This window comes from Durio zibethinus, chromosome 10 (assembly GCF_047325235.1).
Source record: "Durio zibethinus cultivar Kanyao isolate XHJ-2024 chromosome 10, ASM4732523v1, whole genome shotgun sequence".
Taxonomy (NCBI): Eukaryota; Viridiplantae; Streptophyta; class Magnoliopsida; order Malvales; family Malvaceae; genus Durio; species Durio zibethinus.
In genome coordinates this window covers 951,926-1,024,014 of record NC_143171.1, presented here as the reverse complement: position 1 = coordinate 1,024,014, position 72,089 = coordinate 951,926, and the positions used below count along the sequence as shown (strand labels likewise).

Below are 72,089 nucleotides of genomic sequence, written 5' to 3'. Positions count from 1 at the left end.
GAATTAAATATGTTTGTCGAACTAGTTCAAATAGTTAGAACTATAAGAATAATTATCTATTTCAAATCATTTTGATCTTTCATTTAGTCATAAAACAATTATTTCAGTTCATACAAGCTTATTTGGAATAAAATAATACTAACTTATTAACTTTCAAAAAATTAATAAGCAAGAAATTTAAAAAAATAAATCTGTTTACTGAACAAATTCAAATAAATATAACTATTTAAATAATTATCTATTTAAAATCCCTATGACTTTTTGTTTTATCATAAAACAATTGTTTCAGTTCATAAAAACTTATCTGAAATAAAATATTAGTACTTTATTAATATTTCAAAAATTATTAAGCAAGAGATTTAAAAACTAAAGCTATTTTTTGAACCAATTCAAATAGTTACGACTATTTAAATAAATGTCAATCTCACATGATTATGATCTTTGTTTTATCATAAAATAATTGTTTTTGATCATACAAGCTGATTTGGATAAAAATAATACTAATTTAATATTATTTTGAAAATTAATAAGTAAGAGATTTAAAAAATAAATGTGTTTACCAAATCAGTTCAAATAGTTAACACTATTAGAATAATTATCTATTTCAAATCGTTCTAACCTTTTGTTTAGTCATAAAATAATTGTTTCAATTCAAACAAGCTTATTTGGAAGAAAATAATACTAATTTATTAACTTTTGAAAAATTAATAGTAAGAGATTTGAAAAAATAAATCTATTTACCGAACAAGTTCAAATAGTTATGACTATTTGAACAATTATCTATTTAAAATCATTATGAACTTTTGTTTTATCATAAAACAATTGTTTTAGTTCATAAAAATTTAACCAAAATAAAATAATATTACTTTATTAATATTTTAAAGATCAATAAGTAAAAGATTTAAAAAATAAAATAGTTTATCGAATCACTTCAAATAATTATAACTATTTGAATAATTATCTATTTCAAATCGTTATTACCTTTCGTTTTGTCATAAAACAATTGGTTTTCAACATACAAGCTTATTTTAAATAAAATCGTTATTTCCTTTCGTTTTGTCATAAAACAATTGTTTTGAACATACAAGCTTATTTTATGTAAAATAATACTAATTTATTAATATTTCAAGAATTAGTATGAGATTCAAAAAATAAATATATTTACTAAACCAGTTCAAATAGTTATGACTATTTGAACAATTATCTATTTCAAATTGTTATAATCTTTTGTTCTGTCATAAAATAATTATTTTTGTTCATATAAGTTTATTCGAAATAAAGTAATACAAAATTAAAAATATTCTAAAAATCATAACTAAGAGATTTAAAAAATAAATCAGTTTGCCGAACCAGTTAAAACAATTAAAACTATATGAAGAATTATCTATTTTAAATTGTTATTACCCTTTGTTTTGTTATAAATAAATTATTTTAGCTCATCCACATTTATTCGTAACAAAATAAAACTAATTTTTTAATATTTCAAAATTTTAAAAGTTAGAGATTTAAAAAAAAAATTATTTATTGAACTAGTTCAAATAATTATAACTATTTGAACAATTATATATTTCAAATCATTATAACCTTTTGTTTTGTCATAAAATAATTATTGTTTTCATACAAGCTTATTTGAAATAAAATAATACTAATCTAATAAGATTCTGACAATTAATAACTAAGAGATTTAAAAAATATTTTTTTTGCCAAACCACTTCAAATAGTTAAGGATGTATGAACAATTATCTATTGCAAATTGTTATGGCCTTTTAGTTTGTCGTAAAACAATTTTTCAGTGCTTACTAACCTATTTGGAATAAAACAAAACAAATTTACTAATATTTCAAAAATTATTAAGTAAGAGATTTAAAAAATAATTATGTTTGTTGAACCAGTTCAAATAATTATGATTATTTGAACAATTATTTATTTCAAATCATTATGACCATTTGTTTTGTCATAAAACAATTGTTTCTGTTCATATAGTCTTATTTGGAATAAAGTAATGCTAATTTATTAATATTTTGAAAATTAATAAGTAAAGGATTTAGGAAATGTATTTGTTGGCCTAACCAATGCAAATAATTATGACTGTTTGAACAATTATCTATTTCAAATCATTATGACCTTTTGTTTTGTCACAAAACAATTGTTTCTATTTGTGCAAGCTTATTCAGAATAATATAATTCTAATTTATTAATAGTCCAAAAATTAATGAGTAAGATATTTAAAAAATGAATCTATTTATTGAACAAGTTCAAATAGTTATAACTATTTGAATAATTATCTATTTCAAATCGTTATGACCTTTTTGTTTTGTTATAAAACAATTGTTCCTATTCATACAAGCTTATTCTAAATAAAATAATATAAACTGACTAATAATCCAACAATTAATAAGCAAAAATTTAAAAAATAAATATATTTTCTGAACACGTTCAAATAGTTCTGACTATTGAACAATTATCTATTTCAAATTGTTATGACCTTTTAGTTTGTTATAAACCAATTGTTTTTGTTCATAAAAGCTTACTCAGAATAAAATAATATTAATTTATTAAAATTTCAAAAATTAATAAGTAAAAAATTTAAAAATAAATATATTTACTGAGTGAGTCCAAATAGTTATGACTATTTAAATAATTATTTATTTCAAATGGTTATGATCTTTTATTTTGTCATAAAACAATTATTTCTATTCATACAAGTTTATTCGAAATAAAATAATACTAATTTAGTAATAGTCAAAAAATTAGTTGGAAGTTTAAAAAATAAATTTGTTTACCAAACAAGTTCAAATAATCATGTCCATTTGAACTATTACCAATTTTAAATCATTATGACATTTTGTTTTGTCATAAAACAATCATTTCTATTCATACAAAATTATTTAGAATAAAATAATACTAATTTATTAATATTTCAAAAATTAATAAGCTTAAAAACTAAATCTGTTTACTGGACGGGTTCAAATAGTTATAATTACTTGAACAATTATCTATCTCAAATTGGTATAAGCTTTGTTTTATCATGAAATAAATGTTTCTATTCATACAAACTTATTTGGAGTAAATATTGCTAAACTAATAGTATTCTAAAAATTAATAAGTAAGTGATTTAAAAATAAATGAGTTTAACGAACTAGTTTAAATAGTTAAGAATATTAGAATAATTATCTATTTCAAATTGTTTTGACTTTTTGTTTAGTTATAAAATAATTATTTCAATTCATACAAGCTTATTCGAAATAAAATAATAGTATTTTATTAACATCCAAAAAATTAATAAGCAAGGAATTTTAAAAAAAAATTTACTGCCAAACAAGTTCAAATAGTTATGACTATTTGAACAATTATCTATTTAAAATTGTTATGGCCTTTTGCTTATCATAAAACAATTGTTGAGTTCATAAAAGCATACCCAAAATTAAATAATAATACTCTATTAATATTTCAAAAATTGAGAAGTTGGAGATTTAAAAAATAAATTAGTTTATCGAATCAACTTAAATAGTTATGACTGTTTGAACAATTATCCAACTCAAATCATTATGAACTTTTGTTTTGTCATCAAACAGTCATTTTTCATCAAACAAGTATTTGGAATAAAATAATACTAATTCAGTAAAATTTCAAAAATTAATAAGTAGGAGATTATCTATTTACTGAACCAGTTTAAATAGTTATAACTATTTGAACAATTATATATTTCAAATAATTATAACTTTTTGTTTTGTCATAAAACAATTATTGATGTTCATACCAGCTTATTCAGAATAAAATATTGTTGAATCAGTTCAAGTAGTTAAGGGTATTTGAATAATTATCTATTTTAAATCATTATGACAATTTGTTTTGTCAAAAAATAATTGTTTCTGTTGAAACAATCTTATTTGGAATAAAGTAATGCTAATTTATTAATATTTTAAAAATTAATAAGTAACAAATTTAAAAACTGAATTTGTTGGCTTGACCAATACAAATTGTTATGACTGTTTGAAACATTATTTATTTCAAATTATTATGACCTTTTGTTTTGTCACAAAACAATTGTTTCTTTTGTATAAGCATATTCGGAATAACATAACTCTAATTTATTAATATTCAAAAAATTAATAAATAAGTGAGTTAAAAATTGAATCTGTTTATCGAATAAGTTGTAATAATTATGACTATTTGAATAATTTCCTATTTCAAATTGCTATAACCTTTTGTTTTGTCATTAAATTATTTTTTCTATTCATACAAGCCTATTTCAATTAAAATAATACAAATTTATTAATATTTAGATGACTAATAAATAAAAGATTTAAAAAATAAATCTATTTATCGAATAAGTTCAAATAGCTATGGCTATTTGAACAATTATTTATTTCAAATTATTATGACTTTTTGTTTTTTTCATAAAACAATTATTTTTGTTTATACAAGCTTATTCAGATTAAAACAATATTAATTTATTAATATTTTGACAATTAATAAGCAAAAGATTTTAAAAATAAATATGTTTATCAAACAAGTTCAAATAGGCACAACTATTTGAATAATTATCCATTTCAAATTGTTGTGACCTTTTATTTCATAATAAAACAATTGTATCAGTTCATATAGGCTTATTCAAATAAAACAAATTTATTAATATTCTGAAAATTAATGAGTAAGAGATTTAAAAAATGATTCTATTTTTCGATCAAGTTCAAATAGTTACGTTTATTTCAACAATTATCTATTTCAAATTGTTATGACCTTTTGTTTTTATCATAAAATAATTGTTTCTATTCATAAAAGCTTAGTCTGAATAAAATAATATAAATTTATTAATATTCTAGAAATTAATAAGTAAAAATTTAAAAAAATAGATCTATTTTTTGAACACATTCAAATAGTTATGATAATTTGAATAATTATCTATTTCAAATAGTTATGACCTTTTGTTTTGTCATAATCCAATTGTTTCTATTCATACAAGCATATTTGAAATAAAATAATACTAATTTTTTAATATTCCAAAAATAAATAAGTAAAAGATTTAAAAAATAAATCTATTTATTGAGCAAGTTCAAATAGTTATAACTGTTTGAACAATTATTTATTTCAAATAGATATTATCTTTTGTTTTGTTATAAAATAATTGTTTCTATTCATATAAGTTTATTCGAAATAAAATAATACTAATTTATAAATATTTTGAAAATTAATAGGTAGGAGATTTAAAAACTAAAAATGTTTGCCGAACAAGTTCAAATAGTCATGTCCATTTGAACAATTATCTAGTTCAAATCATTATGACCTCCTATTTTGTCATAAACAATTATTTCTATTCATGCAAAATTATTTAGAATAAAATAATACTAATCTATTAATATTTTGAAGATTCAGCTTGTATGAACAGAAATAATTATTTTCTGACAAAACAAAGGTCATTACGACTTGAAATAGATAATTTTTCAAACTATTATAACTATTTGTATGGGCCAAACCAATGGATTCATTTTTTTAAATCTGTTACTTAATAATTGTTAGAATATTAATAAATTAGCATTGCTTTATTTTGAATAAGACTGTATCAATAGAAATATTTGTTTTATGACAAAACAAATGGTCAAAAAGATTTGAGATAAATAATTGTTCAAATTGTTATAACTAATTGAACTAGTTTGGTAAACATATTTTTTTAAATATCTTATTAATTTTTAAAATATTAATAAATTAATATTATTTTATTCTGAACAAATTTAATATTTGTTTTACGATAAAACAAAAAGTCATAACGATTTGAAATAGAGAATTATTCATATAGCCTTAATTATTTAAATTGGTTCGACAAACAAATTTATTTTTTAAATCTCTTAGTTATTAATTTTCATAATATTATTAGATTAGTATTATTTTATTTTGAATAAGCTTCTTTGAACATAAATAATTGTTTTATGACAAAAAAAAGGTTATAATGATTTTATCTATTTCAAATCATTGGTACCTTTTGTTTTATCATAAACTAATTGTTTCTATTCATAAAAGCTTATTTGGAATAAAATAATACTAATTTATTAAAATTTCAAAAATTAATAAGTAAAAAATTAAAAAAATAAATCTATTTGCCTAGCAAGTTAAAATAGTTATGACTATTTAAACAATTATTTATTTCAAATCGTTACGATCTCTTATTTGTCATAAAACATATGTTTCTATTCATACAAGTTTATTTGAAATAAAATAGTACTAATTTATTAATATTCTAAAAGTTAATAAGTTGGAAATTTAAAAAATAAATCTATTTACTAAATAAGTTCAAAAAATCATGTCCATTGGAACTATTATCTATTTCAAATCGTTATGACATTTTGTTTACAAATTGTTTTTATTCATACAAAATTATTCAAAATAAAATAATACTAATTTATTCATATTTCAAAAATTAATAAGAGATTTAAAAACTAAATCTGCTTGTTGAACCAATTTAAATAGTCATGACTATTTAAACAATTATTTATCTCAAATCATTATGATTTTTGTTTTGTCATAAAAAAATTGTTTTTGTTTATACAAGCTTATTTGGAGTTAAAAATTGCTAAAATAATAATATTTTAAAAATTAATAACCAAGAGATTTAAAAAAATAAGTATGTTTGCTAAACTAGTTTAAATAGTTAAGACTATTTGAACAATTTTCTATTTCAAATCATTATGACCTTTTGTTTAGTCATAAAATAATTGTTTTAGTTCATATATACTTATTTAAAATAAAATATTACTATTTTATTAACATTCAGAAAATTAATAAGCAAGAAATTTAAAAACAAATCTATTTATCAAACATTGGTTTTATCATTAAACAATTGTTTTAGTTCATAATTGCTTATCCAACATAAAATAATATTACTTTATTAATATTTCAAAAATTGAAAAGTTAGAGATTTAAAAAATAAATCAGTTTAAATAATTATAGCCATTTTGTTAGCCTTGAATTGATCCTTGTTTTGAAATGACAAAACATTAAAGATAAATAAACTTGATCAAAATTTTGAAAAAGATTTATTTAGTACATGTTCTTAAGTTTTATATTTTGGTACTAAATAAATAATATGATTTTCAAAGTTTAAGCAAACCTTTCTTGGTTTCATATTTCTCAAACTAAATCTATCTTTAAAGATTATTTATTTGAGCTTAATGAAAGTCCAGTTGTTGTTTTTAAAGTGAATTTATTTATTTTGGACTTAATACAATTTTGATAATATTGGTTTTGAGAAAAAGATTAACTTAAGAAAGCTGTTTTACAATAACAAAGTTTTCCAACAATGAATTTATTTTATTTTTCTGCATTAATTCAAAAAGTTTTAATATTTGAATTTTATATGGTTGGAAAGCTCTTTGAGTCTACTTTCTAATGGATCAAACAAAATCAAAATCCAAATTTTTTAAGAAAAGATTTTGAATTTTTACTAGACACTTTGCAGTTGTCAGAAAAACTGCACAAGGGGTAATTTTGAAAATTCACTATAATTCGTACTCAATGAATTAGGTGATGAATTCATATGGATAGAAAGCCCTTTAAGTCTAATTTCTAAATCTTCAAACTTTTTATGATTTGGATTTATATAACTCAAGATATAATCAAATTAGTGAGTAGAGTACAAAATAGGAGACAACCACCCAGCCATTGATAATATCGATCCCCTCATGGAAGAGATCAATCGGGTCTGGGCGGAATCACACCAACAGCTATTTTTTTCATGCATTCAATGGCTACTTTCACTTCCCAAGCTTCCCCAATGGTTGCTTCTTCAATTTCTCTATAAATTGGGCACTCTAACACACCAAGAGGATTGATAAATCAAGAGAGTAAGAGCCAACAAGCTATATTTTCATTCTATAAAAAAAAATCAAGAGTTTTTAGAGTTTCAAAGTCCATATCTTTGCATTTATTGTATCCAAATTTTATTTGTTGTTCATTCATCATTTTCTTGTAATTAAACTTAGCAAACACTTAGCCTTAGAGAAGTTGTTCTATTATTTGCAAAATTACCTTTGATATACAAGGGTGGAAGAGAACAAGAGGTGAGGTATCTTCTTGAGAGCTTTGTAGTGAGATTGGGTAAAATACTACAAAGGGTAAAGTTTCTATCTTAAGCCTTAGAAAGAAAAAGATAGGTTGTATTTTCAATTCAAGAATAGTGGAGTGAAGCCTTGGTGTGGACAACCAAAAAGAGAGGACGTAGGTGCCTTGTGGAGAAGGATTGAACCTCTATAAATCATTGTGTTTGATTTCTCTGTCCCTATCTCTTTACAATTTATTGTTGCTTATATTTGATTTTAGGTTCATTAATTGTTTTTGTTTGCATTATATTTTCATTAAAAGTGCTTATTGTTTTAATTTCCATTCAACTATATTGAAATCATTGTTTGGGAAGAATTTGGAGAAATCCAATTCATCCCCCCTCTTGGTCATCATCTCACCTATAAAGCTAACACATTTAACAATTATCTATTTCAAACCATTATGAACTTTTGTTTTGTCATAAAACAATTGTTCTTCATCATACAAGCCAATTCAGAATTAAATAATACTAATTTATTAATATTTCAAAAATTTATATGTATGAGATTTAAAAAATAAATATGCTTACTGAACCAGTTCAAATAATTATGACTATTTAAACAATTGTATATTTCAAATAGTTATAATCTTTTGTTTCATCATAAAATAATTATTTATGTTCATACAAACTTATTCGAAATAAAGTAATCTAATCTAATAATATTATGAAAATTAATAACTAAGAAATTTAATGGCTATGTGAACAATTCTCTATTTTAAATCGTTATGACCTTTTGTTTTGTCATAAAACAAATGTTTTTATTCATATAAGTTTGTTTATAATAAAATAATATGAATTTATTAATATTTTGATAATTAATAAGAGATTTAAAAAATAAATCTGTATAAAACTAGTTCAATTAGTTATAACAATTTGAACAATTATTTATTTCAAACTGTTATGACCATTTGTTTTGTCATAAAACAAATTTTTTGTTGATATAATCCTATTTGGAATAAAGTAATGCTAATTTATTAATATTCTAAAAATTAATAAATAATGGATTTAAAAAATGAATCTATTAGCATGACCAGTACAAATAGTTATAATTGTTTGAACAATTATCTATTTCAAATAATTATGACCTTTTGTTTTGTCACAAAACAATTGTTTTTGTTCATACAACTGATTAGGAATAACATAATTTTAGTTTATTAATATTTCAAAAATTAATAAGTAAGAGATTTAAAAACTAAATCTGTTTATCAAACAAGTTCAAATAGTTATGACTATTTGAACAATTACCTATTTCAAATCGTTATAACATTTTGTTTTGTTATAAAATATTTTTTTTGTATTCATAAAAGCTTGTTTCAATTAAAATAATACAAATTTATTAATATTCTGACAACTAATAAGTAAATAATTTAAAAAATGAATTTGTTTACCAAATAAGTTTAAATAGTTATGACTATTTGAACAATTATATAATTCAAATCGTTATGACTTTTGTTTTGTCAAACAGTCATAACTATTTGAGCTTGCTCGATAAATAAATTTATTTTTTAAATCTTTTATTTATTAAGTTTTGGAATATTAATAAATTAGTATTATTTTATTTCAAATAAGTTTATATGAATAGAAACAATTGGTTTATGACAAAGCAAAAGATCATAGCTATTTGGATAGATAATTGTTCAAATAGTTATAACTATTTAAATGTGTTCAGAAAATAGATTTATTTTTTAAATTTCTACTTAGTAATTTTTGAAATATTAATAAATTTATATTATTTTATTCGAAATAAGCTTGAATGAACAAAAACAATTGTTTTATGACAAAACAAAAGGTCATAATGATTTGAAATAGATAATTGTTTAATTAGTTATAACTATTTGAACTTGTATGGTAAATAGATTCATTTTTTAAATCTCTTACTCATTAATTTTGGGAATATTAATAAATTAGTATTATTTTATTTTGAATAAGTTTATATGAATTGATACAATTGTTTAATGGTTTGAAATAAATAATTACTCAAACAGTTGTGACTATTTGAACTTGTTTGGTAAACATATTTATTTAAAATTTTTTTCTTATTAATTGTTGAAATATTAATAAACTAATATTATTTTAATATGAATAAGCTTGTATAAACAAAAACAATTGTTATATGAGAAAACTAAAAGTCATAATGATTTAAAATAAATAGTTGTTAAAATAATCATAACTATTTAAACTTATTTGATAAACAGATTTATTTTATCTATCTTTTACTTATTAATTGTTTAAATATTAATAGGCTTAAGCACTAGGGACAGTTGTAGGGGTTAGTGTAATAAACATGGGAGAAATGTCCAGACCGCCCAGCCAGGACCAAGCCTGCAACATGCCCGCACCGCACCTAAGTGTACCCAAGGGAGATTGGTAGATCCAGAATCTTCTAGAGGCATCCAGGATTGGTAGCATTCAGTGGGAGGATCTGGTCAACCCTAAGAATCAGGAAGGGGTCCTTAGAATCAGGGTTTAATCTGTGTATTAATGTGTAAATCCCTTAATTCTTGGAATCATGTAATCTTTTGATTTTAGGAAGCAACCATAATTAGTGCTAGGGCCTCAACTATAAATATAGGGTCACCCCACCCTTAGTTGTACATCATCAGACACATTTTATCTTTAGTAATATACAACATATTCCAACATTCTCTTATTTTCTAAAACTTGCATATTCTGCCTTTCTAGTTGGACTAGTGCCCGCACGCTGGGTTCATAGGCTGACTTAGACATAAGAAGCTCATTCCTAGTCTAAAGCTGCATGGATTTCAGTTTAAAGGTCCAAGCCTATGATAGTTGGTATTAGAGTAGGTTCTGTGTAGGTTCTGTTCAGTGATGTTCAGATCACACTCAAGGCATTTCCAAAAATGGCATCCCAAAGTAATGTTGCTAGCCAATAACCAAAGGCCTAGGAGTAAGGCTGTGGAAGGGGGAAGAAAGCTAGTTTGAGGGACATCTAGTCTACCATGGTGGAGGTGACGGTGGGCAATGTGAAGGGAAAGCTTGATGAGGTTGAGACTCACATCGAGGCAGTGGACTCCATGGAGGAAGAGCTCAAAAGCGAGTTGCAAGCGGCTCTGAATGAGGCCATTATATGAATTTACAAGCCATGAAAATGGCATTGGCATGGAAAAAATATAAAGATGTGCCTGAACCTACCTACTATCCGATCTTGGTTTGCATGGTGCATAGCCTAAGAAACTACCATCTACATGCCTAGCTACTGTGTAGCCTTAGGTAGGAAACTATCATCTGTATGCCTAAGTCAGCCTTTAACTAACTCTTTATGCTATGCACTTATGCTAAAACTCGACAAACCTCCTAGGAGTTTAGGAGAAACCTAAGAAGGAAATGGTTAAGGCAAGAGTAGTTTATTTACTTGATGGGGTATGTACACTTACTCTTGGAACACAGTCTTTTTATGTTCTCTACAAAGGCTCTCAAGGCCTAAGTCCCTAATGCTTTATACTCTTACTTTTCTTGTTGTCACTTGATTATGGCTTATGTACAAATTAGAAGGAGACTTGTCTATTTATACATGAGCCACCTTGGCATTTATGGTTAGAATGAATCCAAGTGTATGTCCATTACAAACCTTCTAGATAGTTATAGGGTGCCCAGGCTCTAATAAGGTTGGCTAAAGCCTTTCTAGAGATCTGCTAGTTTCAGTTTCCCTGTTGAGCCCCTTGGTTTGGAAAAGTTCAGGCACTTCCCTTGAGTGCTCACGCCTAGGTGGTTTCAAAGCCTTCTCTATTTGGTGCCACTTTACCTGCAACTAGAGCTTTCTAAAGGCTTCCTCATCTAGGCTCTATAGTGCCCATCACTGTGCGTGTGCCTAACCCTTTTAGAACCTTTAGTGCCCTCACACCTCGCTTGCCTCTAAGCTTTTCTAGCCTTTTCATGCCCACTCATTTGGCCTATCTCTAGGTTGATCTAAATGTTTCCATGCCTACAAGCCTAGCTTATCTCCAAGTGGTTTTAGGCTTTTTTGTGCCTGATTGCTTGTGCCACATCTTGGGGCTTTCTAGAAACTTCCAATGTATAGCCTTCATCCCTATCACTGTGTAACTTACCTTAAGTGCACTCTTACACTCTGACCTTGGCTTGACCCACACACTTAGGTAACTAAGTGCCTTTAGGGCCTCTGTTTCAATCATTCCTAATTCATTACCGATATCATCATAAGCAAGTCTCATCACACGACCTTCTTGGTCTTAAACTTTTACGTGATCCGTGACACATGCATCGAAGGTCATTTGATGCCGATGGTGGTTGAAGCATGTACATGTGTCATGGTCTACAAGCTTTTCTAGGCCTAAAGGTTCTCTTCAAGTCAAAGAGCAATTCTAGTTCTCACAGAATAGAGTCTGACATCTAAAAGCCCTAAGCCTTATTAGAGGCCTTGGTTACAGGGAATTAGCACAGAACAATGGTATGGACAGCATTCAAGACTCCGAAGGCTTAGGTATAGTGTTTAAGTTTGGCAGAATTAAGCCAAGCCCAAGTGCAGTTGTTGGTGAGTGATATGCACGCATACAGCCAAACCTAAGTGAGGGCACTGATGATTGTGGTATGCAAACATGGTCAGAGCCAAGTGTGGGCATGCTTGAACACAGTCCTAGGAGGATCAAATTTAGGGGCTTCTAGAAGGCCAAGTATTGTAGCACAATCTTTGACAAGCTGGAATTATACTAAGCACTTGAGTTTCATAGGTTGACTTAGGCACACAGAGTCAATTACATGTCTAAGGTCACCTAGAGTTTGGCTTAAGATTAGAGCCCATGACACATGCACCGAGTGTCATTTGGTGCTGATGGCACTTAAGAGGAAAACAAGTGCCTTGAAAGGGATTGAAGAGTGGTGACAGGGTCATAGTACACATGTTGCACCAAGTGCCAACATTTAGCGATGGTGTTTAAGGCAACAACCCGCACTAAAGGCCAACATGTGCTGATAGTGGTTGATGCATGTATCGAGACCAAAGGCTAACATGTCCCGATGATGGTCGAGACATGTGCATGCACCACAGTTCATTGGGTGCCGATGGTGGTCAACACATGTGCATGTGCATGAGCATGTGTCATGGGCTATAAGCTAGTCCAAGCCTAAAGGTTATCTCTAAGTTGAGGAATAGTTCCAATTCTAATGGGACAGGGTTTGACAACTAGTGAAACTAGCCCAGGTCATGGGGAGCTAGCCTAGAACAATGGTACAGGTAGTGATCAAGACTCTAGAGGTTCAAGCATGGTGCTCATGTTTGGCAGAGTTGAGTCAAGGACAAGTACGGGCACTGGTAAGTGCTTATATGAATTTACAAGCCATAAAATGGCATTGGCTTAGCAAAAATATGAAGATGTGCCTGAACCCAACTTTTACATGTTTAAGGCCCAGGATACCCGCATGTAGTGCTCGACCCAGCATGTGCTGATGGTTTTTAAGGGAACTACCCACATAAAGGGCTAGCATGTGCTGATAGTAGTCGAAGCATGTCTCGAGATGAAGCATGTGTCGAGACCAAGGGATAACATGTCTCGATGATGGTCAAGAAATATGTATGTGTCATGGTTCACAAGCTGGTCTAAGCTTAAGGGTTCTTTCCAAGTCAAAGAACAGCTCTAGTTCTAGCAGGATAGGGTTTGATAAGTAGGGGGACCAAGCCTTGAGACCTACTGAAAGCCCAAGTCATGGGGAACTAGCCTAAAATAGTGGTATGGTTAGTGATCAAGACTATAGAGGCTCAGACATAATGTTCAAGTTAAGCACAATTGAACTAGGCCTTGATGTGGGCATTAGTGAACGCTTATATGAATTTGCAAGCCATAAAAATGACATTGGCGTTGTAAAAATATAAAGATGTGCCTGAACTCACCTACTACCCGATCATAGTGTGCATAGTGCATGGCCCAGGCCCAGGATACTTGCATATGGTGTGTAGCCTAGCATGTGTCGATGTTGTTCAAGGTAACTGCCCGTATAAAGGGCTAGCATGTGCTAAGTCCACTAGCCCACATGTCCTGAAGGTGGTCAAGGCTTATGCATGTGTTACGATCCATAAATTGGTCTAAGCATAGGGGTTCTCTTCGAGTTTAAAAGTAATTCCAGTTCTTGCAGGATAGGGTCTGACATCATGGGGACCAAGCCTGAAAGCCTATTGAAGGCTCAGGTCATTGGGAACATGCCCCAAACAATGGTATGGGTAGTGATTAAGATTCCATAGGCTCAGGCATAGTTTTCAAGTTCGACAGAATGAAGCCAAGCCAAGGTGCAAGAGCTGGTGAGTGATGCACAGACACACAGTTAGACATAGGTATGGGTGCATGGTCAGACCAAGGTACAAACACACCTAAACACAGTCATGGAAAGATCAGTATTTATGGGCTTTTAGAAGGCCCACCACTGCAGCATAATCTTTGGCAAGCTAGAATTATGCATGCTAAGCACTTGAGTTTAGTATGCTGACTTAGGTAGAGAATAAGATGTACTTGATCGAGTTTAAGCCAATATAGCATTAAGCTCGAGCTTAAACTTGACTTAAAATTCAAAGCTCAAAACTTGACTTGAGCTCCACTTAAAATTTGAAGCTCAAACTCGATTGAGTTTTATTTTTTAGCTTAATTTTGACTTAAGATAGAATTTAAACTACTCGAGCTTGCTCGATTAGGCTCGATTCTTTTATTCGACAAAAGCTCAATTAGCTGTGCTTGAGCTCGAACTCGAGTTCAAGATATTTTATTAATTAAATATATTAAAATATAAAAGGTCAATTAGGCTCGTGAGTTACTCGAGTTAGGAATAAGAATGATCGAACTTGGCTCAATCGATAAGTCTAGCTACTCAAGTTCGAGCTTGACTCGATAATAACCAAGCCAAATTTGAATTTTATTTGAGTTGGACCCAAATAGCTGATGAGTACTAATGTATCATTTATACCTCAAGCAAATGGAGTCAATTCCTTATCCAAGGTCACACGGGGTTTGGCTTAAGATCGCCCATAACATATGCACTGAGCACCATTTGGTGCTGATGGTGATCAAGGGGCAAACAAGTGCCTTAGGTGGGAGGGTCATGATACACATGCCGTACCAAGTGCCAAAATCTATCAAAGAGGTGTTCAAGGGAACAACCTACACCAAGGGCCCACTTGCACTGACGATGGTTAAGGTAAGTCTTCACATAAAGTGCCAGCATCTGGCGATGGTGTCTAAGTCAACATCCCATACCATGGCACTAGCATCTACATATAGTATCCAAGGGAACAATGGGCTAGCATTTGCCGATTATGTTTGATGCAATTGCCTACACCAACCAAGGGCCAGATGTTATCGATGGTGTTGAGGCAACAACTTGCACTAAGGGCCAGTGTGTACTGATGGAGTTTGAGGCAAGTGCCTATACCAAGGGCAAGCCCTTCCCCATAACAAATACCAAGGGCATTAGGTTGTTGTTTACTTAGACTCCTGAGGGAGGGATGTCATCACCCAGCCAAATCAGTTGCAATAGAGAACACCATTCATCCCCAACCCTAGAGGTATGCAATGTAAAAAAATGAAGTGAGTGGACTTTGGTGGGTGTGAAGCGAATGAGGGATGAATCGAGGCGACGAAGGGCTGAATCTTAGTGGATCATTGTAACAAGGCCACTCTACCACTTACAATACCTTGTCACATATTTAAGCCATCTGTAAAGGATTTTACCCACCACTCAATGGGAATGAACCTTAAGGAGGCCAGTGTGGCTTGTCCACTGTAAGGGCTGCACCTATGACATGTGCTATTGAGGGCCATGGGCCCCTACTACGGTTGGCAATTGGGTGATGGGTGTGTGCATTATTTCTAGCCTGGACTAACTTAGAGGTGTTTAGTCATAATCTAGTGCATGGTAGCTTCACACTACTAGCTTTTCAACCAAACATGATGACCAATTGTGTGAATTAATGGTTCCTCTCATACTAGGTGTGACACTACCATCAGTCGGGTAAAACTAACCTGTCTTATGGTAGTCTAAATCTAGCTCATGTTTTCTAATGGTGGGTGAAAAATCTAACACTTGGTGAATTTTGCTTCACAATGATAGGAAGAGCCAACATTAAAGAATAAAAAAGCAATGTCGCTATGAATGCTTGGTTATCATATGGCAATTATCCCTCTGGTAACTTTTTTAACACCTTTAGCTTTAAATTTTAAAGGTCTAAAGGATCGATAGGCCACACTTTCATGATTTGTATTTATACTGGAAAATAGAATCAAATGAGCTTTTACCCTTTGTTCCACATAAGATTTCTATTCTTGTTGAGCTCATCTTAGGACACCTACATTATCTTTTAACAAATGTGCCACCTTAGCCAAACTCCCCACCTAACAAGGTCTTCTACTTAGATTGATCGATCAAGGGTAGTTTTGGTTCTAAAAGAAGGGGTCATGCCCCACCTCTGATTTATGAATAAGTAAAATAATTTTGCCCAAGGGCTCCCACTTACCCTATACATCTCAAGTCATTTCACAAAGTTGGACTCTGCCAAGCTCATTCCCTTGGTTGTGGTTTTTTTGGATAGTCGATAGGGATAATGGGAATCTCATTAATCTATTTATACACATCACTAATTAGATGACGAGGCATTTGGTTACCCTAAGAGAGTCATAGTTACTTCGTTATTTACCTACACTTGGTTGAATTTCTTCACTTTGACATTCAGAGCACTAGGCAAAAATCACATTAAGTGAGCATTCGTAGAGACCATTGCAATGCTTTGTTTTAATTAAATAGTTGGATTCCCCTTGTTCATAACAGTTTTAAGTTGACTATTCATCATCTAGGAAAGATCCCTAAGGAAGCCATTCCCAATCCATCCCCTAGCTAGCATGTGATAACCCATTCTCATTGTAAGAACAGCTCGAGTAGTGCACCAGTAGCTGATGGGTTCAGGATTGGGACCCCCATGCCTAGTCTTCAGAGCTAACCCTTTTCACAAGGTTACAAATCCATTTTACCGACATCCCTTACCTATATTAGTTCATTGACCAGAGGTTGTTCACCTTAGAGACTTGATGCGATTATGAGTATGACTGGGCATGGATGGTAGTTGGTCCTCTGGATTTTCAAAGGTCACCAGGGGCACATTAGACACCATGCAACGTGTAGTGCTCTTTTGGTTGTTGGACCATACCTTTGGTTGAGCCATTTCTAGGGTAGGCAGGCCATTAAATAAAAAAGATAACTCTTCTTGAGGCCCCCACCAACATCTTCAAACTCCTTAACGTTGCCATTAGTCACTGCATCTTGGTTTAGGAATTTTAGCTTGATTCCCTTTTGAAGCTTCCGCTAGACATGTTATCGGATGACCTTTCCCCATTTTTTAAGATCGACTAACCCATGTGCAAGTGTTATTCACATGGAACTTTTCCCTTCTTCAGCTTTCAAAGTTCTTATTTGAATATTTGCTACTACCATCAAGATCTATACTGATGGTCATTCTGCTCATGCTTGGCTTTTGTAGTGCCCCCATACCTTGCTATTCATTAGGGCCTGGCCATTGCCCTAATAGCCATATATAGGTCATGTGCTTAAACACCATCCATTTTTAGGGCTAGTTGATTTGGCAAGTGAGTTATTACACACTCTTTAGTAGATTTTGACTTTTATTACCACTGTCCTATTGTCTTAATTGACTAACACCCTTTATGGGTTCTAGGTTAGCATGCAGTTAGGCATCATAACCTAGCTTCTAGTTCATCCTGCATCACTAGTTCTACTTAACAAAATGACCCACTTGGAGCTTACGATTCCATGGAGTGGCTCCATGAAGTAGCCTCACCCTCTTACCTATTTAAAGTTTGAGAATAGGTTAAGGGTGTTGCACCTCCGATGCCTCTAATCATTAGCTTTACTTGATAGAACTTGCTAAGGGCTCCAACTATCCTAAGAGAAACTTTAGAGGGAGCTAGCTACTAGACATTTCAATTAGTTTTTCACCCTATACCCAAGTTAAATGAATGATTTGCATGTTAGTATTGCTACGGGCCTCCACCAGCGTTTCCTCTGCCTTCGCCTCACTCAAGCACAGTTCAAAAGATCAAGGTTGGTCGATAGTGCACTTGCAAGAGATCTTGCCAATTAGTTTCCTTGTGCCTTATGGGTTTTCTAGCTCGTTGACTTGCACACATGTCAGACTCCTTAGTTTGTGTTTCAAGATGGGATGGATAGGGAGCCTATAGGTTGACCCAGGAGCACGTGTGGGCTGACACACATCTAGATGGCATGTGTTACATTCCATGATAGTGGTGACAATATCTCTATAGGCATATAAAAAGCTCGAGCTTTAGCCATTGCCATGATCCACATCAATCCATGCCCCAAGTCGATTGGTGGACCAGCTCTCGCCATTCTGCATCTAACTGAGGTGCATCCCTATCCCTCATCTACCTTTCTACCGATAATTTCATGCACTTTTTGACCCCTTTTTAAAGTCCTTTTCATCTTTTGCTCATGATACTTGTTCGTTATTGGTCTCTTCCTTGTATTCAGCCTTGGATAGAATTTACTACTCGATTAGGGCTATATTCCTAAACAACTTGACTCGCAGATAATGCCTTATGGTGTGATAGGGTCTAGGCATAACAGGGCTTTCACCCTCTTCGATACCTTTTTCTAGTGGACTTGGGCCCAGTCCACCATTGAGGATGCCTCTCTAAACTACAATTTGGACATCAAAGGTGCTCGATTATCAAGTTAGGCTTTTCCCAATTCACATACTAAGGGAATCTTGGTAAGTTTCTTTTCTTTTACTTATTGATATGTTTAAACTCAGAGAGTAATCTTGCCTGACCTAGGGTCATGATACGAGCATTGATCGAGTGATGCGAGGGGTCTGATAAGGTTCAGATGGAAAATAAATGCTTGTCAATAGAGACAATGCATGCTAGGAGCTTTACCAGCAACGGTCATAGCATTATCATTACCGAGGACTCACTTTTAGGCCAACGACAACTGATGAGATCATAGGAGGCCATCTTTTACCCCCTCGCCTGAAGCTCGATGGGTGAGGGGTTGAAGGGGGGGATGATGCATGACACCCAGGCAATTAGGCCCTTAATCTAATGGCTTGGGGTGAAACTTGCATTCAAAGACTCGATGGCTCATAGATTCTGTAATTCACACCAAGTATCACATTTCACTATGTTTTTCATCGATGCGAGAGTCGAGATATCCATTGTTGAGAGTCATTTTGGTTTTTCATGACAAAAGGAGTTACAGTGCCACCCATGCATGCAATGTGAACTAATGACAATGGTACACACACTCTTTTTCATTTCGATCCCTTGGTGTGATTCATGCTAGGGATTTGTTATTCAACCACAAGTGATGACAGTGATTGTTTCGCTCACCTGACAGGCAAAACAAAGTGACCATCATGCACACCCATAATCGAAAGAGCCTTGGGGCATGAAGGCAACCTCGCCCCAACGATGTTTTGTTAACATCTTCATGTGTCATTCATTAAGAAAGTTTCAACAATGATCTTTCCACAAGTTCACCTATGAAAACCTTGTTATGACTTTTCCTTTCTCTAAATTATAATGTTTAATGGACTTTTCATGATGTTACAGGCGGCAAACCATCCACGTCACCATGATTTGAACATTTCATGGACCATTCAATTAGTAGGGTGACAGGTGGTGTGTACAAAGGGTAGGGAAGTAGTTAATGCAAGATGATGACTTATCCTTACTAAGAATTCCTCATTGAAGAACAACAATGGCAATAATCTATCCCCATCATGATGAAATTTCAAAGATTACCTAGCCCTATCAGCCAAGGCTATGGACATATTGAATACATTAGTGTATTGAGTGTGCGACCCAAAATATCTAAAGGTATCATAGACTTGTTATTGCCTTAAACTTCTTTAGCCTAAAAGGCCATAGTCATTCTAAGAAGCTAGCCACGAAGGTTCACCTTCGCATAGCTAGTTAGTAGGCTGAGGTCTCGTTCGTTAATTGAATTAACCAAACAAATCTCTCCACCAACTAAGAACGGCCATGCACTACCACCCATAGAATAAAAAAAGAGCTCTTAATCTATCAATCCTTAGTATGTCTAGACTTGGTAAGTTTCCATGTGTTGAGTCAAATTAAGCCATAGGCTCCACTACTAGTGGTGCCCTTTCATCAATTTCTTTCAGTTTTAGCCTTATGACCATACTCTACCTAAAACCCAAAGTCTTTGATTTCTTATAAGGTGCTAGAGGAGTCCTAAAAGTAACATCCGTTAATCCTTGGTTGGCATCGTTTATGGTTAAGACTAAGACAGTATCTAATTAGCTTTGAGCCTTTAACTTCCGTTCTTGATTAATGAAAACATCATTAGCAAATGCTTTCACAGTTGTTCATCTTTCATAAATCCAAGAATTTCACCTTTGACTATGAAATACGAATGTTCTTGACTATCCTTATTAATCATTACTCCAATCACCATAGCATCATAAAAAAATTGAATTGACAGCAATGAGGGTTTCGACAATTAAAGGTGAGGGGCCAGGGGGTGTACGCATATGATGTGTGATGGGTGTTGGTCTTTAGCCCTTATATTGGCCCCCTATCCCCCAATGAACCTCAATAACTCACACCCTCTTAATGAGCATCAAAGTTTTTACGGTTCATAGTTAGTAGCCATTCAAGTGTTTGAAATGGGGACACTTTTTTCAAATGGCCACAAAATCTTTTACACTGATTTTTTAGTTGAATGTTTTTGGGGATGCCAACAAAAATACAAGAATTTTTCTACACATGGGATTTTGCAATTCTCACCAAGTATAACATTTTGCTACGTTCTTCATCAATGCGAAACCTGAGATATCTATTACTGAGAGTCATTTTGGTTTTCCATGACAAAAGGAGTCACAATGCCACCTACGAATACACTGCGAAAGGGATATCAACATCACATGCATTCTTTTTCATTCTAGTTCCTTAGCGTGATATGCATCGAGGGCTCATTATTTGGCCACAGACGATGATACCTATCATTTTGCCCATTCGAGAGGCAAAACAAATTGATCGTCATGCATGCCCGAGGCTAGAACGAGCTTAGGACATGAAGGCATGCTTGCCCTCTCAGTTTTTCATTAACACATTTATGGGTCATTCGTTGAACAAATTTCGACAATGATCTTTCCCCAAGTTCACCTATAAAAACATTGTTACAACTTTTTTTTCCTCTAAATGATAAGGTTCAGTGGACTTCTCATGATGTCACAGGTAGCAAACCATCTTTGTCACCATGATCCAAACACTTCACTCGACATTCAATCAGTAGGATGGGCAGCATGTAAAAAGGGCAAGGATGTAGTCAACATGAACTGATGACTTGCACTTACTATCCCCAGCATGATGAAATTTCAAAGATTACCCAGACCTGTCAGTCAAGGCTATAGACTCATTGAATACATAAGTGTAGCACATGTGTAACCCAGAACATCTAAGGGCATCACAAACCTATTATTGCCTTAAACTTCCTTAGCTTAAGTAGCCATAGTCCCTCTAAGAAGCTAGCCATAAAGGATCACCTTCCTGTAGCTAGTTAGCAAGCTGAAGTCTTGTTTGTTAATGGATTTAACTAGACAAATCAATCCACCAACTAAGACTACCATGTACCACATCTCATAGAATCAAGAAAGAGCTCTCAGTCTATCAATCTTTATTATATCTAGACCTGGTAAGTTTCATTATATTGAGTCAAATTAAGCCATAGGTTGCACTTCTAGTGGTGCCCTTCCATCAATTCCTTTAAGTTTTAGCCTTGTAACCATACTCCCCCCAGAATCCAAAGACTTTGATTTCTCATAAGGTGTCGACGGAGTCTTGAAAGTAACATCCATCGATCCTTGGTCGACAACATTTATGGTTGAGACTAGGATGATATCAGATCATCTTCAAGTTGTAACTTTCATTCTTGATTAATGAAACCATCCTTGGTAAATGCCTTCACAATTGTTCATATTTCATAAATCCAAAAATTTCACCTCTGACTATGAAATACGAATGCCTTCGACTATCTTTGTTAATCATTATTTTGATCTCAAAGGCCACCACAATAGGATAGAAATCCTATAATGTTATCTTATGCTAATGTATACAAGCATAGGCCTACTTTGAGCATTCTAATTTTTTCAAAATAATAGCACTAGAGGAATGACCTGACTAGTTAAGGCTAGGAGCACATCTCTAGTAAAGGGATGAGTAGATCGATGCTCACTGTGGGTACACCAGATGACCCAAACCTAGTTTTGACCATAAGCATTTTAACTGCAACAACTTAAATATATCCCATTAAAACTGGTATTACCATAGCTACTGGCACCAGACTTGCCCTCTAATGGATCCTTATTAAGGGATTTAGATTTTACTCATTTCAATTACCAAACTTATAGAGCCCGATATTGTTATTTATTGTGACTACCACCCCATGTTAGGATTGAGTAATTTGCACACTTGCTACCTTTTTTGGATTTGCTAGTCATTTCTTAGGCTCTCTTTTCGGAATTGAACCCTAATTCTCTGTTACCCTTCACCAACATGGTAAGCCACTATCTTACCATCGAAAGTTGATAGGGTAGAAATTTGAATGATGCGTCACCGACATAAAGGCTGCATAATTTGTTGAGTTACTATGAATCATTAGAGCAATGGTCAAAGCCTGCATCAACCTTTTATCTAATAAATGCATTCCTTCTAGAAGTTGGGGTTTGTTGCATGTATTAGCTCTAGAATTACTATGGTCATTGGAGTAGTAGATACCATCAAACAAACTATAATTGATTTAATAAGCCATTTGTAATTTCATAGTTTGAATTAGTTCATACTTACACATGCATGGCTTAATCTTTGAGACAAGCTTTTGACATTAGTAGGATCAACCATGTAGCATTCCTTTAGGATGTTAGCATCGCATGGGCCTCAATACACTGATAGAGTGACAAAGAGAGCCAACATAGAGCACAAGTGTTAAGCATGTTGAGCATGTAAAATGCATAGCATCGAATGAACAAAGGACAAAAGCCAGCGCCCATAAAACATTTTGCATCTGAGAGCTTGATCGAACACTACTGCACCAATGTGGCCACAAAGGTTTGGGTGGCACACCTAGGACATGGGACATGATTAAGGTCTAACCCATAGCCCCTAAGGACACAAGATCGATGAGGGATGCCAAGACATCCAGTTTCAATCAATTTAGGTATGCAACATAAGATCCCAATTTTGCCCTCAGGGTACAATGACCACATGGGGAAATTAAAAGGGATAACATGTCAACAGTCAATGAATTAAGCATGGAGCCTATCAACATACATAACCATAGCACCATTCATATGCCTATTGCATACATGTGGTAGCAACCATGCACACTGGTCCATAACCTACCCAATCGATTACTCGATGAGCGAACAGAAGAAATGATGTACGAGGCCATGCAATAACCACTTGGCACAGGAAAAATACAAGTAATAGCCATGAGACTACCCTTGCTAACCAATAGGTAATAATGACATGACACCACCAATGCTTGGTCTAGCTAGGGCCTCACACACAAACTCTACTGCCACCACCCCAAGGGGACATTGCCTGATTCAAAGACTTGTTCTTGGGGTCTTGGACAACATTGGCTGCATGCACGGGCTTGGCCAGGCTAAGGCATTTTTATGGTCGATGAGAAAGGAACACTAGATTACCAAATACTTGAAAGACTTGGCAAGACTAAGCTTGAGATAGCAGCTTCTGCTTGCACCACCCTAGAGAGCCGTTGCCTAATTCAGGGACTTGGTTTGGGGTCTAGGGCAGCATCAGCCATAGATGTCACAAACTATGTATGAGTCTTAGACCAAGAGGGTTATAGTCGAGACTTGCTAGAGATGGTACATGTGAATCACTAAGAAAGATTGAGACTAAGGTCTTAAAGGCACACACTTTAACCAAGTGTGCAGACTAAGGCCAAGGCTAGAGAGTAGGAGTAAACTCATGGTAAGTTGCACAATGCTAGGCATGAGGACTACTTGGTAGAAGGTTCAAGAGCACCCCAGGATATGGCATAGGTAGTTAGACATAGAAAGGCCTAGAACCATCTAGAGATAGGCCATGCACATAGGCATGAAAGTGCCTAGAAAAGCCTAAATATAGGCCAGGTGTGTGGGCATCGAAGGTCCTAGAAGGGTCAAGCATGGGCATAGTGATAGGCACTGTAGCATTAAGGGAAAAAGCCTCTAGAAGACCCTAGCTATGAGCAGAATGGCACTTAGATGGAGAAGACTTTAGAACCCATTAGGTGTGGGCACTCACCAAAAATGCCCTGACTTTTCCAGACCCAAGGGCTTGGTAGGGAGCCTAAAATCAGTATATCTCTAGAAAGGCCTTAGCTGACTTTGTTAAAGCTTGGAAACCATAAAACTATCTATAAGGCCCTTAATGGCCATACACTTGGATTCATTATAACCATAAGTACCAAAAGGGCTCAAGTATAAATAGGAGAACCTCCCATTCATTTGTACATAAGCCATAACCAAGTGAACATAGAGAAGCAAGAATGTAAGCATTAGAGACATAGGCCTTGAGAGCCTTTGTAGAGAACACATAAGGGGCTGTGTTTCAAGAGTAAGTGTATATACCCCTTTAAGTAAATAAACTACTATTGCCTTGACCATTTCTTTCCTAGCTTTTTCCTAAACTCCTAAGAGGTTGGTTGGGTTCCAGCATAAGTGAACGGTATAATCAATTAGTGTATGGCACCTAGTCGGTTTAAAGACTAACTTGGTATACAAATGGTAGTTTTTCACCTAAGGTTGCGTGGTAGCTAGGCTTAAGCTCCCAGCCCATGATAGTTGGCATTAGTGTTATTTCTAACTAGAGTTGGTATCAGAGTAAGTTTCAAACATTGGTTACGATCAGTGTTGGTATCGGCTTAAGTGCACGGGTAGCTTGTGTGTTAGTGTGTTAGTTGTGCTGTAAACTTGTAGTGGGAAGTATTATACGGGTTGCTAGTTGTTGATGCCAAGAGTGGCACATAAATACATGTGAGTGCTCCTAAGTAAATTGTAGGAAGTCTTTAGTCTGATCTTTGTAATTATGGTGCGCATGAAAAAGCATGGCTAGTGACTTTCAAGTGGAATGTATAAGTGAAGTGCAAGAGGGTAACCTACCCACAAGCAAGGAAAGAAAGATTGGTTCAAAGGATCTATTGTCATCCATGGCTTCTTGATTGGCAAAATGAAAGATAGCTATGGGAGATTTGAGGGATCAATTTAAAGACACTAAGGATTGCATCCAACAGCTGGACTTGGGATAGGAAGAGCTTAAAAAAGAGATGCACAATGTCTTGACTCAAGAGATAGAAGTGCTTATGCATAACAATGAAGCTCTAAAGGCTCAAGTGGTAGCTTTACGAGAAGAACTAGAGCAACTCAAGCAGGAGTTTGTTGCATTTTGGTTGTATAGTTACAAACAAGGGTTTAGGACTTAGGGTGAAAGTCCTAAGCCAAAGCCATTCATAAGAAGTCACTCAGCTAAAGAAGTTGACAACTTCGTGTGGGGCATGGGGTAATACTTTCTAGTGGTTAGTACAGTGGAGGAAACCATGGTAAGCATGCTGTCATGTACTTAACTAATGTGGCCTTGTTGTAGTGGCATCAAAGGTACAACAACATGCAATGAGGGTACACTATAATAACCATATGAGATCAGTTTGTGAGGGAACTAATAAGACAATTTAAGCTAGAGTATGCAAAAGAAAAAGCTCAGGCAAAGCTTCACCAATTCACTCAAAAGAGAAGAGTGTGAGACTATTATTGAGAGTTTTTGGAACTATCACTTATGGTTCCCAGCATAGCCAAGCAAGAAGCCTTGTTCTACTTCTTTGACTAGTTAAAATCATGGGCAAGAATCGAGCTGAAACAATGTAAGGTCTAAAACTTGAGTCAAGCAATTATAGTTGCCAAATTTCTGGTTAAGTATCAGTATACCAAGTTTCTTAAGCCTAAGAGCAATAGCTTAAGTGGGGGGAGAAGAGTAATTGCTCTTCATTAGAGGATGAGGTTGAAGAGAAGCCATGACATCACAATGCAAAGGTCAAGGAGCCTGACAAGGACAAAGGTAAACAGGCTATTACCTTTAGTCACTTTTTGTGTTTAGGATCACATATACCTAGGGATTACGCATAATAGAAAAAGCTTATAGCCATTGTGGAGACTTATAAGGAGTTCAATGGTAAGAATAATGGTAGCAATGTTCTACTTCTTTGACTAGTTAAAATCGTGGGCAAGAATCGAGTTGAAGCAGCGTAAGGTCCAAAACTTCAGTCAGGCAATTACAGTTGCCAAATTTTTGGTCAAGCATCAGTATACCAAGTTTTTTAAGCCTAAGAGCAATAGCTTAAGTGGGGGGAAGAAGAATAACTGCTCTTCATTAGAGGATGAGGTTGAGGAAAAGCCATGACATCACAATGCAAGGGTCAAGGAGCCTGACAAGGACAAAGGTAAGAAGGCTATTACCTTTAGTCACTTCTTGTGTTCAGGATCACATATACCTAGGGATTGCGCATAATAAAAGAAGCTTGTAGCCATTGTGGAGACTTATAAGGAGTCCAATGGCAAGAATAATGGTAGCAATCAACACGTTGAAGACTCTAATAGTGTGTTGAGGCTTGGTGCTATGCGGATGAACCAAGAGGAATGAACTTCTCAAGCTCTTAATAAGGCGATAATGGTGTGGCTACAGAGAGCCACCAGTCAAGCTAATAGGATTAGTAGAGTGTGGTCATGGAGAGCCACCAGTTGAACCAAAAAGATCAAGTAGACCCTTTTATTAGAGTGTATAGGGGTGACTCTTAAGCAAAAATTGGTTTGGTAACAAATGTGTCATTATCAAGGTAAGAGAAAAGAATGATCATGATCAGGTGCCAAGGACCATCGAGATAAGAGACCAATAATGAACCAGCATGCATGTGCGATTAAGGATCGATATTCCCTTAGCAACAAGGGCATGACTAGGACAAGTGAGAGAGAATATCATAAATCATGCATAAGTCCTAGACCAAAAGGGTCGCATGATGAGACTTGCTTGAGATGGTGTAAGCGAAGCACTAGGAAGAATTGAGACTAAGGTCCTAATATTATACCCAAGTGTGCAGGCCAAAGCTAGGGCTAGAGTTACAAGGTGCTAGGTATAAAGACTACTTGCTAGAAGGTTTTAAAATACCCCAGGATGTAGGACAAGCAGTCAAGTACAAAAAAGCCTAGAACTACATAGAGATAAGCCATACACATAGGTATAGAAAGGTTTAGAGAAGCCTAGAGGTAGACCAAGTGCATGGGCACCAAAGGTTTCAAAAGGGCTAGGCATGGGCACATGGAGAGGCATTATAGCACTTAGACAAAGAAGCCTTTATAAAACCCTAGCTATAGGTAGAGTGGCACCCAGATAGAGAAGACTTTAGAACCTATTTGGCACAAGTACTCAACGAAAGTGTCTGAACTTTTCCAAACCTAGGGGCTTGCTAGGGAGTCTAAGACTAGCATATCTCTAGAAAGGCTTTAGCCGACCTTATTGGAGCCTGGTCACCCTAGAACTATCTAGAAGGGCCTCAATGGCCATATAGTTTGATTCATTGTAACCATAAGTACCAATGGGGCTTAAGTATAAATAGTAAAGACTCCCTCTCATTTGTATAAAAACCATAACTAAATGAAAACATATGGAAGCACGAGTGTGAACATTAGGGACTTAAGCCTTAAGAGCCTTTGTAGAGAACACATAGGGACTAACATACCCCATCAAGTAAATAAACTAGTTTACCTTAACCATTTCTTTCATAGTTTTCTCCTAAACTCCTAGGAGGTTAGTCAAGTTCGAGCACAAGTGCACAGCACAGTTGGTTTGTGCATGGCACCGAGTCTTTTTAAAGGTTGACTTAGGCATATGGATGGTAGTTTCCTACCTAAGGCTGCATGGTGGCTAGGCTTAAGCTACTAGCCTATGACAATTGGTATCAAGCCAGTTCTAACTGGAGTTAGTATTAAAGTAGGTTTCAAACCTTGGTTACAATCAGTATTGGTGTCAGTTCTAGTGTATGCATTGCTTGAGTGTTAGTGTGTCGATTATGCTATAGATTTGTAATGGAAAGTGTTGTATAGGTGATTGTTGGTTATCGGTGCTAAGAATAGGGCACAAATACACTTGAGTGCTCTTAATGAAATTATGGAAAATCCTTGGTTTGAGCTTCGTAATTGTGGTGCATGTGCCAAAGCATGGCTAGTAACCTTCAGGTGAAGTGCATGAGTAAAGTGCAAAAGGGTCATCCACCCATAACAAGGGGAGAAAGGGTAGTTTGAAAGATCTATTGTATCCATGGACTCTCGATTGGTAAAATGTGAGTTAGCTATGTGAGATTTGATGGATTAGTTCAAGGACACTGAGAATTGCATCCAAGAGTTAGACTTGATATAGGAAGAGCTCAAAGAAGAGATGCACGATGCCTTGACTCTAGAGATAGAAGTGCTCACGTAGTATAATGAGCTCTAGAGGCTTAAGTGGTAGCCTTACAGAAGAAATAGAGCAACTTAGGCACGAGTTTGTTGCATTTCAAGCTACCATAATTCCAATCAGAGGTTTGGGACCTACGATGAAAATGCCCAAACCAAAGCCATTCGTAAGAAGTCACTTAGCCAAAGAAGTCAACAACTTCATGTGGGGCATAGAGTAGTACTTTTGAATGGCTGGTATAGCAGAAGAGGCTAAGGTAAGAACTATTACAATGAACTTAATCAATGTGGCCCTATTATGGTGTTGTCAAAGGTGCAATAGCATGTAACAAGGGGAGACTGCAACACTACATAGGATCAATTTGTATGGGAACTAATGAGATAGTTTAAACTAGAGTATGAGAAGAAGAAGCTTGGGTGAAGCTTTATTGGCTCACTCAAATGGGAAGAGTGTAAGACTATTGTCAGTAGTTTTTAGAATTGTCACTTATGGTTCCCAACATGGGTGAGTAAGAAGCCTTGTTCTACTTCTTTGATAGGTTAAAGCCATGGGCAAGAATCGAGTTAAAGTGGTATAAGGTCTAAGACTTGAGTCAGGCAATTGTAATTTCCAAATCATTGGTCGAGTATGAGTACACCAAGTCTCCCGAGACTAGGGATAGCAGCTTAAGTGGGGGAGACAAGAGTAATCACTCTTCATCAAAGTATGAGGTTGAGAAGAAGCTTTGCCATCGTAAGAAAAGGGTCAAGGAGTCTAAAAAGGACAAGGGTAAGAAGGTCATTACCTCTACCTACTTATTGTGTTTAAAATCACATAGGCCCAAAGATTGCCCACAATAAAAGAAGCTTGTAGCCATTATAAAGACTTATAAGAAGTCCAATGGCAAGAATAATGGTAGCAATAAGCACCTTGAAGACTCCAATGGTGTGTTGAAGCTCAGTGCTATTTGATTGAGCCAAAAAAAGCAAATGTCTCAAGCTCTCGATAAAGGTGATAATGGTGTGGCTACAAAAAGCCACCAATCAAGCTAATAGGATCAGTAGAGTGTGGACATAGAGAGCCACCAGTCGAACCGAAGAGATCAACTAGACCTCTTTTATCAAAGTGCACAGTGGGTGACTCTAAGGAAAAAGTTAGTTAAATAGTAGACACATAAGTGTTAAGGCAACAAAAAGGGATGATCACGATTAGGTGCCAAAGGCCATTGGGATAAGAAGGAAACATCGATCTAGCATGCACGTGTGGTGAAGCATTGGCATTCCTCTAGCAACAAGGGCATTTCTAGAACGAGTGGTAGAGAATGTCACAGATCATGCATGAGTCATCGACCAAGAGGGTCATATGATGAGACTTACTCAAGATGGTGAGGTGAAGCATTAGGTAGGTTCAAGACCAAGTTCCTAAAGGCATATACTTTATCCAAGTGTATGGGCCAAGGCTAAGGCTAGAGTGTAGGAGTACCCTCATGGTGAGCTACATGGTGTCAAGCATGAGGATTGCTTGCTAAAATGTTTTAGAACACCCTAGGATGTGGTACAAGTAGTTAAACATAGAAAGGCTTAGAACATGAAAGGGTTAGATAAGCTTGTAGGTAGGCCAGGTGCATGGGTACCAAAGGTTTTAGAAAGACCAAGCATAGGCATAGTGATGGGCATTGTAGCATCTAGATGAAGAAGCCTTTAGAAGGCCCTAGCCATAGGTAGAGTGGCACCTAAATAGAGAAGACTCTGGAACACACTAAGCATGGGCATTGAGTGAAAATGCTTAGGCTTTTCCAAACCCAAGTGCTTAATAAGGAGCTTGAAACCAGCATATCTCTAAAAAGGCCTTAGCCTACCTTGTTGAAGTGTAGGCATCATAGAATTATGTAGAAAGCTCTTAAAGGCTATACACTTGGATTCATTGTAACCATAAGTACCAAGGGGACTCAAGTATAAATAGAAGAGCCTTTTCCTCATTTGTACATACCATAACCAAGTGACAACATAACGAACCAAGAGTGTGAGCATTAGCGACATAGGCCTTGAAAGCCTTTGTAGGGAACACATAGGGACTGTGTTCCAATAGCAAGTGTACATACCTAATCAAGTAAATAAACTACTCTTGCCTTGGCCATTTATTTTCTAGCTTTCTCTTAAACTTTTAGGAGGTTAGTCGAGTTCTAGCACAAGTGCATGGCATAGTCGATTAGTGCACGGCAACAAGTTGGTTTAAAGGCTAACTTAGGCATATAGATGATAGTTTCCCACCTAAGGTTGCATGGTAACTAGGCTTAAGCTCCTGGCTTGTGACACAGGCATGGGCTTGAGCTTTGCACAACCAAGCCCCTTTTTCACATGCATGTTAACTGGTAAAGGCCATAGGCGCTTATAGATCACTAGAGTAACTAGTCACTAGACAGCATGACGAGAAGGCATGCAAGGCCTAGATTTTACTCCAGGGACATTATCATGGATATATGTAATGGCAGGCCCATCATGTACACCTACTCCCCTCATAGAGGGGAAAGAGGGGGCTCGAATAACCAACTTCTAATGAGCATGCAAGATTTTATAGATAAGCTTGTAGTAGACATTAGAGCATTTGAAATGCGGACACTTTTTTTAAATAGGCATATCTCGCATCAAGATTCCACAGGTTTTGATGGTGGTCAAGGCTTGTGCTGACACCAAGGCCCAGCATGTGTTGATAATGTTTAAGGCAACTGCCTACACCGAAAGCCATCTACTACCAATGCTAATTGAGGCATGTGCCCACACCAAAGGCCAGCATATGCCAATGGTGGTCAAGGCAAGTGCCCATACCTAGTGCCAACTTATGTCGATGGTCATCGAGGCAAGTGCCTATACTAAAGGCTAACTTGTGCTAATGATGCTCGAGGCATGTGCCCGCACCATTCACCAGCATGTGCCATTGATGGTTAAGGCCTTGGTAAAAGTTTGATTCTAGGCCACGATGCACATATTGGACTCAGGCATGTGCTGGTTTAGCATTTTTTTACCTAGGGCACCTTTGTTGGAGAACTTGTTGGTGGCATTAGAGGTTCCAATGATTGGGGGTAAGGGCTAGGGAGGTGTGCACACATTATATATGATGGGCACTGGTCCTTGGCCCTTATATTGGCCCTATATCCCTAAGGAACCTTAAGAACTCACACCCCCTTAAAGAGTGTAAGAGCTTTTACAGGTTCGTAGCTAGTAGCCATTCAATAGTCTAAAATAGGGGCATTTTTTTCAAATGGCCAAAAAGTCTTCTACACTTCAAATTTTTAGCTGAATTTTTTCTGTGGAAGCGAATAAAAATACAAGGATCATGTATACCAAAATTAGGGCCAAAACTCCTTTTAAAAAAATTTCAAAAAATCTAAATCGAAAAAAATTTTAAAATTTATGAAAAATAGAAAATGAGTCATCTTGCCATGAAACTTCACACGCAGGCTTAAGGGACCATTATATGAATTTACAAGCCATTAAAATGTCATTGGCACAATAAAAATATGATGATGTGCTTAAACCCACCTATTGCCCAATCATGGTGCACACGGTGCATGGCCTAAGCCCAGGATACTTGTGCATGGTCCCACCATGTGCTGATCATGTTCGAGGGAATTGCCTACCCAAAGGCTAGTATGTGTCGATAGGGGTCAAAGCATGTGTTGAGATAAAGGGCCAACAAGTCCCAATGGTGGTTAAGGCATGTGTATGCACTAAGGGTTCTTCGATGTCGATGGAGGTCAAGACATGTGATGTGTGATAGTCCACAAGCTGGTCCAAGCCTAGGGGTTCTTTTTGAGTCAAGGAAAAGTTTTAATTCTAGTAGGCTAAGGTTTGACAGCCACAAGAACCATGCCTTAAAGCTTACTAGAGGCCTAAGTTAAGGGGAAATACCACAAAATAGTGGTATAGGTAGTGATAAAGACTCCAAAGGCTCAGGCATGGTGTTTAGGTTTGGTAGAATTGAGCCAGACCTAGATATGGATGCTAGTGAGTGCTTATATGAATTTATAAGCCATAAAAATGGCATTGGCATGGTAGAAATATAAAGATGTGCCTTAACCTACCTACTGCTTGATCGTGGTATGCATAGTGCATAGCTTGAGCCTAGGATACCTATGTATGATGAGTGGCTTAGCATGTGCCAATGTGTTTAAGGGAACTACTCATATAAAGGGCCAGCATGTTTTAATGGTGGTCAAAGCCTGACTTGAGACTAACAGGTCAACATATCCCGATGGTGGTTGAGGCATGTGCATGTATCACAATCCACAAGCTAGTTTAATCCCATAGGTTCTCTATAAGTCAAGGAGCTGGAGGCCTTAACTATAAATATAGGGTCATCTTACCCTCCTTTGTACATCATCTTACACTTTTGCTTTAATAAAATACAGAGCATATTCTAGCAATTCTCTTGTTCTTTTATTTTTTTCAAACTTATGCATTTTATCCTTCCTATTGTTCTAGTGCTTGTACACTTGTGTTCTAGGCTGACTTAGGGTAGAAGGAGGTGATTCTAAGCCTAAGGCTGCATGGATTTTAAGTCTTAGGTCAGAGCCAGTGATAGTTGGTATCAGAGTAGTTTTGGTCTTTCTTATTTGTGTGTGTGTAGGTTAGATCACAATCAAGGAGATGGCATCTGAAAGCGATATGGCAAGCCAACAACTAGAGGCCTAGGAATAAGGGTGTGGAAGGGGCACGAAAGCCAGTTCGAGAGACATCTAGTCTACCATGGATGGGAGGCTGTACAAGGTGAAGGTGACCATGAGTGACATGAAAGAGAAGCTTGATGATGTGGAGACTCATATTGAAGCCTTAGACTCCATGGAAAAAGAGCTCAAGGGTGAGTTACAAGCTGCTCTCAATCAAGGCATGGATGTGATCACCCAAAAGAGTGAGACCTAGGACACCTAGGTGAAGACCATGCATGAAGGCATGAAGGCTATGCGCAAAGAGATAGAGGAGCTCATGAGCGAGTTCGCTGCGTGCAAGATTGCCATAGAGAATGTCATGTTTGGTGGAGCATTTAAGACTTGTGTGCAAATCCTCAAGCCCAAAGGGTTCAAGGGGACTAGGGCGGCCAAAGAAGTAGACAACTACCTATGGGGCATGGAGTAGTACTTTTGAGCCACGGGCATGCAAGATGAGGCTACCAAGGTAAGCACTGTATCAATGTATCTTACTGATGTTTCCTTGTTATGGTGAAGGCACAGGAGTGATGATGTAAGGCATGGGGTGCCATGATTGGAACCTGGGCAAAGCTCCAAAAAGAGTTTAGAGAACAGTTATACTCAGAGTATGCCAACAATGAGGCATGGGTGAAGTTGTGTAGGTTTACCCAGTAAGGTGAGATAAGGGACTATGTCCAGAAATTCTTTGAACTTATGTTTCAGATCTCAGATCTGAGTGAGATAGAAGGCTTATTTGCTTTCATGGATAAGTTGAAGCTGTGGGTGAAGTGCCACGAATCGAGACTTAATCTCCAAGCCTACATGGCTCTAAGACCCGAGTATACACTCATTCAGTGTCCTAGATTAGCCTACCTACTATGATTCACACCTTTGTGAGGTATTATTCGCTTTGGCACCTCTGGCTTCACAGTTTATCCCATAAAAGGTGCCTCACAAGGAGGAATAGGTGTGAACCCATATATCCCAAGACCAACTCTAGTATTTAACTAATGTGGGATTTCTGACTTCACTTCAGGACTGTGACATCTTTTCTCACTCCAACGAGAGCCCACCATCCTTCATGGCATATTTCTAGTACCTATCGAGTTGGCTTTGATTTCTCTTGTCACAAATCGAGACTTAATATCCAAGCCCATATGGCTCCAAGACCCAAGCATGCACTTATCTAGTGTCTTAGATCAGCCTATATACTATGGTTTACACACTTGTAAGGTATTATTTGCTCTGGCCTCTCTGGCCTCATAGTTTTGTCCCACAAAAAGGTACCTCACAAGAAGGAAAAGGTGTGAACCCTTATATCCCAAGACCAACTCTAGTGCTTAACTGATGTGGGATTCTTGACTTCACTTCAAGACTATGACAGAAGCATGAGCTACAAAGGTAGAGAGTTCATGAGTTGGCTAAAGCCATGACTATTGTTGAGTCCTTGGTGCAGTTCAAACCATTGAACAAGTTCGAGTCTTCCAAGCCCAAGGGAAAGGGTAAAGACAAGAGGGACTAAGAGAAGTAGTCTAAGGGAAGGGGCCATGATCGACAGTCTAAGAATGTGGATTGAGACCATTTGGACAAAGATGGCAAGAGAAATCCACTAGCAGAGAAGTGGAAGGCAAAGGGGGATTGAAAGCCACTTGCATGCTACCTATATGGAGAGAGCTACATAGCATGCAACTGCCCATAGAAAGACAAGCTGGTTGTTGTAGACAAGGAGTTTGACAAAGAGCCATAGGTTTGGGTAATAAAGCTTGGGTTGTTGATGCTCAATGCTGTCCAGAGTAAGGGGAGCTATAAACCAAAAGGCTTAATGTTTGCTGATCTGATGGTTACGGGTTAGAAGGTGAGTGCACTGATGGACATAGGTGCCTCACACTTGTTTATTTCATGGGTTTGAACCCAAGAGCGCAGATTGAAAGTGTAGAAATGGACTACTACCATCAAGATGATGAACTCGAAAGAAGTTCCAGCCATTAGAGTAGCACGAGGAGTGAAGTTATAGCTTAGAGACTAGAAAGGTAATGAAACCAATGAGGTAATACCCTTGGATGACTATGAGTTTATGATTGGGTTAGATTTCCTTGTTTGGATTAATGCCCTCCTTGTGCCTTTTGCCAATTGTATTTGCATTCTGGATGCACAGTGCCAATGTGTTGTACCATTGAGGCTAGGGTTCGAGATTAGGTTTAAGGTGGTGTCAGCCATTCAATTTGCCAAGGCAATGAACAGGGAGGAAGACACCTTCTTGGCAGCCCTGAAGTATGAAGAGCTGAGGGAGAAGGAGTCCAATGCCTCCTTAGAGGTGCTAAAGGTGCTGGAGTCCTTTAGTGATGTGATGGCCGTAAAGCTACCTAGTAAGCTACCACCTAAGAGAGAGGTGGACCACAAGATCAACCTAGTGCTGAAGGCCAAGCCACCAGCTAGAGCCCCTTATCAAATGTCTCAACTAGAGTTAGAAGAGTTAAGAAAGCAGGTCAAGGAGTTGATTGATGTAGGCTTTATCAGGCCATCTAAGGTGCCATATGGTGCACTTGTTCTATTTCAGCACAAGCATGATGGGTCATTGTGGATGTGTATAGATTATCAGGCTTTGAACAAGCTGACCATCAAGAACAAGTATCCTATCCCACTCATTACGAAATTGTTTGACCAACTTGGGAGTGCAAGGTGGTTCACCAAGTTGGATTTGAGGTCAGGCTCCTATCAGGTCAGGGTCGTAGAGGGATATAAGCCCAAGATAGCATGTGTCACTTGGTATGGCTCATATGAGTTCTTGGTCATGCCATTTGGACTCACCAATGCCCCAGCAACCTTTTGTACAGTAATGAACATGGTACTTCAGTCATTTCTTGATCGATTTGTTATGGTTTATCTAGATGACATTATGATCTATAGCTAGATGTTGGAAGAGCATGTAGACCACTTGAGACAGGTGTTCAAGGTGTTGTAGGTGCACAAGTTGTCTGTCAAGAAGGAGAAGTGCTCATTTGCCCAACAGGAGATCCTATTCTTAGGCCACATAGTGAGAGGTGGCGAGATTCGCATGGGTGAAGCAAAGTGCATGCCATCTTGGAGTGGGAACCACCAACCTAGGTCATTGAGTTGAGGTCATTCCTTAGGCAGGTCAACTACTATAGGCCCTTCATCAAAGGCCACTCAGCCATAACCACCCATTGATTGACTTGCTTAAGAAAGAAAGAGCATGGCAGTGGAGCATAGGGTGTCAGGAAGCCTTTAATCAGTTAAAGCATGCTATGATAGAGGAACTAGTCTAGGCCTTGCCAGACCATGCCAAGCCGTATGAGGTGCATATAGATGCATCAGACTATACAATAGAGGGTGTGTTTATGTAGGAGGGACATCCGACTACATTCGAGTGTCAAAAGCTTAATAAGACTGAGTGTAGGTACACAATCCAAGAGAAAGAGATGATTGCATTAGGGCACTACTTGCGCACTTGGCACCATTACCTATTGGGGTAAAGTTCGTGGTCAGAATGGATAATGTGGCAACCAACTACTTCCAGTCATAGAAGAAGCTATCTCCCAAGCAGGTGAGGTGGTAAGATTTTCTTGTGGAGTTTGATTTCCAAATAGAGTACAAGCCAGGGTGGGCAAACCTGGTGGTTGATGCCTTGAGCAGAAAGGTGAACCTTTCTACCATTAGCCAGCTAGAGGGGTCTTTGGTGTCGTACATCAAGGTAGGGCTTGTGCATGATCCTACAGCCAAGGCTCTCATGGAATAAGCCTAGTAAGGTAAAACTAGGCGATTTTGGTTGCAGGATGGTTTATTGTACACCAAGGGCAGTAGACTATTTGTACCTTAGCATGGGATGCTTCATTGGGAAGTCATGCATGAGTGCCATGATTCGAGGTTGGCTGGACATCCAGAGGTGAGTCGTACCTTAGCTTTGATAGAGGATCGATACTACTAGCTGTATATGAGGGAAGATGTAGATACCTATGTGAAGACTTATCTTATGTGCCAATAGGACAAGGTGGAGCTCAAGAAACCAAGCAGTCTCTTGGAGCCATTGCCAGTTCCAGAGAGACCATGGGAGAGCATCACTCTAGGCTTTATAGTCAGTCTACCTAAGGCAGAGGGGTTTGGAAGTATCATGGTAGTGGTGGATAGGTTTTTCAAGTATGAGATTTTCATTCCAGCAACCAAAAAGTGCCTAACCAAGGAAGCAACCTGGTTGTTCTTGAAGAACATGGTAAAGTACTGGAGAGTGCCAAAGACCATTGTTAGTGATCGAGACAGGCATTTCATAGGTAGGTTCTGGATTAAGTTGTTCAAGCTATTAGGGTCAAACTTGAACTTTTCCACCAGTATACATCCACAGATCGATGACCAGACTGAGCATGTGAATGGGCTATTGTAGGTCTACCTCAAGCACTATGTGAATGCCAGACAAAAAGATTGACCAAAACTATTAGATGTTGCCCAGTTTTCTTACAACTTGCAAATGAGTGAGGCAACGAACTAGATTCCATTTGAGATCATGATAGGTTAGCAATCACTAACACCCAGTTCGATAGCTATAGGTTATACAGGGTCAAATCCAGTAGCATACAAGTTTGCCAAGGCTTGGCAAGAGCAAGTTGACTTGGCTAGAGTCTATCTACACAAAGCAACAAAGAGTCAAAGAAGTGGGTAGACCAGAATAGGTTGGACATGTAGTTCCAAGTAGGAGACTTAGCGTTTGTGAAGCTGCATCTTATTATGGGCCACAAGGGCCTGCATAAAGGCCTAGTCCAGAGGTATGAGGGACCTTTTTAAGTAGTCAAGAGAGTAGGCAAGGTTGCCTACAAGTTAGATATGCCACCCAAGCTAAAGGTACATCCAGTGTTCCAAGTTAGCATGCTCAAGCCATTTCGTGAGGATGAAGAAGATCCAGGATGGGCAGAGTCAAAGCATGCACCATTACAAACTACAACCTTATATGAGAAGGAGATCCACAGTGTCATAGTTGATTGAAAAGTGAGGCAGAAGAACTACCAACCAAGATAGGAGTACTTGGTATGCTGGAAGAGACTTCCAAACAGTAAGGCAAGCTGGGAACCAGCAGAAGACTTATAACAATTTCGAGACCAAATGAAGTAGTACCATTCAAAGAATGCAATGAAGGCATTATGTAATCAGATGGGGGAGAATGTCACATTTTAGGCGAGTGTGCCAGGTGCACAAGCTCAAGCACCCGAGGTTAAGGCTCATGCACCAAGAGTGTTGGTGAGGGTTTATAGATTAGCCCTTAGAGAGGAGTCCAAACTGCTTGCATAGCATGCAGGCCAGCTCACATGACCAAGGCCAGGCTCGTAAGATGCCCACACCATATCCAAAAAGGCCCAAGAGAGAAAGTGTGTAGTAAGATCTTCTAGAAGCACATAGGATCAGTAGGAGCCTTTTGGAGGATCTAGTTGACCCTAAAAATTAGGAAGCAGAATCGTGTATTAATGTAATTTATATGATCCTTGATTGATTGTAATTCTTTGATTCTAGGGATTTAGCCATAAGTGTAGCTGGGGACCTCAATTATAAATAGTAGCCCGACCCTACTTTGTACATCACTTTACACTTTTGCTTTAGTAAAATATAGAGTATATTCCAGCAATTCTCTTGTTCTTTTGTTTTTCTTAAACTTGTGCATTTTATCTTTCCCATTGTTCTAGTGCCTGCACACTTATGTTTTAGGCTGACTTAGGCTAGAAGGAGGTGATTCCAAGCCTAAGGCCACATGGATTCTAAGTCTTAGGTCAGAGCCTGTGACATACATCTCGAGCCCAGGATACCTACGCATGGTGCATGACATAACATGTGTTGATAGTGGTCGAAGCATATGTCGAGACCAAGGGCCAAGATGTATCAATGGTGATTGAGGCATATGCATGTGTCATAGTTTGCAAGCTTGTCCAAGCCTATAGGTTCCTTCTAAGTCAAAGAGTAGTTCTAGTTCTAGTTATAGTGGGATAGGGTCTGACAGCCAAAGGGACCAGGCTTTGAGGCTTACTAGAGACCTAAGTTATGAGGAACTAGCCCAAAGTAGTGGTATGGGTAGTGACCAAGACTCTTGAGGCTCAGGCACAATGTTCATGTTTGGAAAAATTGAACCAGGCCTAGGTGTGGGCACTAGTGAGCGCTTATACAAATTTACAAGCAATAAAAATAGCATTGGCATGACAAAAATATGAAAATGTGCTTGAGCCCACGTAGTGTCTATCATGGTGTGCATGGTGCATAGCCCAGCATATGTTGATGGTGTCTGAGGGAACTACCTGCATAAAGGGCCAGCATGTGTTGATGGTGGTCAAAACATATGCTGAGACCATGGGCCAACATATCCTGATGGTGCTTGAGGCATGTGCATGTGTCACAGACCTAAAGGGGAGTCCTGAATCCCACATCGAACATAATAGGAAGGTAACTGGAGTATAAAAGGGTTCACACCATCTCTGCCTTGTGAGGCACCTTTTGTAAGATAAAACCGTGAGGCCAAGGGGGCTAGAGCGGACAATACCTCATAAGGGTGTGAACCATGGTGGAAGGTTGATCTGGGACATCGGAAGGGTGAATGCTCGGGTCCCGGAGCCGTGCGGGTTCGGAGCTTGAGTCTCGACCCGTGACAAGTGGTATCAGAGCCAGCCCTATACCGTTCGATCCATGCCGAGCACCTCAAGGGAGGCAGGCAGGGTGGTCAGCCTCCATGACGAGGGCGTCACGAGGTTGGGTGCGGGAGAATGTCACAGACCTAAGGAAGAGTCCTGAATCCCACATCGAACATAATAGGAGGGTCCTTGGGGTATAAAAGGGTTCACACCATCTCCGCCTTGTGAGACGCCTTTTGTAGAACAAAACCGTGAGGCCAGGGGGCTAGAGTGGACAATACCTCACAAGGGTGTGAATCGTGGCAGAAGGCTGATCTGGGATGCCGAAAGGGTGAATGCTCGAGTCCCGGAGTCACGCGGGTTCAGAGCTTAAGTCTCGACCCGTGACAAGTGGTATCAGAGCCAGCCTTATACCGTTCAATCCACGCCGAGCACCTCAAGGGAGGCAGGCAGGGTGGTCAGCCTCCGAGATGAGGGCGTCACGAGGTTGGGTACGAGAGAATGTCACGGACCTAAGGGGGATTCCTGAATCCCACATCGAACATAATAGGAAGGTAACTGGAGTATAAAAGGGTTCACACCATCTCCGCCTTGTGAGGTGCCTTTTGTAGGACAAAACCGTGAGGCCAAAGGGGCTAGAGCGGACAATACCTCACAAGGGTGTGAACCATGGTGGAAGGCTGATCTGGGATGCCGAAAGGGTGAATGCCCGGGCCCCGGAGCCACACGGGTTCAGAGCTTGAGTCTCGACCCGTGACACATGTGTCATGGGCCTGGGACTTAAACCAAATGCGCTATGTGTCCTTAGGCTAGACTCCGTCTTTGTATGCCTAAGTTAGCATGCAAACACTTTTAAGCAATAAGCACACAAAAGAACACTGAAAGGCATTATAAAGCTAAAAAAGGCTAGAAAGCAAAAGATGCTTGAAAATGCTATAACTTGTATTCACTCAAGTGTTTTTGCATACCAAATGAGGGTGGGGAAGCCCTCTATTTATAGTTGAAGCCCTCATGAATCAATGGCTAGGATTGACTTAATCCAATGGCTATTATAGTGTCCAAGATTACAAAAAGATTACATGAGATATACATCAAGAGTTTGAATTATGTAGGGAACTATACTATCATGGGAGTCTCTAGATCCTTTTAGAAAGTTTTATTTATTAGATCTACTTGGGCATGATGATAGTTGGGTCTACTATGGCCTGGTGTGCCCACACCAAGGCCCAGTCTACCTACACCAGGGCTTAGTCCATCTGAGACCTATCTATAAGTGCTAACCTTAGTTTGAGGAGCTTGTATGGGCGGTTCTGGTGCTTGCGCATGCATTTTGTTCTCAAGGGGTTCTTACCAAGATAGGAAGTGGCTCTAAGGCAACATGGACCAAGTTAGATTGTAAGGGAAACTAAGCCCAGAGGTGCAATGGAGGCCCTATGTGTAGGACCATGACCTAGAATAGGTGTGCGACACTAAAATAAGCTTAGGCAGCTTATGCCAAGCGATCCAATTTGGCAACTTTTAGACAAACCCAACACAAGTGCTAGAGTAAGCCTAGGTACAGGCAAAACCAAAGTAGGTGTAGACATGTAAATTTAGAACTATTCATTGTAATCCCATTGAATGTCCTATACATATTGTACTCTTTGTGAGCATTAGAATAGGAACAATGTCAACCATTGATTCAAGGGGGTTTTAGCAATAAATAGGAGGTGCGCCCACCCCATTATACACACCATAACTTGAGTAATACAAGTTTACTCTTGCCTATCTTTGTTGTTCTTTTTAGCTTTCCATTAAACACCTTATATGCAAGCTTGTCTAACAGTAGCTTAGGTGGTTGGCCCTAAAGTCTTGAGTGTCTGTGCACCAATTCAGTTGAAGGCTAATGTAGGAAGTTGGATGAGTCCATTCCTAGGTCCTGGAGCCTTATGAGTCAAAGCTTAAGTCTCAACCAGTGATACATGTGTCATGGTTTATAAGTTGGCCTTGGCCTAAGGGTTTTCTCCGAGTCGATGAGCAATTCTAATTCTAGCGAGATAGGTTCAATAGCTAGAGAGCTAGGCTTAAGGCCTACTAGAGGCCTAGGTCATGAGGAACTAGCCTTTTTTAATGGTATGGGTGGTGATCAAGACTTTAGAGGCTTAAGCACAGTGTTCAAGTTCAGTAGAATTAAGCCAAGCCTAGGCGTAGGTGCTGGTGAGTGATGCATGGGCACACAATCAGACCTAGCATGGGCACTGATGATCGAGGTGCGGATGCATAGTTAGACATAGGTATGGGCACACTTGAACATAGTCCTAGGAGGATTAGATTTGTGGGCTTTTAGAAGGCCCAATACTGTAGCATAATTTTTAACAAGCTGGAATTATGTTAAGCACTTGACTTTTGTAGGTTAACTTAGGCAAACAGAGTCAATTCCCTATCCAAGGTTACATGAAGTTTAGCTTAAGATTGGAGCATGTGATGCATACATTAAGCATCATTTGGTGCTGATGGTGATAAAGGGGTAAGCAAGTGCTATGGATGGGAAGTTCATGGTACACATGTCGCAACAAGTGCTAGTGTCACGGACCTAAAAAAGAGTCCTAAATACCACATCGAATATAAAAAGAGGGTACTAGGGTATAAAAAGGTTCACACCATCTCTTCCTTGTGAGGTGCCATTTGTAGAACAAAATCGTAGGGCCAGAGGGGCTAGAGCGGACAATACCTCACAAGGGTGTGAACCGTAGCAGGTAGGCTGATCTGGGACGTTGGATGAGTGCATGCTCGGGTCCTGAAGCTATGTGGGTCAAAGCTTAAGTCTCAGCTTGTGACAAGTGGTATTAGAACCAGCCCTATACCATTCGATCCATGCCAAGCACTTTGAGGGAGATAGGTAGGGTGGCCAGCCTCTATGATGAGGGCATCATGACATTAGGTGGGGGAGAATGTCATGGACTTAAAGAGGAGTCTTGAATCCCAAATTGAATATAAAAAGAGGGTCACTGGGTATAAAAGGGTTCACACCATCTCTTTCTTGTGAGGCGTCTAGGACAAAATCGTGAGGTCAAAAGGGCCAGAGTGGACAATACCTCATAAAGGTGTAAACCGTAGCAGGTAGACTGATTTGGGATGTTGGATGAGTGCGTGCCCAGGTCTTGGAGCCACGTGGGTCAGAGCTTAAGTCTCAGCCCATGACACTGGCATCTACTAGCAGGAGTTCAAGGTAACAACCTACACCAAGAGCCCGCTTGCACTATCGGTGGTTGAGGGAAGTGCCTATACCAAGTGCCAGCATTTGGGATGGTGTTTGAGGCAACATCCCATACCAAGGGCCAACATCTACTAATGGTGTATGGGGTAACAATAGGCCAGCATCAGTCGATGGTGTTGGATACGATTGCCTACACCAACCAAGGGCCACATGCTGTTGATGGTGTTCGAGGTAACATCCTACACCAGGGGCTGGCGTACACTGATGGATTTTGAGGCAAGTGCCCACACAAAGGGTGAAGCTGTCGTTGTAGCAACTACCAAAGGCATTCAATTGTAGTTTACTTGGTGGCTATAACAAATACCTGATTGAATCTATTGCAATGGAGAACACCATTCATCCCCAACCTTATAAGGGTGCGGTGTAAAAAAATAAAATGAGAGGACTTCGATGGGTGTGGTTAGGGGAGGCATAAATTGAAGTGATACAGGGTTGAATCTCAATGGATGTGATAGCAATGCTACTCTACCACATACAATATCCCATCACATATTTAAGTCATCTATGAAGGATTCTACCTACCACTCGATGGGAATTAAGCTTCAAGAAGGCTCGTGTGGCTTGTTCACCATAGGGGCTACACCTAAGACACATGTCTTTGGGGGCATTGGCCCTTACTATGGGTCAACATTTGGGTGACAAGCACATGCATCACTTTTAGCCTAGATTTTGACTTGAAGGCATTTGGTTGTAATCCAACACATGGTAGATTTATGCCTTTGGCTTTTCAACCAAGTGCGATGACCAATTGTGCTAATCAATTATTGTTTTCATACTAGGTTAAATTATTATTGCGACACTGCAATCAATAAGTAAATCTAACCTATCTCATGATAGTCTAAACCTAGTTCATGTTCCCAGTGGCTAGTGACAATCCAACACTTGGTGAATTTTGCTTCATAATGATCGAAAAAGCTGACATTGAAGGATCAAGAAGCAAAGTCACTATGAATGCTTGGCTGCCACAAGCCAATTATCCATGTGGTTTCTAACACCTCTAGTTTTAAATTCTGATGGTGGCCATGCTTTCATAGTTTGTATTTGTACTAGAAATCAAAATCAAATGAGCTTTTACCCTTTTGTTCTACATGAGATTTCTATTCTTATTGAGCTCATCTTAGGACACTTGCATAATCTTTTAACAGATATGCCACCCCAGCCAAACTTCCTACTTGATAATGTCTTTTACCTAGATTGATTAATCGAGGCTAGCTTTGGGTTTAAAAGAAGGGGTCGTGCCCTACCTTTGATTTACAGAATAAGTAAAGTAGCATTAAAAGTAGTGGTATTTCAATTTCACCCAAAGGCTCTCACTTATCCTACACCTCTTAAGTCATTTCACAAAGTCAGACAAGAGTCAAGCTTAATTAGGTCTTCTTTCCTCGTTGATTCTGCCAAACCCATTCCCTTGGGTGTAGTTTCGCTAGATAGTAGATAGGGATAGTGGGAATCTCATTAATCCTTTCATGTGCATCAATAATTAGATGACAAGGCATTTGGCTACCTTAAGAGAGTCATAGTTACTGCCGCCATTTACCTATGCTTGGTTGAATTTTTTCACTTTGACATTCAAAGCACTAGGCAAAAATCACATTATGTGAGCATCTGTAGGGACTATCGCAATGTTTTGTTTTAATTAAATAGTCAAATTCTCTTTGTCCATACTAGTTCAAAGTTGACTATTCATTGTTTGGGGAAAGCTCTCGACCGACACATGGTGACTTGCTCTTGCCATGGGAGTAGCTCAATAGTGCATTAATAGCTGATGGGTTCAGAAATAGGACCCCCATGCACAACCCTCAGAGCTAATCCTTTTCCCAAGGTTATGAATCCATTTTGCCGACTTCTCTTGCATACATTGTTCCATTGACCAATGGTTGTTTACCTTGAAGACCTGATGTGGTTATGAGTATGATCGGACACGGATGGCATTCGGTGCTCCAAATTTTCAAGGGTTACCAGGGGTGTACCAAACACCAAGCAACATACATTGCTCATCCATTTTCAAGGCTAGTTGATTTGGTAGGTGAGTTGTTGCACACTCTTTAGCAAATTTCAACTTCCATGACCACTGTTATGTTATCTTAATCGACCAACACACTTTATGGGTTCTAGGTTAGTGCAAAGTTAGGCAACATAACTTGGCTTTTGGTTCATCCTGCATTGCCAGTTCTATTTACCAAAAATGGCCCACTTGGAGCTTTCAATTTCATGGCACGGCTTAACGAAGTTGCACCATCCAACCTATTTAAAGTTTAAGAATAGGTCCAGGGTGTTACGGCCCCAATGCCTCTAATCATTAGCTTTACCTGATGGAATTCACTAAGGGCTCCAACTATCCTAAGGAAAACTTCAGAAGGAACTAGTTATTAAACAGTTTGATTAGTCTTTCATGCCTATACCCAAGTTAGATGAACAATTTACATGCTAGTATCATTGTGGGCCTCCACCATAGTTTCCTCTAGCTTGTCCCACTTAGGCATAGTTTTTTATCTTTTAGGTCTTTACAGGCATGCTCACACTCGAACCCTTATCAGAAGATCAAGGTCAGTTAGTAGCTCACTCGCGAAGGATCCCATGAATCAGCTTTCTTGTGTTTTATAGGTTTTCTACCCTATTGACTCACACACATGTTAGACTCCTTGGTCTATGTTTCAAGATGGGCTGGATGAGGAACCTGTAGGCCTATGTTAGGAGCACGTGAGTGTTAAGGCATGTTGAGATGGTATGTGCTATATTTTATAATCGTGGTAACGATGTCTCCATAGGCATATGGAAAGCTTGGGTTCGGGCCACCGTCACGACCCAAAACGGTCCATGCCCTAGCTGATCTATGGACTGACTATCGTTGTTTCACATTTAACCAAGATGCATCATTGGCCCCCATTTCACTTTTTTCTTGATAATTTCAATAACTCTTTGACTCTCTTTTCAAAGTTTTTTTCATATTTCCCTCGTGATACTTATTCTCTATCAGTTTCTCACCCATATTCAACCTTGGATGGAATTTACTACCCTATTAGGGCTACATACCCAAACAACCTGACTCACAGATAGCACCTCATGGTGTGATAGGGTCTAGGCACAATAAGGCTCTCAGCTTCTTTGGCTCCTCTTTCTTGGGGACTTGGGCCTATTCCACCACTGAAGACACTTCTGTAAACTACAATTCAGATGCCTTGGGCACCCAATTCTCAAGCTGGCCTCTTTCTGGTTCGCTTGTTGTTACTAGGGAAATCTAGGTAAGTTTCTTTTTCTCTACATATTGATATGCTTAAATTCATCAAGCAATCCTACTTAACCTAGGGTCACGATGCTAGCATCAATCAAGTGATGTGAGAGGTCTAATGGGGTCTAGATGGACAATGAGCATGGGTCATCGGAGTTGAGGCATGCCAAGAGCTTTACCACCAACAATCATGATGCTATCATTACCAAGGACTCGATTTTGGGCCAACCACGATTGATGAGATCATGAGAGGCGATTTTCAACCCCTTACTATAAAGCCTAATGGGTACGGGTTTAGAGGGAGAGACAATGCATGACACCAAGGCAGACGTGCCCTCGGCCTAATGGCTTGTAGCACAACTTGCATTCAAAGACTCAATGGTTCATGGGATTCTACAATTCACACTATGTATCACATTTTAGTACATTCTTCATCGATGCAAGAGTTGAGATATCTGTTGCTGAGAGTTGTTTTGGTTTTTTATAAAAAAAAGAGTCATGATGCCACCCATGTATGCACCATGAATAGGATGGAGAAGGCACACGTGTTCTTTTTCATTCTGGTTCCCTAGGGTGATTGGTGCCAAGGGTTCGTTATTCAACCATAAGCAATGATACTAATAGTTTCACATGCTTAGGAAGCGAAATGAATCGATCGTTGTGCACACCTAGGGCAGGAAAGGGCTTGAGGCACTAAGGTACCCTTACCCCCTTAGTGTTTTGTTAATGCATTGTTGTTCATTAAACAAGATTCAACAATGACCTTTTCACAAGTTCACATATGAAATCCTTGTTATGACTTTTCCTTCCTCTAAATGTAAGGTTCGATGGACTTCTCGAGACATCGTGGGCATTAAACTATCATGTTACCATGATCCAAACACTTTATCAGACCATTCAATCAGTAAGAGTGATAGGCAGTGTGTACAAAGGGCAAGGATATAGTCAGTGTGAGCTGATGACTCATGCCTACTAGGAATTCCTCATTGAAGACCAATAATTGAAATGATCTATCACCGTGATGATGAAATTTCAAATATTACTTGGGCCTATTAGCTAAGGCTATATGTCACAGGTTGAGACTTAGGCTCTGACTTGTGTAGCTCTGAGACCTAGGAATTGACTCACTCGGTGTCCCAAAGTAGCCTTTAACTAGATGAATGCATGGACACTTGAAACTTCAGGGCCAACCATCTTAATCTACTACTAGACAAGGCTGCACATAAATTACTTGATGGGAAGCTAAATAGAACAATAGAGATAGGAATGAGTAAACTTGTATTATTCAAGTTGTGGTGTGTATAGTAAGGGTAGGGGGCTTCTCCTATTTATAGGTAAGGCCCCATTGAACTAATGGCTGACATAATTCCTATCCTAGGGCTTACAAAGAGTCCAATATATACAGGACATTACAATATGATTACATTGGAGAGTTCTAATTTTACATAAACTCTATCAGAAAAGAGTTTGAATTAGCTTGGACTTTTTCTTCAATAGTATCCATGTGGGCCTTCTTTTTAGACCTATGCATGGTTTAGTTCTGCTATGCTTAGGCCTACTCATGTGCTTATGCCTAGGTCTATTTGAAAGCTATCGAACTAGATCCCCTAGCTTGAGCTCCCTAAGCTTGTTTTGACGTCCATGCACCTATTCTTGGTCATGGTCTTACCCCCAAGACCTTTATTATACCTTTGGGCCTAGTTTCCCTTGCATTCTAACTTGGTCTTGATTACCTTAGAACCACTCCCTATCTCAGTGAAAACCCCTAGGCTTAGTCTTTCCTATAGACTGTGACATTCTTCCCCACTCATTCTAGCAACACCTTCATTGCTAGAGGGATGTTGCACCTGAACTGCATGCCTCTATGCAAATCAGCTTTGTCTTCTCCCCTTGAACTAGATTTCCCATGTGTTTGTCCCATACCCAAATAAGTACTCTACTGGTTGTTCTCTCGAGTGTCATCAACCCTGTGTTGCACTAGTCCCTTTCGCCTGTACGCCCGATGTCTCCTCTACTTTCTTTGAGTTGCTTACTACAAACCTTTTTTTTTGGAGGGATTTGGCTGCACCTTAGGGCTAATGTTGTGGCACTCCATTACCACTTCACTGTCATCTCTTAGAGAGGTTTTGCCTTGTCAACAGAATTGAAAAGCATTGAGCTGCATCACTTTGGGCTCCTCTTAGTGCTCATCACCACTGTTACTTTTGCCTATAAACAACTCCTCTACATAGTTAATGGTTGAAGGCCTTGCACACCTCGGGCACTCCTTCACCCTATGCTAATTGTTACACAAAAAGCAACTCAAGGGCTTATTCTCTTTGCCCCTATTGGTGGCAGTAGTGGCCATGCAAAATCTGGGATTTCTCATAGCCTTTTCCTCCCTTATGGAACAAACACTAGTGTCTCCCCCACTTTGGTTGTTTCCCCTAGGCTTTGGAGACTTGGTGCACTACACCTGAGTCTTTGATTCCACAACAACATTGGCCCAACTTGACTCCTACATACCTCTTTGTTGTAGCATGATCTTTACTCCTGGCTTTTAACCATCTAAAAATTGATTACCCACCACCACCTTAGGTCCTAAGCCTACACCAATAACTATGGCAGCTTGAAATGTAGTATGATCAACCCTAAGCCTTGCTAGCTCCTCTTGCAAGGTTAACACCATGGCCTCCAATGCCTCATTCCATTGCATGAGCACCTCTAATACCTCATTAAAAGATCTTTCCCTATCCTTGAACCTATACCTCAATTCAATAATAGTCACCTTAAACTTTTGTAATTAGGTATCTAGGGACATCACCATGTCTCTAAATCTAGCCTTCCTTCCTTCGTCTATAGGTGGGCACTTATCAAGGCCCTTACCCTGGCCTTTGGTCTAGTTTTCCCTAGTGATGCCACAACCCTAAATATTTTACAAAACCAAAGAGATTACCTCAACCTTTTGCACAACACACCAACACATACACATTGTTAAGCACCAATTTGCACATTGGTTTAACATGCCCTACATTCTCGATCAGGCATCGGTCTATACACCTGCACACCATGCCTAGCACTTTTATAGTGCCATAATAGTAATCGGTTGAACACCTAGTCTACATTCTTGTACACCTGTTTCTTGTGCACTAGGGGGCATATCACCAGCATACAAGCACAAAAATGACCTACGATGCCCATACCACAAAATTGAATGCCTACACTAACACGTTTGAAACCTCCCTCAAGGTTAACTTTAGTTTCAGTAGCACATAGCATTGATCACTTTGGACCAATTTTTACTGACTCTGAACTAGTTCTAAACCTACTCTAATATCACTTATCATGGGCTGAGACTCAAGCTTTGACTTGTATGGCTCTAGGACCCAAGAATTGACTCATCTGGTATCTTAGATAAGCCTTTAATTGGATAGATGCATGGGCACTCAAAAATATAAAGCTAGTTGCCCCAATCTATTGTTAGACAAGGCTACACATAAACTATTTAATAGAAAGCTAAAGTGAATAATGGAGATAGGCAAGAGTAAACTTGTATTACTCAAGTTGTGGAGAGTATAATGAGGTTGGGGGCACCTCTTATTTATTGCTAAGGCTTCATTGAATCAATGGTTGACATAGTTCCTATCCTAAGCTTACAAAGAGTCCAATATATACAAGACATTACAATAGGATTACATTGAAGAGTTATAATTTTACATGGACTCTATTAAAAAAGAGTTTGAATTATCTTGGACTTCTTCTTTAGCAGTGTCTATGCGAGGCCCTTTTTTGGGCTTGTGCTTGGTTTGGTTCTACCTACGCTTGGGCATACACCTGTATCCGTGCTTGGGTTTATCTGAAAGCTATTAAACCAAATCCATTGGCTTAAGCTTTTTAAGCTCATTTCAATTCCTACGCATCCATTCTGGGTCATGGTCTTACCCTTGGGACCTCTATTGCACCTCTATGCTTGGTCTACCTTACATATTGACTTGGTCTAAGTAGCTTTAGAACTGCTCCCTATCTCAATGAGAACCCTTGGCTTGGTTTCTCTTATGGACGTGACATATAAACTTGTTGAATACATTAGTGTAGAACATGTGCAGCCTAGAACATCTAAAGGCATCATAAACTTGTTATTGCCTCAAACTTTCTTAGCGTTTACGATTGTAGTCCCTCTAATAGGCTAGCCATGAAGGATCACCTCCTCGTAGCTAGTCAGTAGGTTGGAGTCTCATTCATTAGTAAAATTAACTACACAAATTGCTTCACCAACTGAGAATAGCGATGCACCACCACTTATAGAATCAAGAAAATGCTCTCATTTTATCAATCCTTACTATGTTTGGACCTGGTAAGTTTCCCAATGTTGAGTCAAATTAAGCCATAGGCTCTACTCTTGGTGGTGCCCTTATGTCAATCCCTTTAAGTTTAAGCCTTGCGACCATACTCCCCTTGAAACCCAAAGACTTTGATTTCTCATAATATGCTGATGGATTCCTAAAAGTAACACTGTCGATCATTGGTTGACATTGTTTATGGTTGAAACTAGGATGATATTTGATTGTCTTTGAGCCCCCAACTTTCATTATTGATTAATGAAAAAATCCTTGGCAAATGTTTTTGTAATTGTTCATCTTTCATAAATCCAAGAATTTCACCTTTGACTATGAAATATGAATGCCCTAGACTATCTTTGTTAATCACTACTCCGATCCCAAAGGCTAACACAATAGGACTAAAATCCTATGATGTTATCCCATGCTAATGTATACAATCTTAGGCTTGCTTTGAACATTCTAATTTTTTGAAAGTAATAGCTTTAGAGGAATGACTCAGCTAGTTAAGGCTAGGAGTACATCACTGGCAGTAGGGATGAGTAGACCAATGCTCACTGTGAGGTAGACCGGATAACCCAACCTTAGTTCCAACTATAAGTTTTTTAATTGCAACAACATAAATATACACTATTGGAGTTAGAATTATCGTAACTGCTAGCACTAGACTTAAACTCTAACGGATCCTTATTAAGGGTTTTAGACTATACTCATTCAAATTACCAGACTTATAGAGCCTAGTATTGTTATTTATTGTTACTACCTCCTCAAGTTAGGATTAGGTAATTTGCACACTTACTACCATTTCTCAGAATTCCTCTTTATAATCAAACCCTAATTCTTTGTTACTTGTTGCCACCATAATAAGCCACTATCCTGCCATTGAAAGTTGATAGGGCAAAAATTTGAATGATGCATCACCGATACAAAGGCCATGTGATCTATCAAGTTATCATGAATCATCAGAGCAATAGGCAAAACCTGCATTGACCTTTTATCTAATAAATGCATCCATTCCAGAAGTCAAGATTTGTTGCACGTATTAGCTCTAGAATTACTATGGTTATCCAAGTAGTAGATACAATCAAACAAACTATAACTAATTTGTTGAGCCATTCGCAGTTTCATAGTCTGACTTAGTTTAAACTTACACATGCATGGCTTAATCTTTTAGACAAGCATATGACTATTGACAGGATCAACAAGGTAGCATTCCTTTCGGACATTGGCACTACATGGAACTTAATGCATCTACTAAATGATGGAGAGAGCTAACACAAAGCATAAGCATCATGCATGTCGAGCACATAAAATATGTAGCATTGTATGAACAAGGGCTGAGAGCTTGTGCTTACAAAATGTTCTGCATCCAAGAGCACGATCAAACACCAATGCCCCAATGTGGCCACAGAGGTTTGAGAGGCACACTTAGGATATGGGGCACAATTGAGGTTTGACCTATAGCCCCAAAAGACATAAGACCAATAAAGGATGGCAAGACATCCAGTTTCCATCAATTTAGGTATGCAGCACAGAATCTTGATTGCACCTTTAGGGTACGATGACCTTCTGGAAGGAGATTGAAGAGGATAATGGGTCAACAGTTCAATGCATCGATCATGGAGTCTGCCAAATTGCATAACCATAGCACCACTCATATACCCATTGTGTACAAGTGACAACAGCCACACACATCAGTCCACAACCCACCCATTCAATTACGTAACAAGAGAGCGAAGGAAATGATATATGAGGCCATGCCACAACTGTTTGGCACAAGAAAAACACAAGTAAAGGCTACAGGACTACATCTACCATCTAATAAACAACAACGATATGACACCATCGATGCTTGGTTTGGTTGGGACTGTACATGTAAACTTTATTGTTAGCACCCTAGATGGACATTGCCTAATTCAAGGACTTGTTCCTGGGTTTTTGGGCAGCATCGGCTGCATGTGTCATGGTTCATTTGCAAGTTATGAGCCAAGTGGGTTAAAAGATGTGGCTTGTTCGAGTTGGTATGGGCAAAGGACTGGGAATGATTGAGAATAAGGTCCTAAAGGCATATACAAGGCCCAAGTGTTTAGATTAGGGCCTAAGCTAAGGTGCAAGAGCACGGTGGGGTGAGTAACCTAGTGTTAACAATGAGAAATGCTCGTTGGAAGGATCTAGAATGCCCTAAAAGAGTGGCATGGGCAAGTAGGCATAGAAAGCTCTAGATTAGCCTAGAGACATACTAGGTGTACGAGTGCAAAAGAGTCTAGATAAACTTAAAGGTAGCTACGTGCATAGGTACCAAAGATACCAAAAATGATTAGGGTAAGAATAGTTACAGGTCCTATAGCACTTAAATAAAGAAGGCTCCGAAAGGCCCTAGCTACATGTGGAGTAGTGACCAGACGGGGAAGCTTTTAGAATTTACTAGTTACAGGCACTAAGCGAGAGTACCCAGACATTTCTAGACCTGAGGCTTAGCAGGGAGTGTAGAACAAGTTAGATTTTGTAAAGGCCTTAGTTGACCTAAAAAGTGTTTAGGGACCATTAAAGGGTCTAGAAGGCCTATAAGGGCTGCACACTTGGATCAATAAGAGTCATATGTGTTAAAGAGGCTTAAGTATAAAAAAAGGCCATTCCTTTCATTTGTAAACAAGTTAGAAGCTACACAAACAAGAAAAACCATGTCATAGACTCAGGCATTAAGCAATTGTATATAGTATCATGTAAATAAAAGTTACAACTATTTTAACCTTCCTTCGTAGCTTTCTCTTAAGCCCTTAGAGAGCTAATGGAGTGCATGGCAAAAGTGATTCATAAAAAGTTAAGGAAAAAGCTGATTTAGGCCTATGAATGGTAGTTTTCCACTTAAGGCTGCATGGTAGCTAGGCTTAAGATCCCAACCTATGACACGTGCAGGGGCTTGGCCAGGCCAAGGCATTTTTGTGGTCTATGAGAAGGGATCACAGAACTTTCAAATACTTAAGAGACTTGGCTAGACGTAGCCCATGACCTCAGCTTCCACTTGCACCATCTCGAAGAGTAGTTACCTGATTCAGGGACTTAGTTTATAGTTTAGGGTAGCATTAATCATAGGCATAAACTTGAAATTAGCATCAACCATAGGTACAGACTTAAAATCAACATAGTTAGGCTTTTTCTGCATGCATGCCAACTGGTTCAAGTGATGGGTGCTTGTGGTTCACCATAGCAACCAGTCACCAAACAACATGGCTAGAAGGCATACACAAACTAGATTTTGCTCTAGGGATGTTGCCATAGATGTACACAATCATAGGCCCATTGCACACACCTAGTCCCTTTATGAAGGAGAGATGAGGGCCTAAAAAACCACCCTCTAAAGAGCATGAGAGATTTTACAAATATGGTAGCAATAAACATTAAAGTGTTTGAAATGGAGATACTTTTTCCAAACAAGCAAATCTTGCACCAAGGGTCCATAGGTGCCGATGGTGGTCAAGGTATGTGCTTGCACCAAGGCTTAGTATATGCCAATGGTGTTCGAGGCAACTGCTCGCACCAAGGCCCAATATGTGCCGATGATGTTCAAGGTAACTACCCACATCAAGGGTTATTTTTTACCAATGTTGATCGAGGCATCTACCGTAACAAGGGACAGTATATGCCAATAATGGTTGAAGCAAGTGCCTATACTAAAGGCTAACTTATGTTGATGATGATCGAGGTATGTGCCTACACCATGTGCCAGCATGTGCCATTAATGGTCGAGACCTTGGCTGAAGATTGATTCTAAGCCACAGTGCACATGCTTGGCTTGGGCATGTGATGGTGCTACAATTTTTTGTCAAAGGCACCATCATCAAAGCATCACTATAGAACTTGATCAATAGCATTAAGGATCTAGTGATTAGGGGTAGGGGCTAAGGGGTGTGCACACATAATGTGTGATGGGTACTAGTCCTTGGCCTTTGTATTGGCCCCTTATCCCCTAAAAAACCTTGAAAACTTACACCCCCTTAATAAGCATAAGAGCTTTTATAAGTTCATTGACAAAAGCCATTCAAGTGTCCAAAATAGGTATGCTTTTTTCAAATGGCCACAAAATCTTCTACATTTTGATTTTTTAGCTAAATTCTTTTTGGATGCTAAAAAAAATACAAGGATCTCAAACACCAAATTTGGGGCTAAAACTCTTTTTAAAAAAATTTTAAAAAATCTTAAATCATGAAAAATTCTAAAAATTATGAAAAATGGAAAATGTGTCATCTTGCCATGAAACTTCACATGAAGGCTTAGGGGACCATTATATGAATTTACAAGCCATAAAAATGGCATTGGCATGGCAAAAATATTAAGACATGCCTAAACCCACCTACTACCAGGTCATGATATGCATGGTGTACAGCTTAATCCCGGGATATACACGCATGATGCGTGATCTAACATGTGCCAATAGTGTTTGAAGGAATTGCCTACATAAAAGGCTAGCATGTATTGATGGTGGTCGAAGTATGTGCCAAGACAAAGGGCTAACAAGTCTCGATGGTGGTCGAGGTATGTGTATGCATCGAGGGTCTTTCAGTGGCAATGCTAGTTAAGGCATGTGCATGTGTCACGGCTTGCAAGTTGGTATAGGCCTAAGAGTTCTCTATGAGTTAAGGAGTAGTTCCAGTTCTAGCATGATAGGGATTGAGAACTAGAGAAACCAAGCATTAAGGCCTATTAGAGGTCAATGTCATAAGGAATTAGCATAAAACAATGGTATAGGTAGTGATCAAGACTACAGAGGCTCAAGCACAGTGTTCAAGTTTAGTAAAATTAAGCAAGGCCCTAGTGTAAGTGCTTGTGAACAATGCACGGGCACATAGTCAGAGCCAGGCAATGGCCTTGATAATCAAGGTATGGGTACATGGTCAAACCCAAGTGCAAACACACTTAAACATAGTCCTAGCAGGATAAGATTTTAGGGCTTCTAGAAGGCCTAGTACTATAGCACAATCTTTGACAAGCTAGAATTATGCTAAGCACTTAAGTTTCGTAGGCTAACTTAGGAACATAGAGTTAATTCCCTATCTAAGGTCACACGGATTTTGGCTTAAGACTCCATAACACATGCACCAAGCATCATTTGGTGTTAATGGTGCTCGAGGGGCAGACAAGTGCCTTGGGAGGGATAAAAGAGTAGTGGAAGGGTCATGGTACATGTTGTACCAAGTGTCAACATCTGGCGATGGTGTCTAAGGCAATAACTTGCACTAAAGGCCAGCATTTACCAATGGTGGTCAAGGCATGTGTATGCACTGAAGGTCATTAGGTGCCGACGATGGTTGAGGCATGTGGATATGTCATAGTCTGTAAGTTGGTCCAGGCCTAGAGGTCCTCTTTTAGTCGATTAGCAATTCTAGTTCTAGCAGGATAAGGTTCGATAGCCAAGGGAACCAAGCCTAGGTGCGGGTGCTAATAAGTGCTTATATAAATTTACAAGCCATAAAAATGGCATTGGCATAGCGTAAATATAATGTGCTAAAACCCACCTATTGCCCAATTATGGTGCAAATGGTGTACGGTTTAAGCCCAAGATACTTATGCATGGTGCGTGGCCTAGCATGTGCTAATGGTGTTTGAGTAAACTCCCTACACAAAGGGTAAACATGTACCAATGTTGGATGAAGCATGTGCCAAGACCAAGGGCTAACGTGTCCTAATGTTGGTTAACGCATGTGCATGTGTCATAGTCCATAAGCTATTCCAAACTTAAGGGTTTTATTCATGTCAAGGAGCAGTTCTAGTTCTAGTGAGATAGGGTTTGATAGCTAGGGGAAAAGGTATTGAGGCCTACTATAGGCCCAGGCCATGGGGAACTAGCCAGAATAGTGGTATGGGCATGGTGTTCATGTTCAGTAAAATTGAGCCAAACCCAAATGTTAGCACTGGTGAGCACTTATATGAATTTAAAGCCATAACAATGGCATTGGCTTGGCAAAAATATGAAGATGTGCCTAAGCCCACCTATTGCCCTATTATGGTGTGTATGGTGTACGGCCTAGGCCCAGGATACCCATACATGATGCATAGCCTAGCATATGTCGATGGTGTTAAAGGCAACTACCTATACTATGGCCAGTATGTGCCAATGGTGGTCAAAGCATATGCTACGACAAATGGCTGAGTACCCTTTTATGAAGCATTAATAGTAGTTTGCTAGACCTAGGAATAACCTTAACTCTGTGACCTTGGCTAACAGTTCCCATTTTTGGATTGCATGGACCTCGTCACCATTTATTTGGATTTAGCTATTCCCTACAACATGGCCTAAGAATGAGACCTCCTACTGGGCAAATGAATATTTCTTTTTCTTTATGTATAGTTCATTTTTGCTTAGTACTTGGAACACTTGCCATAAGTGATCCACATGTTCCTCAAATGATTGACTATAGATAACAATATCACCAAGGTACATGACAATAAATTGGTTAAAGAATAGTTGTAGTATGTTGTTCATTAGTGTGCATAATGTCATAGTGCATTTGTCAGATCGAAAGGCATTACTAGGAACTAGTATGCCCTATAACTAGTTACAGACACTGTCTTTGGTTCATCACCTTCAACTATCCTCACTTGATGGTATCCTAATCTTAGATCCAACTTGATAAACCACTGTATTCTTTCCAACTGGTTGAACAAGTCGACAATAAGGGGAATGGGATATTTGTTCTTCGCCATAAGCTTGTTAGCACCTAATAGTTAATGTACATCTATAAAGACCCATTATAGTTCCATTGAAACAAGATCGGTGCACCATATGGAGCTTTAGAAGGTTTGATAAACCTTACATCTAGAAGCTCTTTGAGCTATCTCTTTAGCTTCTCCAACTTCAGGGGTGACATCTTATATGGGACTCAGGCTAGTGGCTTAGCATCAGGCACTAGTTCAATCTTGTGGTCTACCTCTCTTTTGAGAGGTAGTCTCTTATACAATTCTATGGGCATGACAACCTTGAAAGACTCCAACACTTCCAAAGGGGTGTTGTCTTTCAGTTCTTAAGGCTCATCCTCCTTTGGGGCCACTAAAAAGGTGGCTCCTCCTTTCACACACCCTTGGCGAGCTAGATTATGAATAGTGCCTTGGTTTCAATCCCTTGCTCTTGTTTCATTAGGACAATGCATTGGCACTAATGGTCCAAGATTCAAATCATCTAAGATGTAAATGCAATTGGTGAAGGGAACAAGAAGTTTATTAATCCTTTAGAGGAGATCTAAATCGATAAGAAAGTCATTAGTCATTGACAGGGATTACCTTAATGGATTCTTTACTTTTCTATGCTCCAAGTTATAGCTCGACTCCTTGTGCCATGCCCATGATTGAAACCTATTTAGAGTTTATGATCTTAATCTATCTCGCTCTTTCTCGACCTTGAGCCCTAGTCTCTTGGCCTTTCCTTTGAACATGAAGAGATCAAATGTACTTATGTCCACCAAGGCATTCAAGCACTTGCCTGCAATTGAGATTTTGTCAAACATGAGCCTCTTTCTCTTATGCCTCTTTTTGCTAATATGGAACTTAGCATGATCAAACCAAGCTTTAGTCCCTTATTCTCAGGTTGCTCTTCATACCCCTTAATGATGGCCATGAGCTTGGCTCTATTAGGATAATCTCTGGCTCAGTGTTGACTGTCACATAAAAAATATGTCATGAGTCCATCTTTGGTCACTGACTATTTGTCTTTCTTCTTGTGTCCTTCCATAGAGGACTTTCATTTGTATATTGGTGTCTTACCACTACTACTCTTGTTTTTGTCTTCCCTACCTTTGCCCTTGTCTTTGGGCTTGAAAGACTCAAAATTGTACCCTTTCTTGAATTTCACTAAGGATTGAGAGATGGTCATGGCTCGAGTGAGGTCTTGGACACCCATCCTCTTTAGCTCTTGCTTAGCCCATGGCTTGAGCCCATCCATAAATGCAAAAAGGGCCTCATCTTTCCCAAGGTTGGGAATTTAGAGCATGAGTTCTTAGAACTCCAGAACATAGTTTTGCACCTCTTTATGTTGGGTGAACTATTATAGCTTGGTATGTGCCTCATCTATAGCGTATCTTGGGTAAAGCTACTACTTAAACTCTTTTTGGAACTCTTCTAATGTTCCAATGGCAGCACCCCCATGCCTAACCTCCTTAGACCTATAATGCCACCATTCAAATGCAATGTCTGCAAGATACATAGAGGTAATGCTTACCTTAGCAACATCCTTCTCGATGCCTAATGCTTGAAAATACTACTCCATGCCCCATAAGAAGTTATCTATGTCTTTTGTAGATCATGTCCCCTTGAACTCCTTCGACTTGGAAACCTCTACCCTAGTCCTAAGAGCTATTATGAGTATGCCTCCCCCTATGGTTACCTTGTATGCAAAAAGCCTCCTCTTGAGTTGCTTCATCTTCTCTCTCATGGCCTCTACTAGGGCCTCTAGGGTAGAGTTCTTATGGGTAAGGCTTTTGATTTTTTCATAAAGAGTTTGCCTTAACTCTTTCATGATCTTTTTTACAGTCGAGACTAATTCCTTCATTTGGTCTTCGTACTTGTCTTGTATTTTAGCCATGGCTAATTCCACCTTGGCCAATTGAGCATCTAAGGTTGAGATCATGCCTTTATTGGTGCCTTTTGCCCATTCCAACAGTGTGTGTCTCTTGCTTCTCAGTGTGCTAAGGGCTCATTTAGAAGTAAACATTGTCTTGGATTAGGGTCGCACACTAAACTATGTTCTGATGCCAACTATCACAGGCTTTAATCTTAAACTTTGTAGCCATGCAGCCTTAGGCAGGAAACTACCATTCACATATGCCTAAGTCATCTTTTAATCGGGTTGAGTGAATGTGCCATTCACCAATGACTTGTTGGACCCTAGAGACAATTAAACACTATAGTACACTAAAAAGGCACTGGTAAAAGAATACAAAATCCTTTCTATTATTGGAACAATGTGGCTTATGTACAAATGTGCTTTAGTAGCTTTGTGGGTTCACAAGTTCACTAGCCTATATATTGGTCTTATGGGAGAGGGGGCACCCCTATTTTATTTGAGCCCCTACGGCCAATGTGGTCACCAATGAGCCAAGTGTGTGGCTATTATATACATTTTAGAGGATTCCAAGGCCCTTAACACATACAAGGTTAGGGAATTTTTAGAAAAAAGTTGGTTCTAAACACTTTGTGGTGCACCAGGTCTAGAAGGTTCTAGGCTTTCTCGTAAAGTGCCTATACCTCTGGCCTTCTGGAAGCATCCCTACTTGGTGCTATAGTAACCATACCCATTTTTGTATCTCACCTTTCTAGAAGGTTCTATGCCTAGGCACTTGGCTTGTAACTAGGCTTATCTAGAGCCTTCACACCTACAGTGCCTGCACCACCTTTCTAGGGCTTTTGAAAAGCTTCTCTCAAATGGTCTTTAAGTTTAACATCAAGTAACTCTCGTAGGGACTTGTTCATGTGACCTAGTGCTTGAGTAAAGGTCTAGCTTCCATGTACTGGCACTCGAGCCTTGGCCTCGATGGTGCTCATGTGAGGCGTGACATATGCAGAAGCTTGGCCAGGCCAAGGCATTTTTGTGGTCGACAAGAAAGGACCATGAGACTACCAAATACCCAAAAGACGTAGCTAGACCTAGCCCATGGTCATAGATTTTGCTTGCTTACCTCAGGGTGCCATTCCCTGATTCAAGGACTTGGTGTGGTGTCTAAGCTTGCATGAGCTGTAGGCATGGGCTTAAACTTGGCACAACTAAGCCTTTTTTTCACATGTATGCTAATCTATCAAGGCCATGGGCATTTGTGGGTCACTAAAGCAACTAGCCACCAGTCATAGCCAAAAGGCATTCATAACCTGGAATTTGCTCTAGGGACATTACCATGCATGTATGCAATGATAGGCCTATGACACACACCTACTCCCCCCGTGGAGGGAGAGTAGGCCCAAGACAACCACCATTTAGAGAGCATGAGAGATTTTATAGGTATACTAGCAATAGACATTAAAGTGTCTAAAATGGTGACACTTTTTTCAAATAGGCATATCCTGCACCAAGGGTTCGTAGGTGCTAGTGGTGGTCAAGGTATGTACTCGCACCAAGGCCTAGCATGTGCCGAAGGTGTTCAAGGTAAGTGCCTGCTATAAGGGCCAGCATGTGCCAATGGTGTTTAAGGCAACCACATATACCAAGGGCTATCTTCAGCCAATGTTGATCAAGGCATATGCCTACACCAAAGGCTAGCATGTGCTAATGGTGATTGAGGCAAGTGCCTATACCAAGGGCTAGCATGTGCCAATGGTGGTTAAGGTAAGTGCCCTCGATGATGGTCGAGGCATATGCTTGCACCTTGTGCCAACATGTGACATTGATGGTCGAGGCCTTAACTGAAGTTTGATTTTGGGCCATGATGCACATACTAAGCTCAGGCATGTGTTGGTGCCACATTTTTTCGCCTAAGGAACCATTGTTGGAGGATCACTATAGAACTTGACTGATGGCATTAGGGATTTGGATGATTAGAGGTGGGGGGTCAGAGGGTGTTTACATATGATATGCGATGGGTGCTAGTCTTTTTCCCTTATGTTGGCCCCCTATCCCTCAAAAAACCTTGACAACTCACACCCTCTTAAAGAGCATAAAAAGTTTTACAAGTTCTCAGCCAGTAACCATTCAAGCGTCTAAAATAGGGATGTTTTTTTCAAATGGTCATAAAATCTTCTACATTTTGATTTTTTAATTGAATTTTTTTTTAGATTCCAACAAAAATACAAGGATCATGTATACCAAATTTGGGGCCAAAACTCTTAAAAAAATTCCAAAAGATCTTACATATTGAAAAATTTTAAAAATTATGACAAATAGAAAACAAGTCATCTTGCCATGAAACTTCACATGAAGGTTAGGGGACCATTATATGAATTTACAAGCTATAAAAATGTCATTGGCATGGCAAAAGCATGAACATATGCTTGAACCCATTTATTACCTAGTCATGGTGCACATAGTGTGTGACTCGGGCCTAGGACACCTACATGTGATGCACAACCTAGCATATGTTGATGGTGTTTAAGGGAATTACCCACATAAGGGCCAATATGTGCCGATGGTGGTTGAGGCATGTGTCAAGACAAAGGGCCAACAAGTCTCGCTAGTGGTCAATACATGTGCACATGTCATAGGCCAAGACTCAAGCTCCAAGCTCGAGTAGGTCCAAGACATAAAAATGGACTCTTTCATGTCCCAGATCAACGTAACACAAGAAATGGTGCATAGACACTCCAGAGTACAAGCTTGGTTACCTAGCATGTTGTAAAGTGAAAGGGCATAGCAAATGTCAGAAGAAAAGTTGACAAAAGAACAATAAAAAAGTTTAAGGTAAGAGTAAAGATGTTATTACTCAATAGTTCTATTGTGTATACAATAGGGGTGGAGGCTCTCTATTTATAGCTAAGTCCTCCTTACATTTAGTGCCTAAGATACATTTCTAAACTCTAAAGATTACAGTCCCTTGACTCTAGGAGCTAAGATACAATTCTTTATTCTAGGTGATTTGGTGTTGCTGCATAATCCTTGACTTACTAAAATCATGCTAAGCACCAGGCCTTCTAGAAGCCTCCAAGTCTAATCCTCTTAAGATTATGTTTAAGCATGCCCATACCTGGGTCTGACCATGCACCTACATCTCGATCATCAGTCTGCTCACCTAGATCCAACTAAGAGCCTGCGTATTGTTCACCAGTGCCTGCCCTTAGGCGTGGCTCAATCCTATCAAACTTGAACACCTTTCCTAAGGCTCTAGAGTCTTGATCACTACCTTCTTATTGTTTTAGGCTAGTTTCTCATGACCTAGACCTCTAGTGCACCTTAGGGCATAGTTGCCTTGGCTTTTAGACTCTATCCTACTAGAATTGTAATTGTCACTCAACTCAAAGAGAACCTCACTTATCATGGGCTGAGACGTAAGCTCTAGGCTAGTGTGGCTTCAGGACATGGGAATGGACTCTTTTGCATCCCAGATTAGCGTAATATAAGAAATAGTGCACGGACACTCTAAACTATGGGCTTGGTCAGTATGGTACAAAACCAAAAGGCATAACAAATGCTGGAAAAAAGGCTAACAAATCAACAACAAAAAGGTTTAAGATGAGTGTAAGGATGTTGTTGCTCAATGGTTCTAATGTTTGTACAATAGGGTAGGGAACTCTATATATAGCTGAGTCCCCCTTACATTTAGTGTGTGAGATATATTCCTAAACTCTAGAGATTATAATCCCATGATTCTAGGAGCTAAGTTACAATCCTTGATTCTAGGGGATTTAGTGCTACTGCAAATATTTGACTTACTAAAATCAACTTGAGCAACAAGCCTTCTCAAAGCCCCTAAATCTGATTTTCCCAGGTCTGTGTTTAAGCATGCTTGCACTTGGCCCTAACTATGCACTTGTACCTTGATCATCAGTTTTACTGGCTAGGTCTAATTGGGTGCGAGTGCATCGCTCACTAGCACCCACCCTTGGGCCTGGTTCAATCCTGCTAAAGCTGAACACCTTTCTTGAGCCTTTAGAGTCTCGATCACTACTTGCCCCATTATTTTGGGGTAGTTCCTCATGACTTAGACCTCTAATGCATCTCAAGTGACTATCAGACTTTGTCTTGTTAGAACTACAACTGTCACTTGACTTGGAGAGAACCCTTGGACTTGGACTAGCTTGCAAGCCATGACATTCTCCCTCACTCATTCTAGCAATGCCCTTATTGCTAGGGAATGATGCACCCATCTTGCACACTAGCATTGACTCCTACCTCGTGAGCCAATTTTTCAACATTTTGGTCCTATTCCAAAACATGTACTCTGTTGGCTTTTGCTATTCTTGATAATATGTTCTTCAGCATTTTGCTACAATCCTATGTTCTTTAACTCTCTACTATAATGGCCCTTTCCATCTATGCTACTAATGCTTCCTATGCTTTCTTTAAGTTGTTTGTGGCACACTCTTTTGTGAGGAATCTGGCTATACTATGGGACTCATGTTGTGGCACTCCACTACTATTGGTTTTCCCACATCAACTCCTTGAGAGGTCCTAACCCTTTGGTAGTCTTTACTAGCACCTGGTTGCTCTTCTTTGGGTTTATTCTAGTGCTATTTACCACTTCCATTCTGGTTTTTTAGATACCCCCTTTGCTTGCTTGAGGGTCGAAAGCTTCGATCACTCATTGACCTGATGTTGACTAGCATAAAAATAATAACTTAAGGCCCTTTGCCCTTATTGGTGGCTCTATTGATCTTATAAAATTTATGTTTCCCTATAGCCTTTTCCTCTTCTGAGGAACAAACATCGGTGTCTCCCCCACTTTGGCCTTTTTCTTTTGGCCTTGGAGACTTGGTGTACTCAACTTGACTTAATGATTACAAAGTAATTTTGGCCTGACTTGACTCTTATACCACTTTTCGTTACAGCTTAGCCTTTACCCATGACTTTGGTCCATCAATGAAATGCTTAGGCACCTCCACTCTTGGTCTCAGCTCATAATAGCAACCACAGTAGCTCACAATATAGCATGGTCAACCTTGAGCCTGGCCAACTCCTCTTATAAAGTTGTCACTGTGGACTCTAATGCCTCATTAACCTATATGAGGTTTTCCATTGCCTTACTTAAGGATCCCTTAATGTCCTGAACTAATCTATTATCTGAAGTATGGCATCCACACACTTCGCTAACCAAGTGCTTGTTAGCATATATCTTGCTGAAGCCTTCCCCCACTTGTTTATAGGTAGGTGTTCCTCGAACACCTCACTTAGGCCCTCTGTTTGGTTTTCCCTAGCTATGCCCTAGCCCAAAGCACACAAACTATTAGATCATGAATGTATAAATTGAAGGATTACCTTAACTCTAGTAGGCACTCAAGCAATCCAATTTTAGTTCTTGTAAACAAGCACACTAGTGTATCAATACAGCACACCAACATAGCACACACTATCGGGCACTAGTCTGCATAATGGCTCAACACTCAAGCCTCTCTTAGTTAGGAATATGCACATTTGCTCACCTGCACATTGTCATGGGCTAGGAGCTTAATCCTAGCTACCGTGTGGCTTTAGGTAGGAAACTATCATTCATATTCCTAAGTTAGCTTTTTCCTTGACTTTATGCCAAACACTTTTGCCATGTATTTCATTGGCTCCCTAGGAGCTTGGGAGAATGCTATGAAGAAAAATCAAAGCAGTTACAACTTCTATTTACTTGATGCTATAGACAATTGCTCAATACCCAGGTCTATGACTTGGTTCTTCTTACTTGTGTAGCTTTTAACTCTTTGCAAATGAGAAAGAAGGCCCTTATTTATACTTGAGCCTTCTTAGCACATATGACCCTTATTGATCCAAGTGTGTGGCCATTATAGGCCTTCTAGACCATTCCATGGTCATTAGACACTTCCTAGGTTGGCTTTGGCCTTTGTAGAATCCAGCTTGTTCCAGGCTCTCTACTAAGCCCCAGGTTTGGAAGAGTCTAGGCACTCCCGCTGAGTGCCTGCCTATATCGGGTTCTAAAATGTTTTTCAACTAGTCATAGCTCTGCCTGTTGCTAGGGCCTTCTAAAACCTTCTCGATCTAGGTGTTATAGTACCTACCATTGTTCCTGCGCCTAGCCTTTCTAGAACCTTCAGTGCCTACACACCTAGCCTACCTCCAAGCTTCTCTAAACTTTTTTGTGCTTACACACTTTTCCTATCTCGAAGCTAATTTAAAACCTTTTGTGCCTACCTTCCCATGCCATTCTTTTGGGGCGTTCTAGATCCTTTCAATGATTAGTCCCCATTCTTAGTACTAGGCTACTTAACTCTTTATGCTCTTACACCTTAGCCTAGACCTTGTGCCTTTAGGACCTTGGTCTTGCTCTTTCCTGGTCCTTCACTTATACCAACTTAAATAAGTTATGTCTTTTGACCCACTTGGCTTAGGACTTGTACACAAACCCTGACATATAACACACCTATAGCATACAATAACAACTTGTTGAGAACCTATCTTGCACTCTAGTATGCTCAAAACTGGCACACCAAGGGTGTTTCACTAGCATATGAGCATAACAACCCTTATAAGATGCATGCACCAAGCAACAAACTGCCTGCACCACATAGTCGAATGTCCACACACACAGAAGGATGCTTGCACACCATATAAGGATGCCTGCACACAAATCCCCCTACCTGTATCAATGCCAACTCTAGCTCCCCATGCCAACTTTGGCTCTCACAATAACTCTGGCTCCTCATGTCATAAGTTGGGATCTATTGCACACTCTGAACCAAGGCTTTGGTCACTACCTATAGTTTGATCCAAGCTTCGATACCCCTTAGTATCTAGTTTCTCTGCCTACTTTAAAGGTTCCCTTAAACCAGGCTCTGACACCATTTGTCACAAGCCGAGACTCAAGCTCCAGGCTCGCATAAGTCTAGGACATGGGAATGGACTCTTCTACATCCCAAATTAGACTAACACAAGAAACAATGCACAAATACTCTAAATTATAGGGCTTGCTACCAAGTATGCTATAAAATAAAAGGGCACAGCAAGTGCTAGAAGAAAGGCTAACAAAAGAACAAAAAAAAGGTTTAAATCAAGAATAAGGATGTTATTACTCAATGGTTTTGGTGTGTGCACAATGAGGGTAGGGGACTCTTTATTTATAGCTAAGTCTCCTTTACATTTAATGTTTAAGATACATTCCTAAACTTTAAAGAATGCCATCCCTTGATTCCAAGAGCAAAGATACAACCCTTGATTCTAGGGGATTTGGTGCTGTTGAACAATCCTTGACTTGCAAAAATCATGTTGAGCACTAGGCCTTCTAGAAACCTCCAAATCTAAACCTACCAAGTCTATGTTCAAGCATGGCCAAACCTAGGCCTGATCGTATACCCACACCTCAATCATCAGTGCTTCCACCTGGGTCTAACTGAGTGACCCCATATTGCTCACTAGCACCTACCCCTAGGCTTGGCTCAATCCTGCCGAGCTTGAACACCTTCTCTGAGCCTCTGGAGTCTTGATCACTACCCATCCCATTATTTTAGGCTAGTTCTAAGCAACCTAGATCTCTAGTGCAGCTTATGGCTTGATCCCCTTGGCTGTCAGATTCTGTCCTTATAGAACTGGAACTATCACTTGACTTGAAGAGAATCCCTAGGCTTCGACTAGCTTGTGAACTATGATAGATGCACTGAGGGTCATTTGGTGCTGATGGTGGTCAAGACATGTGTATGTGTCACAGTCTGCAAGCTGGTTGTCATGGGTTGCACATTCCTTAGACCAAAATCATGTGTCCATGCAGCAATAAGACTACTCTTAGTCGAGGTCAACCTTTCTCAAATCCTTTTCTCCATGGATAGATCATTTTTTATCATTCAAGCTACATACTCGTGAGCCTTTCTTGGCTCGAACCCTAAGGGTTGGTCACAATAATCTCAAACTTGGTAAGGAGGAACCTAACTCCCATCATTATAATCAACCCATGATTCTTAGGTGGCCCTAAACACCCATTTCTACCTACAGGCATTGAGGTTCTGAGCACTAACCCACCTGGCTTATAAGGGTGCACACATTCTGGCATGTGAGAACTTAACACTATGCTTGCCAACATCATATGCAAGCTTTTGTGCCTTGAACCCTAAGGCATAACATAGATACTAGTAAACAGCTAGCTTAGAGCCACGATAGGCTAATCTAATCCCATGAAACTCATACCTTATGGCCTCAACCTTTAGCCTTATTCTAGGTTGCTCGTATGCATGATGGACACTTGACATGATGCTTGTCCTACCTCGAGGAACTTTAGCGTGCTACCCTAGCTACAATACACCTTTATCGATTGGCCATAAAGGTTTAGCAGCATGTATGCTTGCTAGCCCGCTCATCTTTTAGGCTTGATGGTGCCCCTTCTATGCAAACATCATCTCAGGATCCTTGGTTACTCATCAAACTAGCTCAAGGAAAAGAAACTAAAGGGGATAACAAAAACTAGTATCTAAACCCATGGTTTAACACAAAGGCATGATACAAGGCCTACTGACCCTAACTATCTTAGAGTTTACCATAACCCTAGGAAGCATCATGCCAGACTCATGACCCGATGATGCCTACCCATATAGACATCATATGTACCTAAGAGTTACTCACTTCAGACTAGCCATACCCCTTTCTACCTACTAGCCAAAGGGGTGGTGGAGAGCTAACACCAGTCATCCCTTATAAAGAGTGTAGCAAATTTCCTAATCATCCTACTTAGAAATGTAAGATTGTTTAAAACAGGGACACATTTTTCCCAACCATCTTAAAGCCCCTTTTCAACTAGCTCAGGGCCTAGTGACCTATCTCTTAGCCACTATAATTCTCAAATTTAGCTCGTTGCTACATTAACACATTCAAGGGTGCCTGCTCATGACTTTAACTGATAGCACCTGACTAGGTACCCAACTCCAAGGAACCTATCATTTAGCTCACACTTGCCTAAGCACCTTGGGACCTTAATTGTGCCCCTAGGGTATGATGACCATATGAAGGGATATTGAAGAGGGTGACAAGTTGATAGTGTAATGCATCAAGCATGGAGACTACCAACATGCATAACTATAGCATAATTCATATGCCTATTACTTAATGAGCGGGTAGAAGAAATGATGTATGAAGCCAGGCCATAACCGCTTGGCATAAGAAAAATACAAGCAATGACTAAGAGACTACCCCTGCCATCCAACAAGCAACAATGACACAACACAACTAATGCTTGGTCTAGCTAGGACCACACATGCAAACTCTATTGTCACCACTCTAGGGGGACATTACCCAATTTAAAGATTTTTTTTTTGGGTTTTAGGTAGCATCAACTGAATGTGTCATGAACCATGTAGGAGTCTGAAACCAAGAGGGTTATGTGATTAGACTTGCTCAAGATGGTATAGGCAATGGACCAGAAAGGATCAAAATCGAGGCCTTAAAGGCACTTACTTTACCCAAGTGTGTGGGCCAAGGCTAAGGTCAAAGTGTAAGAGTACACTAAAGGTGAGTTGCATAGTGCCAGGGATGAGAATTGCTCATTGGAAGGTTTTAGAAAGCCCCAGGATATGGTATGTATAGTCAGGCACAAAAAAGTCTAGGTCAACCCGGAGACTAGCCAGGCGAGTGGGCACGAAAGAGTCTAAAGAAGCCAAGAGACTGGCTAAGTGCATAGGCACCAAAGGTTCTAGAAGGGCCAGGTGCAGGCATAGTGATGGGCACTATAGCACCCATATAAAAAAGCCTTTAGAAGGCTCTAGTTGTAGGCAAGGTGGCACTCAGATGGAGAAAACTTTGAAACCCACTAGACGCAGACACTTAGTGGAAGTGTTTAGACTCTTCTAGAGCCAGGGGTTTGACAAGGAGCTTGAAACCAATGAATCTTTAGAAAGGCCTTAGCTAACCATGGTAGAGCTTAGGCATCCTAATACTGTCTAAAAGACATTTAATGGCCATACACTTAGATTTATTGTAACCATAAGTACCAACGGAGCTCAAGTATAAATAGGAAAGCCTCCCTCTCATTTGTACATAAGCAATAAACAAGAGAAATGTTACAAGCAACAAGATAACCAAGGAAAAAGAACCAAGTAATAGACTTGGGCATTGAGCAATTGTACATTGCATCAAGTAAATAGAAATAATATTGATTTAACTCTCCTTCCTAGCTTTCTCTCAAGCTCCTAGAGAGCCAATGGAGTGCACGACACAAGCATTCAACACAAAGTCAAAAAAAGGCTTACCTAGGCACTTGGATGGTAGTTTCTAACCTAAAGCCACATGGGTGCTAGGCTTAAGCCCTGGCCTATGACATATGCATGGGCTTGGCCAGGCTAACACATTTTTATGGTTGATGAAAAGGGACCATGAGAATGCCAAATACTTGAGAGGCTTGGCTAGACTAAACTTATGATCACAACTTCTACTTGCACCACCCTAAAGAGTCATTACCCAATTTAGGGACTTGGTCTAGGGTTTGGGATAGCATCAGCCATATGTGTCATAGGCCAAGCGCTTAAGCCTAGCACCCATGTGGCCTTAGGCTAGAAACTACCATTTTTATGCCTAAGTTAGCCTTTTTTTTTACTCTATTACGTTTACTTATGCCATGCACTTTATTGTGTCCTTAGGAGATTGGAAAAAAGTTAGGAAGGAGAGTTAAAGCAATTGTATTTGTATTTACTTGATACTATGTACAATTGCTAAAGACCTTACAATAACTCCTATGTTTATCTCTAAGTCTTTAATATAGCCAAGTCTATGACTTGGTTCCTCTTACTTTTTTGTTGTTGCTTCTCTTGTTAACTATAAATAAAGAGGAGGGCCCTTATTTATACCTAAGCTTCCCAACATATATGGCTTTTTTTTTATCCAAATGTGTGCCCTTTATAGGCCATCTAGACCCTTTCATAGCCCTTAGACACTTCCACAACCTTTACAGAATCTAACTTGTCTACTCTTGGTGAGTGCCCACACCTAATGGGTTCCATAACTTTCACCATCTGGTTCCTACTCCACCTACAGTTAAGGCCTTTAAAAGCCTTCCTCATTTGGGTGCTATAGTATCTATTACTATTCCCATGCTATTTTGTTATGGAACTTTCAATGCCCGTGCACTTAGTTGGCTTCCAAGCTTCTTCAGACTCTTCTATACCCATACACCTGGCATGTCTCTAGGTTAATCTAGAGCCTTTTGTCCTTGTCTACCCATGCCACTCTTCTGAGCCATTCTTGATCTTTCCAATGAGTAGTCTCCATTGTTGACACTAGATTGCTCACCTCACCAAGCTTTCACACTTTAGCCTAGGCCATGGTCAACACACTCGAGCATTGTATGTGCCTTTAGGACCTTGGTCTTGATCCTTCTTGGTCCTTCACCCATACCAACTCGAATAAGCTACATCTTTTGACCCTCTTAGGCTGAGGACTTTTACATAGACCATGACATTCTCTTTCACTCATTTTAGCAATGCTTTCATTTTTAAAGGATGCCATTCTTTCATCGCACATGCATGTTGGATAATGTCCCACTCTTGTCCCTATAGTCCTTGGCACATGATGGTTCTTTTTACGTGATGGTTCTTGGTACACCTTTATAGTTGTCCCTTGCTTCACTCATGATCTTAATGCGATTCCCATGAAACCAAGCTTGTCAAAGCATGCAATGCCTTCGCTAGTGATGTGCCATTACCCTTTTTCAATACTTAATGGGCCTTTTAAGGTGTACAACACTCACGTCATATAGGCTTCCACAAATCTTAGCTTGTCAAAGCATGCAACACCTCCATGTTTGATGTGCCATTACCCTCTCCTCTTCGCCATGGGGTCCTTACCCTTTTCTTACACTCAATGACCTTTTTAAAGTGTGTAGCAACATAAGTGCAATGTGTACATCACTCATGACTAGGCTATTACCCTTTCTTCGACAAACCATCCATCTCCAAGGTTGGTGGCTCTTTACAGCCACACTCACCTTACCTTCATTAGGAGCCTGAGAGATTACCTTTTCTTAGCTCAATCACTATAATGACTCTTGCCATTAGACTTTTTCTAAGTCTTCACAATGACTTTAGGCTTTTTCCACTATAGGAGCTTCTTGGCCATATACGGTTATAAGTATAAGAAGTAATCAAAGGACATGGTTATTGTACCTTTATCCTAGATCGAACCCTTAGTCCTTGCCTTTTGATGTTACAGATCTTCATTTACTTCTTTTTTCATTGAAAAACTGCAGCTCTTATCTCTCTCACTCAAGCCCTTACCCTTGGGCTCAACTTTTACCCTTCGACTGTAGAGATTTAGTACACTCAACCTTGATCACCGACTAAGCAATAGTAATACTTTGGCTTCAAGCTCTATACCTTACTACTTGACTTGGCTCTTACCCATAGTTTTTATGCTTCTTTGGAGTCCTCTCATGCAAAGTCTAGTAGTCGTATAAGATCTTTGGTGTTCTTAAATAGACTTTCAAGGATGACAACCTCTTCTTCAAACTAGCCTTTCTCCCCTTACACATGGTTTAACAGCCCTCATACACATCACTTGTGCACTCGACCATAAAAGCAAAGCTTAAACTAAAGATCTTCATCACATCTTTATAAGCAATCAAGTGTCTTTATGCCCTACTTTTAGCACTAACAACCAGTAATGCCCAACCATGCAACCTCTCATGCAAGCTATCATCACAGGTGGCACACTAGCACATAAGCTGTCGGTACAACTCAAACTGGCATCAACACCGATCATAACGAAAGTTTTTATCCCCTTGTTGGGAACCTACTTTGATACCAACTATCATTGGTGGAGGGCTTAACCCTAGCACCTGTATTGCTTTGAGCTAGA

At 38.8% G+C, this 72,089-nt stretch overlaps 2 non-coding genes and 5 pseudogenes across 2 annotated transcripts; all 7 read right to left on the bottom strand.

Annotated features, from left to right (window-relative positions):
- Positions 1–15,675: 15,675 nt before the first annotated feature.
- On the bottom strand, positions 15,676–18,920 carry LOC149516317 (25S ribosomal RNA; annotated as a pseudogene).
- Positions 18,921–19,152: 232 nt separating this feature from the next.
- LOC149516316 (5.8S ribosomal RNA) lies at positions 19,153–19,307 on the bottom strand. The gene has a single exon (XR_016346031.1). It is a non-coding gene; the product is annotated as a 5.8S ribosomal RNA (ribosomal RNA).
- Positions 19,308–19,597: 290 nt separating this feature from the next.
- On the bottom strand, positions 19,598–20,879 carry LOC149516315 (18S ribosomal RNA; annotated as a pseudogene).
- Positions 20,880–21,247: 368 nt separating this feature from the next.
- On the bottom strand, positions 21,248–23,007 carry LOC149516314 (18S ribosomal RNA; annotated as a pseudogene).
- A 20,551-nt stretch (positions 23,008–43,558) lies between these two features.
- Positions 43,559–46,458, bottom strand: LOC149516313 (25S ribosomal RNA; annotated as a pseudogene).
- Positions 46,459–46,690: 232 nt separating this feature from the next.
- On the bottom strand, positions 46,691–46,846 carry LOC149516312 (5.8S ribosomal RNA). The gene has a single exon (XR_016346038.1). It is a non-coding gene; the product is annotated as a 5.8S ribosomal RNA (ribosomal RNA).
- Positions 46,847–50,811: 3,965 nt separating this feature from the next.
- On the bottom strand, positions 50,812–51,897 carry LOC149516311 (18S ribosomal RNA; annotated as a pseudogene).
- Between the last annotated feature and the right edge of the window lie 20,192 nt (positions 51,898–72,089).